General features: G+C 38.8%; 1 protein-coding gene and 1 pseudogene across 1 annotated transcript; one reads left to right on the forward strand and one right to left on the reverse strand.

The window, feature by feature from the left end:
* Positions 1-15,841: 15,841 nt before the first annotated feature.
* On the reverse strand, positions 15,842-22,276 carry LOC134478496 (holocytochrome c-type synthase-like; annotated as a pseudogene).
* Positions 22,277-23,034: 758 nt separating this feature from the next.
* Positions 23,035-60,111, forward strand: Tmem170b (transmembrane protein 170B). Its single transcript, XM_063259880.1, has 3 exons — positions 23,035-23,292; positions 45,155-45,325; positions 52,696-60,111. Exons 1-3 carry the CDS (start codon positions 23,043-23,045, stop codon positions 52,824-52,826), a joined length of 552 nt encoding a protein of 183 aa, XP_063115950.1. The 5' UTR covers positions 23,035-23,042; the 3' UTR covers positions 52,827-60,111.
* Positions 60,112-67,487: the final 7,376 nt, after the last annotated feature.

Consider the following 67,487-nt stretch of genomic DNA (forward strand, 5'->3'; position numbering starts at 1 on the left):
GGAGTCTCTGAGGTATGAGTGGACCTTAGGGGAGAGGACGGCATAGAGATAACAGACTGGTATAAATCAAGCAGTCACTGGCATAGAAGACGAGACTGAAGTCAAGAGAATGGAGACTTTAAGAAAGGAATGTGAGCTGAAGAACTGATAAAAGTGAGTTGAAAAGCACTCATTTTTAGGACATAGGATAAACCAGTGGGTGAGGGAACCAGCAATCCGCAGTGTGAGACTCACTGGGCTTTCAGAGAATTAAGAGAGCAGCGTGGTCAGGGGGGAAGAGATCATTGTGACTGTCAGGATACAGTGAATGAAAAAGATGACGATTCTTAGTGGAAGAGTCTCCACAAAGTTGAGACTGGAAACCAGATAATGTGAATAAAGAAAGCAAAGCATGGGAAGATGATGAACCTGTAAACACGAGCAGGATAAATCCATGTCCATCTTAGGACCACAGAGTATGGCCTGATTTAGAAATTGAGTTTCTGTAAGTAGTCAAGATGTGGGTCCACTGGAGAAGGCTTGGCCCTGCTGACACCTTGGTTACAGTCTTAGTCTCCAAGACTGTGAGAAAATAAAGTTTGGTTGCTTTGAGTCAAGCTGTGATATTTTGTTATGGCAGCCCCAAGAAACTAATATATCCAGCCATTTTTTTCTTAAAATGAGGATAATAATGTTTTCCTTATGGGGAGGATGAGAAATATGGGGTGAGAAAGGCTTAGCATTTCTCTGCCAAACAGAAAGAAAGCAGGTAAATGTTAGTAATATTTTATTTTTTAAAGAATTTGGTTGTAGGAGAGCAGAAAAAATGATCCTAGTGAAGACATGTAGACAATAAAGTGGTGTGTTTTCCTTTTTCTCTTTCTTTCTCTCTCTCTTTCTAACAAGTTGTTGTCCATACTTAAATGCCCATAAAAAGTATAATCTTCAGGAAGAATTTAGCTAAAAAATTCTGGAGACAATATATATTGTCATCAAGGACCAAAATCTGATGCGAAGAAGTCTCTAGCTGTGACTATGAAGTGAAATACTACACATAACCCTCTATTACTTATAATTCCGAATTGATATCAACCTTTAGAAAAGACAGTTTGGAAGATCAGATGCTTAAGCTAAAAGGCTACCTTTATGTCAAACACTTTTGACTTTTCTTTAAGTCCAGATTAAATACTACTCAAGTTTCACCTCTTATAACATGCCTCATGTTTTTTAACCAAAAGAAGCATTTTCTAAGTTGAACACTTAATTGACATGCCATTGTACAACTTCAGAATTTCAGTACACTAAATTCACCCTCAAATTACAAAGATTAGTACCGTGAAAGGCATTTTTAAAAAGTATGTCAAGCATTTCTCAAAGCTAATTTTAAGGAACAGCATGAAACAAACATTTCAAAGGAAAATCAATATTGTTGGCTTGAATTCTCAGTGACCTGAAACCAGGCAAGCTTTTCAGTACAACTATTTAAAAGTTTTATACTGTACACTATTTCCCTGGATACATAAATGCTCTAAGTAGCTACTCTGACTGAACCAGTGACATATTCCTAATTAAGTTCTGCTCAGCAATTTCAAAGTAAATGACTAATTTAAATACATAGGTTTAGTTTTTCCTCCTCATATCTTAGGGTTCTATATAAAACAGAAGGAAATGGCCTTGCTTCTCAAAAGTTTACAAAGAGCAGAAGGAATAAACAATGGTTTGAAAATGCTTAACAATCTGTTTGCATTATGCTCACATTTCCAGAAAAGGAAAACAAGAGACTTAAAAAATTCTGTTCTCTCTTTAAGTAATTTCTCCAAGGGTTTCAAGGTATGTGAAGAATCATTAATGAAACTTTCAGGAAGGGCCAGGGATGTAGCTCAGTGGTAGAGTGTTTGCCTGGCATTCTTGAGGTCCTACGTTCAATCCTCAGCAAAACTAAACAGAAGAAAAAAGTTACAGTGAGGTTTTTCATTGTTTTGATGGCTTTTTTTAAGAGAAAAAAAAAACAGAAAAAAGGGTAGGCATGATGCAGAATTAAAAAAAAAACAGAAAAATCACTAGCTGATAAATTACATATTGTTATCTTAGAAGTAATTGTTCATGTTACAAAATCAAAGCATAAAAAGTGGACAATCAAACAATGACAGTACAAACTATTCTGTTTGATGAACTAACAAAAACTTAGTAGTATGGTCATCTATCTTGCACACTTAAACATACATACGGTTATGTCCTTTAGAGCACAGTCTTTCCCTTTCATTATTATAATGTCTATTATACATTTTGGATCTTATTACTCTTTCAGTTTATTATTATTATTTTTTATAATAGAGAGACAATACGATATGATGGTTTATTTTTGAACACTTATCATGAGCCACATCCTCCTTTAAACAGAAGATCATAAATGTGTAATGAGCTCACTACATGTGGACCAAGAATTTGTCAGTGCCTAATCTTCACCTTCAAATAACAATGCCTTTACTCATCCTTTACTGTGCACATGTTACAATGAACCACTACATTGCACTATGCTCGAGGTTGAAAATCTAGGGCAAACACAAGGAGGCTGCACAGAAGAGGAGACTGACTTGACAGTCAGGCTCTGAGATGCAAGAATTGCTCCCTGGGTGCCGTGAGGAAATTGCATTTTGTTGTGCAATTTGTTGGTTACATGGAACACCTGGAAAACAATTCTGATACAACACCATGGCCTGCATCTCTTGCTCAATAAATATTAGTTAGTGAGATTGAAAAATCTGCCCTCCATTCTTTTGGTCATCAGAACAGGTGGAGGCAGTCAGGGAGGGAGATGAGGGTCTGCACTACTTGGCTTTGGGTCGCATGGCCTTGGCCTTGGTCATGAGGAAGGTCTTCAATCTCATACATTTACAATGGGCCAGATGTTAGTCTTATGCTATTCATCATTCTCTTGGGATTTATGGAAAATGGGTATAAACATCTATCCATAACTGTGCACATATACATATATATGTATTATAAACATACAATTACAGACCTATCATTATGTAATAATGAACCATTAATAGAGTATACATATTATATATTATATAGAACTAAATAATGTATGTATAATTATATGTATGTGGCTATTTTCTGTTCCTAGAACAAACTACCTAAAGTTCAGTGTTTTTTATGTTTATATTTGCAGTTTTGGAATCTTGAAAGTTAAGATTTAGTGGGTAGTTTCACCTGTTCAGTCCCTGCAATGGCTGGAGAAACAGGGAACTGGCCACTAAGTTAGCTTCATTCTGTAACAACCTTATCTCGAGAATCTTAACCCTGAAATGTATCCTAGTTAAATTAGTGGACTTCAAAGAAAATGATGCTTTGGGCACACAAGCAAAGAATATTAAATACTTGCAAAGTCAAAGAAGATGGATCATCTTAACCAATGCTTAATTCTAGAAAGTGGTGGGGAAACACCTGAAATGCTTTAGTAAAGACAATATGATTCATTAATTAAAATATATACATATTAAATGAAGATACTCTAAAATTGAACTTTTGGGATATATAGTGTTGTGAGTTTTAATGAATAGTTAGGTTCACCTGAATGCAATGAAAACAGCATCACCTTCAAAATTCTCATGCTTCTTTTTGGTCGGACCCTCCCTTCACTCTAATTTCTGAAAATACATGATTTGTAGTCACTACAGTGCTCTCTTGGAAGAATGTTATACAAATAGTAAAACAGTATGTAATCTTCTGGCACTGGTTTTCCCATCCAGCACAATACCTTTAAGCTTCTCCCAAGTCGTTGCATGTGTTAGGGTCTATGCTCTTTACTACCGCCGAGACGCTGACTGTCTGAATGGACTACAGCTTGTTCATCCCCTCACCCACTTCAGGCCAGCTGAGCTGCTTTCACATTTTGGTGCTTATGAACAGATCAGCAGTAAGCTTTCTGCTATGGAATCCAGGCAGTGAGTGTTTAATTGGGCTTACTGGTTCTTTTTTCGTTTTTGTTTTTTTAGATATATGCAGTCTACTAGACTTTTTTAGTGCAGGTTTAGTTTTACAAAAAAACAGAGCAGAAAGTAACAAGGAGTCTCCAAATACCTCCTGCCCCCAGATTCCCACAGCTTTGCTTACCATGGACATTTGAGGTCAGCGTGGGATGTCTGTATTTTTGTTTTTAATTTCCCAGTTTTTTTTATATCTGCTATTTCTTCATTGATTAATTGTTCGCAATTGCTTGTTTGAAATTATTTGCTTGAGCACAGTCATAAAATGGCTTTAGAGTCTTCATCAGATAATTCTAACATCTGTGTCATCTCAGAGTTGACATCTTCTGTTCCCAAGAAAACCAAAAATTTCCTGGCTCTTTTTGTGTTCTGTAATATTGGATGATATCTTGACTATTTTGAATAGGAAATGTCTTGTTTAAATTTTATGAAGAATATTCACTATTTTTTCTAAAGCAAGCAATCAGTGTGGTTGGGTTCAGGCCACAGTGGCTTCACACCAGGTTTCCAGGGGCTGAGACTTCAGACTTGGAAGCACTGCAGGGAGCTTTCCCCCAAGGCCATCACCCGGTGGGTATTCCTGTGATCCATCTTCATGAGGTTGAGCTGTCATAATAAATACAATAGACTGGGTAGCTTGAGCAACAAACATTTATTTCTCAGAGTGTTAAAGGCTGGAAAGTACAAGATCAAGGCACGTCAGACTCCATGTCTATTGAGAGCCCTCTTCTTGCTTTACAGATGGCCACCTTCTTGCTGTGTGCTCATGTGGCTGTGAAATTATCCCTCTCATGCCTCTTCTTAAAAATACACTAATCTTATCTAGGAGTCTTTTACCTTCACAATTTAATTACCTCACAAAAGCCCTACCTCATACCATCTCTTTGAGGATGACAGATTCCACATATGAATTTTAGGGGGACACAAACATAGCATCTAGATCGTTGTAGCTCAAAGTTCTACACTATTTAGAGACAGATCCATGCATTCACAACTCAGAAACAAACCGACACATTTATTAACAACATTATAGCATCTTTTTTTATGAACTCTTATTTTTCTACTATCTCTCCAATAGATCTGGATATTAATTCTTCAGAGAAACAGCTGTCAAATTTTTTTCCCAACACTGTGGGTCGTCTCTTCACTGTTTTGGTGGGGTTTTTTTAATTGTGCAAAAGCTTTTTAATGATATGAGGTCCTGATTGTTGATTCTTTGTGATATTCCTTGTGCAATCGTGGTTTTGTTCATAAAGTGTTTGCATATACCAGTGTCTTCAAGAGTTCTACCTATCCTGTTTTAATATCTATTTATTTAGGTCCTGAGGATTGAATCCATAATGTCTCACTTGCTAGGCATGTGTCTGTGCCACTGGGCTAAATTTCTGGCCTGTTTTAATATTTAGATTATTGATTAATTTCGATTTTAATTTAGTGCACCATGAAAGATATGGGTCTAGTTATAACTTTAGCATGTGGAAAGCCAATTTTTCCAACACCATTTATTAGTGAGGCTATCTTTCTTCCAGTATAAGGTTTTGGCTCCTTTGTCAAAGATGAGATGGCTGAGTGTATTTGGAGTTGTTTCTGCATCTTCCAATCTGTTCCACTGAATCTCTGGTCTATTTTTTCTTAATACCATGCTGTTATTATCACAGAAGTTTTGCAGCATAATTTCAAGTCAGAGATTTTGATGCCCTTTGACCTGGCTTTCTTGCCCAGAATTGCTTTTAGTATTCGAGTTCTCATCTGTGTTTTTCATCTCATTAGCATATAGGTCCTCAAAGGAGGTATTGATGATCTTCCGGATTTCTACAGGATCTGTTATGATTTTAATTTTTTGAGTGTCTTCTTTTCTTTCTTTTAAAACAAGGTTGGCTAAGGGTTTGTGAATTTTATTTTAATCTTTCAAATAACCAACTATTTGATTCATTGTATTGCTTTCCTAGTCTCGTTTGCATCAATTTATGCTCTGGTTTTAATAATTTCTCCTTGTATGATCTTTGAGCTTGACTTGATCTTCTTTTTTCTAGAAGCTTGAGGGCCAACATTAGGTACTTATTTGAGCTGGATCTGTTTTCCAATGTGGAAATTTACTACTATCAATTTCCCTCATAGGGCTGCTTTCCTGTGTCCCATAAGTTCTGATATGTTGTACTGGCATTATGGTTTAATTGTAGAAACCGTCTAATTTTTTCTTTAATTTCATCTATTCAAGAGGGCGTTATTTAATTTTCATGTGTTTGTGAAGTTTTTGTGCTCTCTTCTGTCATTTTTTGCAATTTCATTTCACTATGGTCTTATAGCATGCATGAGATAACTTCAATTCCTTTGCATTTACTTAAGCTTGTCCTATGAGCTAGCATATGTTCTGTTTTGGAGAATGTCCTTTGTGCAGCTGAGAAGAATGTGTATTCTGCTGCTGTAGGGACACATACTCTGTAGACATCTATTGAGTCCATTTGTTCAAAAGTTTAGTTTAGTTCAGTTCTGATCTATTTATGACAGTGGGATGTTGAGGTTCCCCCATCACAAGTGTATTAGTGCCTTTTCAATTTTTCATGCCCATTAATATTTGTTTAATCTAGTTGATTGTGCTGGTATTTGATGCATATATATTTATGATTTTTATCACTTCCTCTGTGATCATTCCTTTCACAAGGATTTAGTGATCTTTGTCTCTCTTAATCAGTCTTGGCTTGAAATCAATCCACTTTTACTGCAAATAGTCCATACTTTTTTCCAGGTTCTCATCAACATGGAGAATTGTTGTCCATCCTTTGACTTTCAGTCTATGAATTTCTTTTGACTTAAATGTGTTTCATGTATGCAGTATTTTGTTAGATCTTGCTTCTTGATCCATTCTGCTAGTCTATTGTTTTTTTTTTTTGATTGGTAAATTGAGACCATTTACATTGATGGTTATAACTAACCTGTATTGACTTCTGGTGATATTATTTTCTTATTATTGGTTCCTTTCATTCCCCTTTTGTTTCACTTGTTGTCTCGCTGATAGATTCATTCTGTTGAGGTTTATAGTTATAGTTCTCATTATTTCTTTCTAGAATGTCCTTCAGAATATTTTGGAATGCTGTTTTGCTGATCATGAATTTCTCCAGGTGTTCTCGTGATGAAGTATCTTATTTCTCCATCAACTTTGAAAAATAGTTTTTCAAAGTACACCAATCTGGGATGGAGCATGTTTTTTTTTACTTCACTCCAGTCTCTCCTTGGATTGATGGTTTGTGTTGAGAGGTCTGCTGTGATTCTGATTTTTCATGTATAGGTGATTTGTTTCTTTTTTCTAACAGCTTTTTAATATTCTGTTATGATGTTGAATTTCTGGAATCATGATTATTGTATGTCTTGGTGTAGTTTTTAATCATAGCTAATGAGAGTTCTATATGCCTCATTTATCTGAATGTCAAATTCTTTTTCCATGGGTGGAAAGTTTTCTGCCACTACTTCTGCGAACAAGTTTCTTTTTCTTTTCAATGCTGATTGCATTAATTCCTACTTTTTCAATAACTTCTAGATCCTATCTTATGTTATTCTTCTTTGCATCATCCAGCAGCTGTCTGATTTTTCACGGTCTCTTGCTGTTTTTAAGAAATCTTCCTTTTTCCTGATTGCTAACGGCAATCCTGTCTTCTGTATCTGATACTCTGTTCTCACTGTGGCTCACTCTGCTGCAGGATTTTTAATCTCCTGGATATCTGTTTGACTCTGTTTCATGGATTCCATTTCAATTCTATTTGGGGTATTTATGGTTTTAGTAATTTTTGTAGGCTTTTTAAAAAAAAATCTGTATCTGCTCTACAGTCACTAATCATGCCCTTCATTACGGTCTCCTCCTCTGTAGTTATCTGAGAAATTATTTCTGATTTGATTTTGAGCCCCATTCATGTGCCTTGTTAGTTCTACTGTTACCACTTCAGAGAGTACAGGTGGGTGGCTTTTAAATTATTCCATCTCATTACCCCTCAGTTAAATGTCTTACTTTCTCTCTCTCTCTCTCTCTCTCTCTCTCTCTCTCTCTCTCTCTCTCTCTCTCTTTCTTTCTCTTGCTTGCTTGATTTCTTCCTTTCTTTCTAGTTTAATTCCTGAGTTGGTGCTTGTAAATTGATTGTGGCAGGTAGCTTTATTGCTAATACTGAAAATGCTTAGGAAATGACTGCTTCTCAGAGATGTCTTCCAAATATAGCTGGCTTTGGGTTTTGAGTCTGTCACAAGATCCTACCTCTTTAATTTACTGGGGATGAAAAGCTGCTACTTGCTTGGTCGAGCCCCTGGTTCTTTGGCACTGGCCTATAATAGTGTTTGTTCCCTCAGGCAATCTCAGTCTTGGCATATCAGAAGGAACAATGGATAAAAATAATTATGTTACCTTGCTAAGGTAGTACAATCAGTAATAACCATAACATCAAACACAGCCTAGAAAATGACAAACTGAAGTAGCTATCAATTTGCCACTGTTAACTATATAATGTAGATTTGTGGTTATGCAACAAACTCTTAAACAAATCAGAAAATTGTATACAGTAAATATGCCTCAATATGTTGATTTTACCCTCAGGGGAGAACATTTAAAAGGGTTTGGGACATAGAGAAATAGATGAGGAGAAAGAGATTAGAAGCAAGGCTAGAGGACACAGGTAGGTTATGCAAATTTGGGAAGTTGATGAAGAATGCAGGAGGGAAATAGAGAAGGAAGAAATAAAAATAAGAATAGAACAACAGGGCCGGGACGTAGCTCAGCAGCATAAGCACCTGCTTGGCTAGTGCGAGGTCCTGAGTTTGATCCCCGGTACCCAAAACAACACAAAAAAGAACACAACAACAACAAAAAACTAGAAACAATGTTCACATTCATATCAAAACAAGAAAAATAAAAAAGAAGGAAAAAAATCTCCACTTCAGGGCATGCCTTTGATGTCATTGTAGACAGAGCCCAGATCCATGTTGATTAGTCCAAGAAAGCCAGCTATAGATTTACGGCATGACAGTGGATAATCTCAGCAAGCTGTACTTTTAGTTCTGTTGACATTCAGCTAGTTTCTGGCTGTGAGGTTGGAGCCCAGTTTGCTCAATACTCCATGTGCCTCCTGCCAGCTTGACCTCAGCTCCTTGACCTCCTGCTGACTTGCTGACTTCCACCCCCTCTGGACACTGGGAGCTGCTAGATGGGGCCAACCTGCAGCTGCTCTGAGCTCCAAGATCAGTGGGCTCTTCTTTCAATGGTGACCCACCAATCACTCTTTCCTGGGAGACTTCTGGACCCAAATAACTTACCATCTACTGCAACACATCAACTCTACTGCCTCATTCCACTGGTGTGTTTCTCCATGGAGGACTATGGGATCACCAGGAGTCATCAAGCGTCTGCTCCTTGGGCTGGGGATTTAGCTCAGCAGTGTAAGTGCCTGCCTGGCAAGTGTGAGCTTGTGAGTTCGAAGTGCTGCTTACTACCTCCTTCTTCTTTGTTGAGTTCTCTCTCTTCACTTTCCCCAAGAGCTTCTGTTCTCAGTTTACATCCTTGCTGGGTTGTGGGATCCACTTCCCTCCTTTTCCTCATGTTATATATTCCAGCATCTGGACACTAAGTCTCAGAGAGGCTGTTTCTGTGCTGTTCACCACTTGATCATCTGCTTGCCATTTTCTGAAGAAAATCTGAAAGTCCTTCTTGTGTGACTTTAGATTGCACTTTTGTGGCTGCCTTAATGTCCTGAGTTGATTCAAAACAATTACCTTTTATGGTTACCTTGATTTTGGAGAAGAGCCAGAAGGTGCACAGGGCCAGATCTGGCGAATAAGGTAGGTGAGGACACAATGCAATGTTTTTGTTTTTGTTTTGTTTTGTTTTCTACAAGCTGCCTTTTTGATTGCATGACACTTGACAGCAGCATTTACTGTATTTTTTTTTATCACAGATATTTGTGAAAGAGGATTTCCAGAACTGCTTCAAAACATGGAAGAATAATGGGAGGTGTGTTTGAAGTGAGCAGGAGTATTTTGAAGGGGATTAATGGCGATGTGTCTCTTATTGTAGTATTTTTTAAAATTCACCATATATTTTGATCACTCTGTATGTGTACACATCTAGATTTTGTGTTATCTTCAGTACTAGTCAGGATAAACTGTGGAAAAGTCATGGCTTTTTGGGTAGCATTTTCATTTTCTTTTCCATTCATTTGGTACTCTTTAGTTTTAGTTTTCAAAGTCTTTCTTGCATTCTGTCTAAATTTTGCAACTATATACCATAGGAGACAGAAAATAACTGATGTTTTTTCCATTTATCCTCAAATGGACACTAACCCATTAACTTTGCATGTGCTCACAGATTCATCTATGTCTGAAGTCAAAGTAATAATGATTTGAAACTTTGAGGAATAAGTTTCCATATGCATTCATAAAGTTAGTGATGAAATAAGATGCCTTACTAACAGAAGCTTGGAGAGAAAAAGAGAGGAAGTTTCAACACATACACTGAAGTTTCTTTATCTTTCTTTCTTTCTTTTTTTTTTTTTTTTCCGGTACTGGGGATCGAACTCATGACTGCCTGCTTGCAAGGCAGGTGCTTATGCCGCTGAGCTAAATCCCCCAGCCCCAGTTTCTTTATCTTTCATAACTGGAGTTGAACAGATATCACTTAAATTGGATAAAATGAGAAGAATCCACAGAAAATTCATACTTGTGTTTGGTTGAGAGCAGCGAGTGGCTGGAGAAGAAGGAGAGGAGGCAGACATCTCCCTGGACACTCTCCATGTGATGAGAGTTTTCAGTCATGGGGCCATATTAGATTCCAAAGTAGGAAAACAGAGCAAGATGCTTGCCCATCAAGAAAATCCTTTACAATTCTTCCCTGCTTGCTCTTTGGAAAAAATATTCTTTATAAGGTAGCCATGCCCATAGAGCTCCAAAAATTTATTAATATTTTAATGTGACAGTAACAAATAGTCTCTACTAAGTATTAATAGCTCCAGATTCTACTTTGGATTTTTAATTATTAAATATCCTGATCCCCAGAATAGCTCTAGGAATACTACAATGAAATATATACTGTAATATCTATAATGAATCACAATATGAAATGTATGATAAAATATTATTATTCTAATATTGTTACTTCAATACAGATGATACAACTGAAGCTTATAGAGGTTAGGTAACTCAATGAATGTTAGATGTTCACAGTTGCTAAAGTAGTAAAGTTAGTATTGAAATTCATGTGGTTCAGTTCTAAAAGAATAGACAAACTAGGTAATCTACTATAATTTGATGGGAAAGGGTAGAACAGGTGTGAGGAAGTATGTAATTTTAGGATTGCCTAGAGTGGTCAATAGATACACTCAAAACAGAGAATGAAGGGTCTATCAATTAGTTGATAGAGAACAAACCCCAATATCGAACCCAGAGCCTCCTACGTGCTGGGCAGGTGCTCTATCAACATGGTACACTCCTAGCCCTTTTTTCTGTTTTGTTTTGTTTTTATATTACGCTCCTCCTAGAAGTAGAACTAATTCAATTTCTGCGATGAAATAAGAGTTCTTACCAAATTATTTACTAAAAGTAGGTGCCTAACAAATGCTTCTTAATCACCTCTTAAAAATAAAAGACCAGAAAAAAAAGGATCCAACCCCAAATTATAAGGAACACAATAAAGCAAAGGCAAACTGTACCAATGAAATACTTTTATAAAGAGTAGCAAAATAGTGTAATGTAACTGCAATACAACAGATACCTTATGCCTACTATAGCAACAGAGACAGTTTGGATACTTCTATTGAAATACTAGATCACACAAAGTCAACAAGAAAATCTCAAAAAGCAAAGTGATTCAGAAAGCTGAAAAAGAACATGCTAGGCATATGCAAACAAGGACAAAACAGAAGCCATGACTTTATCATTAGGAAGACTAAATTAAATTTAAAACATTTTAATTAAAGAAGTAAAAATCAATAATCAAAAATTTACCTGTATGAATATATTTGTTTATGAAAAAGACATAGAAAGAAAATCCAGAAAGCTAAAACTACAAGGAATCACAAAGAGCAATTAGTAGAAACATACTTTTGTAGGCAACTTACCTGATTCAGCCCCTGGAAAATCGCCTCTTTTGTTTCCTCCACTCATCAGCTGTTACCATCTTTCTTGGCGGTAGACCATACTTCTTTATCCTATTTTTTTTGGAGCTCACTATGCAATTTGCCTTGGCCAAAGGAATGTGAGTGACACGTGACACGTAAAGGGCTGTGTTTGAGCAAGCTTTAGCATACTCCCGTGGTTTTGCCCTGTACTTCCCAGCAGAGCCCACACTAGGGCAACACAGGTAAGGCAGGGTCATGTAAAATGCAGTGTCAGATTCCATTTTTGTTTAAAATGTTGGTATTTTGTTCATGACAGATTTTTGCATTGCTTTTGACTTTTAAAAATATTAACATAGAGTATTTTTCTTGGTCATGAAGTATTTTGCAGTCCCTTTACATTTTTCAGGCAAGAAAAGTGTCCCACAGTGGCCTTGCATGCAGAGATGGGCTGCTTTTTAGTCTGGGTCCAAAGGGGACCTGTGGAAGGGACTGAACCAGCCAAGCCGACTCCTGCTGAGCAGCAACCCTTCTGCCAGCCTCTGATAGTGCCATCAAGAAATAAGATTTGCTGGTAAAGTCAATGGGATTTTGAATTATTTTGCTACAACATGGTCTAATGAAGGCTACTGAATATACATATATTCATACATATATGTATGGCTACTGAATATACATATATACATACATATAACCTAATATACATCCTATGACAGATCAGGTACACAAAAATAAGTAAGGTTTCATAGCATATTATGTATCATAGATCTTATATAAGCCAAGACTATTGTTTAAAACAGAGAACATATCTATTTTCCACATGCTCACTAACTGAAATGAACCATGTACATGTACTGGGCCACAAGGAAAACTTCAATAAATTCCCAAAGGGAACAGATAACATCCTGTAACTAAACTATGCTTAAACTATCAATTGCTAATAAATGTAGAATCATTTCTCTTCAAAGAGGATTAAAAAAGAAAGGCTCTATAGAATGGAGAGTTATTCTTCCATAAAGAAAGATAAATTTGGGTGATCTGTAGGAAAATGGGTACACCCTGTGACTAATGTTAAGTGAAATAAATCAGACACCCAAGCTTAAATATTACATGGTTTCTCTTATATCAGAATCAAAAAATATAAATAAAAATCAAAATAAAAGATAAATAATAGGAAGTAGGGAAATAGATCTTTCTGTAATGGAAATGGGATCAACAGATGGAGGGAAGGGAAACGGAAGAGAGCGACAGAGAATGGAAAAAGGAATCTAGGTGTGCCAGCTGCACGAAAGGAATGGAGACATTATTCACTACAAACATATACCAATAAAAATTAAAAAGAAACTCTCTAAGTAACTTCAAAGTAAAAATCAACAGTGGCAAAGTTACTAGATGACAATATTACATATCAAAGGAACATTACTTAAACTATAGAATACCACTAAAATAATACTCACTGTAAGTTCAATAGTGCTTGCAGTATTGATGGTACTGTGATAAAGAAGATGCAGAATTAAGTAAAATATTAAAAGAATAGGAAATCATAACCAAGGAAGTGTTAACTTTAGGAAATCAAAGAAAGCTTATTGGGAAATATAATAATAATAATAATAATAATAATAATAATAATAATAAAACTCACTATCTGTATAGAATTAAAGGGGAAAAAAATCAACTGAGTTCTCATTTTTCTGTTTAGGAACAAACATGACTCAGGCAGCAGTATGGCTGTATGTGCTATTAAAAGAATTAATCTAATGGTATTGTGAAGTTTCAACCCAATCTTCTGAACATTAAGTAAGCTAATGTATAGTACGTGGCACAGTGCCAGACATTAGAAGGAACTGGGATGATTATTACTATTATTAAAGGCTAATAAAAATCTAATGGGTTGCTATTATTATTTCTACTTAATACTAGGAAATGTTGGAGCCACTGATCAAATCATATTTTGCAGATATTAATCTAATAAATTTACGCAGGGTAGAACTGCTGAAATGTGTGACAAGATGAAATTAAGTTGCCTATCTTGTGTGAAGTCTGTCATGTAGTACTGTAGCAAAAAAAAAAAAAAAGAAAGAAAACAGATATCCTTCATGGTTAATGTTTTTCTAGGGAATCCATATCATTTTTATATTTCAATTGATGGTAAAAGCTTTCTTCTCAGCTCTCTCCAGGCAATTAATAGAATAGCTAGAATGTATGGGTGTTTTCTTACATATGGGCAAGAAATAAACTAAGAATAGTTTGTTCATTTCACATTCAAAAGCACAGGACTGGAAGGGCTATCCTGGGATTTATATGGGGTGTTTCTTGACTTCTAGCAGGTATATGACTAATTAATTCATTATTAAAAGTCTACAAGAAAAAAAACTCACAACTTTCATTTGTATTGATTTGCTTTGGGGTTGCCTAATCCTGACTATTGGGGAAATGTTCAGTTGCCTTAAAGAACCAGACTTCCACCACAGTGGGTATGACCTGATTTATCATACAGAGTAGGAAACTTATTAGTCCTCAAGTCCTACAGGTAATGGTTTGTAGAAAATATTACAGATAGCAGAGGCCCAAATAATACTTACTAAATTGAACAGAATTGAAAAATAGAGAAGCAACCAGCCTGCCTCCCTGCTAAGTGGCTGTGATGTGGCAGGCTGCAGCCCCTCCAGAAGGAGAACCACAAGCGTCTCCTGAGATCCCCACCATGTTGGAACTTAGGATGCTGGGAAATTAAGCAAGCAGCTTGCCTCCTTGGTAAGCTGCTGTGTTTCGGCAGGCTGAGGCCACCCCAGGGGGAGATCCACCAGTGTCTCCTGAGATCCGCCACCATGTTGGAACTTAGGACACTGGGAAACCAAGCAACCAGCCTGCCTCCCTGCTAAACAATAGTGAGCCTACCGGTGCATGGGCTGAGAGTCAAACATCCCGCTTCCCCTGGTTCCCTTTAGCAAATGGGAACCAAAAATCTGAACATCTCTTGGGAGGTTGACCATATGCAATATAGCAAATAAGGGGGATTTCCTTCTACCATCGTTTTGAAGGCAAATAGTTTTACTACTGTTTTGCTTTATTCTGATTAATAGTACTGTTCTATTCAATATTTTGTTTTGATGAATTCTATAATGTTTGTACTTCATTTTATTTTGCTATACGTGATTGAAAGAACAAACACTGTGAAAATAATGAGATATACTGTGATACCTATTACTGTTATCTCGGTAACCCGCTGTGAAGTTCTGTACCAATTTCACTACACAGTCTCAGTTAGCTTTGTACTGTCTTGTTCTGTTGTATTTTACTACCTTCAAAATAATAAATAAAAAAATAAATAAAAGTAAAGTAGGGGAAGAGTTCTTGAGTTAGCAAAGAGAATTATCAACCTGTTGCTTTATTACTGTATTCCTATCTCATTTTCTTTTTTCATTTTCATTTTCTTTTTTTCTTTTTTCTTTTTTTTTTTTTTTTGGTACCAGGGATTGAACTCATGACCTCATCCTTGTCAGGTAGACACTTAAGCCACTGAGCTAAATCCTGTATCTCAATTTGAGCATCAAAACTTAAAGAGTATAGTAAAAACAAAATCAAGCAGGATAATAAAAATGCTGAGTTTTCTATGAAGTTCTTTTAATTATTCATTCATCAACTTTGATAGAGCACAACATGCTGGGCACTGTCCCAGGTTCTGAATGTTTTAAATGTTTGCTACTGTGATGTATAACAGGAATTTGTCATAAAGGCACATTATTGTGAATTTATGATATACGTGTTTATTCTTTAGGCTATTCCTGCTAATGAATTATTGCTTCCATAAAAAATACTTTTTTTTTTTTTTGTACCGGGGATTGAACTCACATCTACACACTTGCAAGGCAGGCGCTTATGTTGCTGAGCTAAATCCCTGGCCTTATTGATTTTAATTTTATGAGTTTTATTATTTTAAACAATAAATATACAGGGAAAAAGTTCAAAAAATTATTAAATTTTTAATTTTTTTGAGTTTTCATAAAAAATCAACATTTTCAACACTGTTATTTGGGTGTACAAAGTCTAAAAAATAACAAAACTAAATTCCTACATGAACTACAATGAAAATATCAATAGAACTATACCCAGAAAATCTTTATTTCAATTATCATACCTGAGGCAGACTTTACACATGACAACAGCACACTCCACACACACTTATTGCTTACGCTGACAGCGTATGTGTTTTCTGGCCTTTTTATAGAACATACTTGACATATTACTGATCTTGCTGTTTTGTCTCATATTATGCAATGTGTAGTTAATGGGAACATAAAATATCACTAAAGTATTAAACTCTTAATATGTATTGCATGCTTTGATAAACATCAACCTTTGCACACCAGCTGTGTACCTGCTTATAAAACCTAATAAAAGACATCAGAAATAACTTCCTACCATGAAAATACCAATAGGACTCTACAACAAAATAACCTTTGTCTCAATTGTCACACCCAAGGCAGTCTTCACACACTGCCTGCTCCACGCACATGTTTTGCTTGCACTGATAGCACATGGGCTTAGCTTTCTTTTTCTGTGTAGCAGGCCATTCTTGTTACCTCTCGTCTTCCTGTTTTGTGAAGTGCTTTTTACTATATTGTACAATGTGCAGTTAGCAGGAAAATAAGATGTCAGTAAAATATCAAATGTTTAATGAGTGCTTAGAATAGACACCCACATTTTCACAACAGTTGTTTACTTACTTACAAAACCTAAATAATATCAGAAACGAAAACCGTGAACTATAATATAAAAGTACAAACAAAACTCTACCATAGAAAAAATCTGCTTCAACTGTCACACCCAAGGCACATGAAAACTGCATGTCCCATACACAAGTATTGCTTACACTGCTAGCATGTGTGCTTTGTTTTCTTGCCCTTCTCTATAGGGCACAGTTGATATATTTTTGATTTTCTTGTTGTTGTCATGTGTCTTTGTGATGCTGCATCTGTCTCTTTACCTGTCAACTCACCAGTGTGTTACACAAGTGTTTGTGTAGTTTCCTGGGAAGAAATAGTGGTTTTTCTTCTGCTGTAAATGATCTCTTATGAATTCCAGTTCCAATCTTCTAAGAAAAATTCTCTGTGATGTTTTGTACTTGTTATTTTCTTTGTAAACTATCAAACTATTTATGCCACATGTTTAGGGTTGAGTAAAAAACAATCATTAGCCAATTCTTTGTGTTTCAAGGGACATCATAGTTGCTGTGTAACTCATCAAACCTCATCTACTTTACCTTTGGTTTTGTTGTAAAAAGTTACCATCTCAGGCTTCCGTTTTGTAAGGTTTCCCTATCAGTATTCCCACCATGGTTCAGTGTTGACATCAGTTGTACCAGTTTTTTCTTCCTTGCCACATATGAGGCCAAGGTTATATCTTTTTGAAATCTAAAGAATGTACTAGACAATTCTCTGTTTTGAAATTTCAACATATCCTTTGATATTTCACCTTTGTTTCTGTTTATAGTTCTTCTGGTAGTCAACTTGAGCTCTGTTAGCTAATGTAACATCAGTTGGAAACTGGGGAACCAATTGTCAAATATCACATTCCCATCAGTTTGGGGGATGAGAGTAACAAGTTTGTTTAAAACATCATTTGGTTTATTATTATACAAGTAAGGACTCGATGACTGAGTTCCAGGAGAAATTTCTAAATTGAAAGCATAGTAAGTCTTCCTCAAGGGCATAATTTTTTGTTTTATTTTGAAGGTTTTTGAAAATATACTGCCTGAAGCTACAGCAAGTATGAAATGCTGTAAGATGTTCATCGATAGTCACATAAATTGCCTAAACATCAATAACAAACCTCTCAAAGCATGAGCGGATAGCAGTCATATTATCACTTCTTTTCCTTGGAGGTGATTTTGTCATCAAACCCCAGGCAATTTTGGAGGAATACAAATCTTCTCAAACTTCAAGCTCACACCCACTGCTTTTCCATAAGTGTTTTATATTCCTGTGATTACCAGGAGAAAGCTTTGCTAAGTACAGCGGACATTTGAATAATTTCAGTTCAGCTAGTGAGGTGTCATAAAAATATTTTTGCATGTGGATATTGGTACATACAGAATATTTTACCTGCATTTCAGTATTTGCATATTTCACATCTTGTAACGTTTCCTTGTCACAATTTCCAACATTAAGTGCAGTGTTGTCATTCTGTCCAATGTTTTTTTTTGGTTTTTTCTGGTGGTACTAAGGATTGAACTCAGGGCCTTGTACATGCTAGGCAAGCACTCTACCACTGAGCTACATCCTCAGCCCTACTTTTTGACCTAGTTCTAATACTGGATGTTTCCATTTGGTTGCATGATCACTTTTACTAGTCAAATATTTGTACTCACGTTGCTGTTTTCTTCATCATCTGAATCAAGGAAGTCTTCAGTCTTTGTGTCTGTATCGGTCTATTCTTTTTTTTTTTTTTGCAACATGCTGCTATAATTAGAATAACCAGTCCATGGATTACTGAAACAAAGAATTCCAACAGAAAATTTAGAGCTTCCTTAAAACAAAAACAAATTCAAGACTCTGAATTGATGCAAATACTCTACATTTGAGAAAAAATACTCTTCTTGTGCACTTTAACCCACAGCTGAATGTCCTCATGGTTTACAGAGGGATCAGCTCTGGCTCGGTGACTTCAGCTGTGCTCTCAGGGTTTGGATTCAGCCGACTGGAAGGAAAGCTCCCCGGCTGGGAAGGAATGGAGCTCCAAGTTGGGACGACCTGTCAAATGCCAGGGACAATGATACCTGTTTTGGAGAAGCAGACTTACAAATTAGAATTATAGGAATAAAGAGGAAACATTTAAAGTTAAAATACGTGTTCAAAATATGTGGATTACTGCTTCCCGGTGGCTTAAATTTCTATAACAAGGTCCAGTGTGAAAAACTCACTTAATGAAAATTTGGAGAGCTGAGACATGCTTATTCTTGCTGAATACATTTGCAGTATATACCTTTACATTTCAGGGCTACTACTACAGGGCTACTACTACATTGCAGGGGCTTTAGAATTGCTGGTCATTTTTTAAAAAGTGTAACTATGTCTTGTTTCTAAATTTCAGTTATAATACTTGACCAGGAAAAAGTTCATGAACATTGCACTGACTTTCAGGTTTTACATCTCATTCCTGAAAAAAACAAGACAACTCTGAACATTTTTCAAAAGTTCTTTTACAGAAGTTAAGACTTTTTTAAGACAAACTAAACAAGCAATAGCGAAGTTAAAGGGAAAGCCAAAAGACTGCTGCCCACCTGAATGAAGTGGGAGGAAAACTTAAAATGGTCTGCTATGGAGTGCAAGGCAAAGGGACTCAGAGGTTAATGGAGAGGGTGTCTCTCACTAAGTAAACGATGAAATGTGTCTGCCCACTTCAAACTTTTCTTAAATCATGAGTGGGACTCAGTTTAGGTAAATAGTATAATATACCCTTCAGAAAAATATAGTTTATATTTTTCCATCACAAACAAAACATTGGTTATGACGTCCAGCGCCACCAAGCAACCTTCATTCTGTCCCATACAGCAGAAAGCGAATCCAAGGCGGGCGCACATCCAGGATGGTAAACTGGTAGTTCTCGTTCACTTCGCCACCATCGTAGTAATCGATTATCTAACTTCCGTCCCACAGCGGCTGATGATCCAATCATGCATGTCAAAAGGCAACTCATACCCCATCCAGAAACGAATTCTGGCCCTTGGTGAATACTGCTTTGCTTTCCCTCCGAATCGGATCAATGAGGGACCACAAGGACACTCCGCAGCATGAAGGGCTTACCACTTCAAAATCTCCTTCCAGGCCTGCTCGTTATTCTGATTGTGAATCTTTATGATATTATACATATCTTTCTGACTAATATCCTCATCCTTCCACTTCCACCCTTTCCTTAACATGGCATTCCAGAACATCTGTTCTGAAGGGTAGACCCACTTTTTCTCAGAGTCTGCTCTTGGAATGGATGATTCTTCTTTGACCGTAGACAAAGCAAACGGCTGATCTGGGGCTGGTGTTTGATTAGGTAGTGGCATCAGATTTGAAGGATCCAGGTTCTCCTTATCGGCCCTGGCATGGGTAAAGGGGCACTCCACATAGTCGTACGCTCGATCCTGGTGGGCAGGCAGAGAGTAGGTTTTGCTGTCACTAGTTGGACTAGATGGTTCCTCACTTACTGGACAGCCTTGACTCTTCCTTTCATACATTGGGCATCCTGAAGGTGGTGATGCTGTCTGATGATCTGAAGCTTTTGGGGTCTGAACTGCAACAGCAGGAGTAGATGCTGACAAACCCATGGCTGGAATCAAAGTGTTGACTCCAAACAATTTTAAATGTCCAGCACTGCCTTCACCTCACCGGGTCACCGCTGTGTCTATCGGTCTATTCTTGCTCCATTTCACTGTCACAGGAACTTTGGCTCACATATGGCCAAAGTCAAAGACATTATCATCTTCATTATCCATGCATAAATGATCTGATGATTCCCTTCAACCTCTGCCAAAACTTCCAAATCTGGTTTTTTTTTTATCTGCCATTGTATTGAATTGGGCTGCTTTTAACAGAAAAATCAACAGAAAAAAAAAATAAAATAAAAATAAATCCTAAATGCACGGAAATTTAGTACTGAGCATTTCATGGGGAAAACTCACCTGCTGCTGCTTTGACTGTCCTGTATACACTTTGTCATTCATCTGCCCAGTGTGTAAATGCATAGGTGAGTTCTTGCTGTCTCCAGGTATGGCTACAATGAATCACATTCACATTCCATTTATGGTAAAATACATGTTTACAGAACAGAGTGGCCGTAGGTGTATGTTACCTGCTGTGATGCTTACGTAAACATATGTAAAACCTGTTTGAGCATTATGTGGATAAAAATTCCAGTTTGACACTTTTGCACATATGTATAAACCTTGCCATTCATCATACCAACTGAATAAATGTGGTAACTGCTTTTTGTATTCGCTAGTATAGCTACTGAGACACACAGCCAGCTACTGTTATGCTTAAGTACAAATTTACAGTAAAAAAGTATGGGTTGTTGTAACCCAGAGTTATGCTCTGCATTTAAATATTAGTGCATAATCACAAGAACCTCATTAGTTTCCTTATAAACTAACTATGATAGGAGAGTGTAACAAGCTCCTGTTTTGAGAGGCTCCTCTGGGTACTTCACTGAATGTGATCAAGTTCCTTAACATCACTAATTGTGTGCTGCCAAATTCCTTAATGACTTCTAGTAACTTCCTTATCCAGAAACTTAGTGAGTTAGGATAGGTAGTGTGGTTGCTAGAAAGAATAGCAGAGCAGAAATTCAGACATTCTCTGAAGTAGGGTCATCTTTAGTAAGTCACAATTCTGCAGAATCAGTTTCCCTATCTGTAAAATAAAATGAACTAAAAAAATAAAGTTTATTTCATGTCCACTTACTTAGTCTATGCTAAGTAAGTCTAAATTCTAGAAGGAAGCTAAACTATAAGCTTGAACTCAATTCTTAACAATGATCCAAAACTTTATTTTTTGACATCAAAACAACACGCATAAATATGTACCTGTGTGCATGTAATTATTTTTATAGTGGTTCCCAAGAGCATCATTTTGCAAGGACTCTACCTCTTAATGCTTTACCAAAACATTCGATTTGGCCACAGAATTTTTCACTTTCTTTTGTAAAATTTTATCAGATGGCAGAGGAGTTGTAAAGAGATGCCGCTGGAGGGAAGGTTGGCTGGCCACTGCATATTTACGTTATTACCAAAACTGAATTTTTAAAGTTAAAAGGTTTCATATGTCCAAGAAGACATTAGCTTGAGAGGCTTCTCATACTAACCTTGAACTTGAACAAAGATGGTAAAATGGGAAGGAAACAGGGATCTAATTTAAATGCTGGGGTTGGGGTGGAGAATAAAATGGACATACAATTTAGATACAAAGCATACTGCCAGGAAAGAAAAGCTAAGCGGGGACTAGAACACCTGCCGTGCCTTGCCTCAGTAGGTGATTTCAGATCTTGGAATCCTGGGAGGGGGAGGCCTAGATTCTAGTGGCAGGTAGGAAGGCGGGTTGAATGACAAAGCGGATCTTTTTCTGCTTGAGTGGCTTTAACATGTATTTTGCAATTAAATGACTCATTGGGCTCTCTCTCAGGGGGAAAAAAACCCTCCATCAATACATCTAAACGCTGAGATACAACACCTTTAGAAAGAGTTGCATGCAAACTCCTTTTCAAAAAGCGTTTCATTTGAAGGCAAACACGTGAACAGTCACAGCGTCAATCTCTCCGACTCCCACCGAGACCACAGCGGGTCAGAATTACCAAGCACCTAGCGCACTCTGCCTGGGCCCCGCTGTGGCTCCTACTCTCCAGGGCGGGTGCCCGGGGTCCGGGGGCGGAGGGGGGCGTGGAGTCGGTTTTCTTGGAGCACCCAATCAGCGGCGAGTCTCGGCGGTGGCGCCAGTGACGTGGCCGCGCCTCCCTCCGCCCCACTGCGGGCCGACGCTGGGCGCTGTCAGCAGCGCGAGCCGGAGCGCAAGCCGAGAGGGCGGAGGGTCCCGCGGAGCGGGGGAGTGAGCATGCGCAGGCGCTCCTGGGGGGGGGGGCGCAGGGGCCGGGATGAGGAGCGGCGCGCGCGCGCGCACGAGCGGTCCGCCGGCTGCCGCGGGTGGAGGGGGCGGTTCCCGAGTGTCGGCGACCCGAAGAGGGGCAGGCGGGCGGCAGGTGCCGCCTCGGCCGCCGCCCGTAGCCTCCGCCCGCTCCCGCATCCCCTCCGCCTGCGGCGGCGATGAGCCGGACCCGCTCGGGGGCCGCACCTGCTGGCTGCCCATCACCGCGGGCCTCCCGGCGTGACCTCGGCCGCCGCGGCGCGTGTCGGGCCCCCGCGGCGCGGCGCTGGCCCTGAGTGGGAGCGGCGGCCTCCGCGCCCGAGTCCGCGCCCGGCCCCTGCTCTCCCCGGCCGCCGTCCTCAATGTCTCCCCGGCGGGGAGTGGGCTGCCTGGGAGACACGCGGAGCGGCGCCCCCGCCAGGCCCCGCCGCAGCGCCCCGCCCGGCGCCCCCCGAACCTCGCCGCCGCCGCCGCCTGGCGCCCCCCGAGAGGGCGGCGGGCGCCCCCCGGGGAAGATGAAGGCGGAGGGGGGCGACAACTCCATGATCAACCTGTCGGTGCAGCAGGTCCTGAGCCTCTGGGCCCACGGGACGGTGCTGAGGAACCTCACAGGTAACTGATGCGCCAGGCCGGGCCACTCGGGATGCGGAGCCGCCCCACCTCCGTGCGCGCCCGGGTCCGCGGGGAGGGGCTCGGCCCGGCCGGAGCCCCCGAGCCCCAAGACCCCCGCCGCGCCCGCCCGCCCTCGGGCGCTCAGGGCTCGGCCCCGCCTCTGTAGTACGCGCCGGCCGCGTCGGCGGGGACCAGAGCGCTGCTCGCGGGTCTCTTCGCCCTCCTCTTGCACGCGCGCTCACACGCACACACACGCGCCGCTTCCCGCGGGTGTTTAGATCGTTTTCAGGTTTATGTCTTTTTGAAAGGCACATCTCAAATCAAACGCGGAGCAGTTTCCCCACAACGGTCTATAGTATTTACTGAGACTATGTTGTATTTATTCTGAGTCGGAGATGGAGATGACTAAGTAGATTATAATGGGTCAGGGGCTGGGCCAAATACGTGCTTTGGAAGCCTTTAGCGTTGTCTGTCTTCTGTCCTTCCTTTTCCCTTTTGTCTGTCACTCCTTCTGGTCTCAGACATTTGACAGTTTCTGTGACATTTGATAATTTTTTGTTTCCTTTCCATCCTCAGAGCTGGGAATAGGGTCTAATTCAGGATCAAATCAGTTGCTGTTTGTTAGAATGAGCGATCGTACACAGAGTATTTTTTTAAAAAATCTGATCCATAGGTTTGCTTTTCGAGAAGACTTTGGCTTTGTTAATGTGGAAATGTGTACATTCTTGCGTACAGGCTTTTTAAAAAAATAGTCTCTGAAGAGTAGTATGAACAAAAGAGATTCAGTTGTAATTTTTGATGAGCCTTCAGTGACTGCCATTCAGAGAAAAAACTTTAAAAAAATATGTTGTAAATCCTGAAAATGTATAGGGCTGTCCGTTTCAGTGGAACATTAATATTTCAGAGGATAGCGATAGAGTAATTGTGCATACATATTATATATATATATATATATATATATATATATATACATGCATATGTGTGTATATATAAAATCAAAAGGAATACAGAAAAGTCATACTTCCAGAGGAAAAATTTGTGGAATTAAAGACAATTTATTGGCACTAATTTCCTTGAATCTGGAAGCTCCATTTAAGGTAGATTCTGGGTGGCTACATGGTACCCTCACTTTTAAGATGCCCTCATTTAAGTTGGAGCAGGTAGACTTTACTTGGTTGTGGATCAGAAACATGTTTTTATAGTTTTGAAACACTAAACTGTCATAAAGACTTTAATAATTTAGAGATAGATTGCTTCATCTTTTCTTTTTATTTTATTTTTAATTTTTGTTTGCTGTGGGGAATTGAACTCATACTTGCCAAGCAAGCATCTTTTGGCTTTAGCGTGAAATGATAGGTAAGGACTTCCTATGATGTGTTTGTGTGTGCTGCTAATTGGCTAAGGTCATCAGTGGTTATTTAGAGAAAGTTTCTGGAGCTGTAGAGTAAATGTAAAAGTCCCTCTTGGCAAGATTTAAATTTTAAATGTTTATGATTCTTATTGTGGTGGCTTCCAGTTCCACAAGTGAGCCATTAGTTACTAATGGCCAACACCCTGAAGTTAACCTGTGTTATCTCCCACCCATTGTGGTCCTGGTAATTGCCAATTGCGCATCAGGCCTGTCTCTTCCTAGGGGCCATCCTCAAGTAGGGCTGAGGTAGGATGGAGGAAGGGAACCTAGGAAACAACAGGGTCTAAGGAGGCAAGTTGTATGCTTCAGGGTAAAAAAGCAGAAAGTAACAGAAGTAAGCTTTACTAGCAGGTGAGAGGACCCACAGAAGGCAGCACACCACAAAAGCAGCTGTCGTTAAGTGGTAACATTACGAGGTGGTTCCTTGGCATTCAGTATACTGATGACCTTAACAATGCTATATGTAGGTTGATCATTGTTCAAGAGATGCTAGATAGGGTGACATTTAAAACTTACTCTATTAAAGACAAGCAAACACCACTTCTAAAACAAGACAATTACCATTTATTGAGTACCTGCTATGTTTTAACAATTCTACATATATTTTAATATCAAGAATAACTACAAAGTGTATTTACTGGGAAACTCAGATACACTAAACTGCCTTATATCATACAACCAGTAAATGGGTAGCTAGGGTTAGACCCAAGTCTTTGCTTACATAACTCTTCTTTCCCCTTTACTATGCTGCTTTATTTAGCTACTTCCTATTTTAGGCAGAATTCATTTTTTCTTCATCCTCCTACTTCTGCTTCCTGCACATATTTTTATTATGTATCTTTAATTACATTATAATTTTTGTGTCTTCTAGATTGGGAGCTCTCTGAGGGTGGGGCTGTGCTCACACTCATCTTTGAATTGTGAAATCCTAGTGTTACAGTACCTGGCACATAGGAAATATTAAATACATGCTTATCCAGTTGAAATTTTAAAATAATAACTAACATAATTTAAACATCCTGTGTTGCATTGTTTTTCAGCTGTGTCTGTTGAAGTAAATATGCTATTAAAGAAGAATGAATAAGATTAAACAGGCTTTACAGATAATTGTCCTCCCACATGCCTTTAATACACACAAAGGTTTATTGATTATAGGCATATTCTATGCATGGTCCCGTGCTTTCATGTATTAATCTTCAGAGAGATTATTGTTTTTCCTTATTTTATAGGTTCAGACATTGAAGCAAAGAGTAACTTTATTCTCTGTTATAGCTAATTGTGAAAAAGCTGTTACCTTTTTTAAAAATTGTAACACATACTATTAAGTGAAAAGGCATTTTTGTTATCATAGTAATTGCAAGTTAAAGTGGAAAGAAGCATAGTGAAGAATTAGATTGATTGATTTAACAAATGACATGAAGGAGTCACAGAAATCTGGTTAAGTAAGACCAAATACAAGGAAGTAAGCTCTCAATGTTTTTTTTCTTTGTGCAGAGCTGTTGTTCTCTTCCTATTACACAGGAAAAGTGTGAAAATAGATTGACCTTCTTAGAGACTAACCTTTAAAAATGAGTCTTGTGTATTACTTTGACCGAACAAAATTTAAAATTGAATAATGAGAGCTAGAAACAGCCTAACTTTTTCCAGCTACTACTGCTTCACTTTAGAAATAACGCAACATCACTCCATTGGAGAAGTGGGCTGCCTGGGGTCCAGTGCCGAGGCCAGGATGGAGCTGTTTCTCCTGACTCACTTCTCTGCCTTTCCTTTCTGTCCCTGACAGCTTCTCAACCCAGGCTAGTGTGAGAAGTTGGAAAGCTGGGCAGACTGTGGAGCTTTGTGATGGAACACTGGCCTAGCCTGTGTGAAGCCCTGGGTGGATCCCAGCACTTTAAAAGCAGAGATTAGCCTGCCGAGTTCCCCCAGTCACCTTGAGAGTGTGTGAGTGGAACTGCAGAAGTCTCCCCATCCCCGGCTTACTTCTAGGGCACTGACGGCCAACCTTCTAAAGACAAGTTGCCTAACTGCAGCCCAAACCCCACTTAGTTGTCACATAGTGCCAACACTGCAATTAAACCTGAATGCTGAGGTTTTAGTTTAGAAAAAACAACTTATACATTAATATCTTTTGTCTTAAAGTGCTGTAGGTTTACACTGCTGTAAGTCCCTCCGTGGGAGCCTAAAACTTTAGAGCACCAAATCATATTACTGTGTTCTTTTCCTACACATGCATACTTCCGTAGAGGTTAATCTATAAATTAGACCCAGTAAAAGACTAACAATAATAACTAATAATAGAAGCAGTTATAACTATATACTCATAAAATTGCCCACATCACTACTCTTGAGCTTTGGAGCCATTATGAATCGGATCAGGGTTCCGTCCATATCCTCTGTGTGAAACCACAATCCCTGCGGTGACTGAGATGGCTAGTGAGTGACTAACGTATATGGTGCAGACGCTCCAGAGCAGTGATTCACATCCTGGGCAGGGCGGGCGGGATAGTAGAGATGTCATTATGTTTGCAGAGCAGTGAGTGATTTAAAACTTAGAAATGGTTTATTTTTGTGATTTTCCATTAACTATTTTTGGACCACTGCTTTCTTCAGGTAGCTGAAATCACACAAAGGGAAACCTTGAATAGTTCCTCTGTGTATGTGCGTGTGCGTGTGCGTGTGTGTTGGAGGGAGGTGGCTATTGTAATTTGCCTGGCAAGTCAAAGATGGTGAAAAACGTAAGATACTGAAAGGTAATGCTTTCTAAAATTTTAAGTTGCTATTGTCTTTGTAAGTTAATAACCTATTTTAGTATTTATTGTATATTGGTTTAGAAATCCTACGAGCTGAGTCTGTCACTTTGCTCTCCTTTGGATTCTGTGGACAGCATGTTAATCCCTGGAGATTCGGTCTGCGTCACTTAGTACACGTTACCCAGGTTCTCTTAGTAGCTGACCCTTCCTGAAGAGTAGTTCCCAAGATTCTTAAATTGTTCAATTGTGAATAGACCCAATGGATGCTAGTTTACTAGCAGCAAATGGCTCGCTTCCTTTCTCAAGTACTTTTTCTTTCTCTGTGCTCTAGATTTCTACCCCTTAATCTAAAATTAAACTCATATTATGTCTGTTCAATTTTGTGGGTAATTTGAGTTTTAAAAAATCTCCAATCGGATGTATCTTTCTGTATTACTTTTATTTTCATCAACTGATTTGGCTCTCAATTTTGTGCTCTGACCCAAATTTGGTTGCTAAGGATTTAGAGAAGAATTTGTACTTAGAAAAAGGCAAGAGTCCTGAAATCCCTAGATAAACATAGATTCAGGTTGGTGGAGGGAAAGTTACGGGCCCCAGGAGTAAGGCGATAGCTGAACCCGGCTCTTCACTCTCAGCCAAAAATGTAGGGACGAAGAGAGTGCTCCCTTCCTCTGTTAATAATAAATATGAGAAGGCGAGAACTCAAACTGCAGTAAAGAGTGAAAGTAATGCTTATGTTATATATAGACACATGTATGTGTCTGTATACACAGATGCTCCTCAATTTGTTGATGGTTATGTCCTGATAAGCCCAGTGTAAACTGAAAATGCACTTAATATACCTGTCTTACCAAACACCAGTGCTTAGCTCAGCCTGCTTTAAATGTCAGAACACTCACATTGGCCTAGTTGGGTAAATCATCCAGCTCTAAGTCTGTTTTACAGTGAACTGCTGAATATCATCTATTAATTATATCAAACATGAAAAACAGGACAATTGTGTGGGCATAGTTTTGCAGCCCTGTAAAGGTAAAAAAATCATGTTGAACCAAAAATCATGTCAAACCATCAGTAAGTTAGTGACTGTTTATATCTATATGCATATGCTTATTTTTCAATATATCCATACACATACTGATTTTCTTTTAGACTTTACAATTTCTAAGCCATTTTAGTGTTAATACTTAGTGTCGGTGAAAAGGAAGAGCTGGCTGACAGTCGATTTCTGCCACACGTGTCTGCAGTAGCTCACACGAGGTGGTGCTCCTGAGCAGTGAGCTGCTTCCTGTGTTTCCCGGTGGTATTCCTTGGCTTTAGGTTCAGTTCCTCGTCCTAAATGCTTTATTGTGGGTGAGTTTCTATAGATGTACATCAGATGTCCACTCAGAGTTACTTGTGTTTCAGGAATATAGCCTTTGTCACATACACTGCTTTTCATTGTTTGTGCCCTACAGTTTTCTTTTTCTGAACTATTTTGAGAATTTCCCTGGTTTCTGTTGCACAGACCCAGTTAATACCATTGGTAGAAAGTGTACTTTGTAGCATTTAACTTTTCAGGAGGTACTCTGTATATACAGCTATAAGGTGATACATAGCTGTAAGGTTGGTTTTTTTTTGTTTGTTTGTTTTTTTGTTTGTTTGTTTGTTTGCTGTAAGATTTTACAAATGAGAATTTCCACCATCACACTTTTACTTTCTAAATTGCCATCCAATTATTTTTGAATTGTGGATAAATCCATACCTTCTTGCAATATAAAATCCAGGCTCCAGATTTCTTAAACCTCAACAGTTTCTAGATTATTTTTGGGACTGTTTAATCTGTTATTTTGATGTTAATAGTTAACTATTAGAATAAAATTCATTTATCTTTGCTTTGTTTAGTGATTGAAAGGAAGGTCCAGGAAAGTAAGATAATCGTGAAGAGGAATCAGAGTTACTACAGGTATTTTCCCTGTAGAAAGGAAGACTGAACAGAAGAGGGAGGAGGAATTGGAACCAGAGGAGGAATTGGAATTACAAATGGTGAGCTGTAAAAAGAGAGCCCAGACCCAGAAAGTGTAGCCCTTGAACTTAGTATCAGGTGTGTTTAGAATTACTCAACACTGATTGTGTGTCAGGTACTGTATAAAGCATTTCACATATATTTCACTTAGATTAATTGAAGTGGCCATATAATTTATGATATTATTAATGTATATGATTATGTAAGGCATGCTAGGCTAGTGATATAATATTATAGCAATGAAATTAATCGTAGACTCCACAGTGGCAATAGCAACATGTTGTAAAAGAGGTCTCCTTAGGGTGTCAGATTTATTCTGTCTCATGACCTTGAGTTAAGCAGATTAAGCCTTGAGTGAAAGACTTTCCACCAAGCTTTATGCAAGTAGGAAGAATCAAATTGTTACTGGGGTCTAATCGCTTATGCTGCAATGTAAGTCTTGGGATGTGATCTAGGAGCGTGTATGTCAGTAATGGCGAAACTGTGGCACTTGGGCTGCAGTGGGCTGTCTGTGCTATTGAAAGCTCTAAAACTTTTCCCATCACTGTCATATGTACGTATTTTAGTAGGAGTTGAAGAAAAATGAAAATAGTTTCGAAGAGTGTAGATTGCTGGATCATTTTACATTAAGGTTATTTTTCTAGTTGCCCTTGCTTTGGGACACTGCCACATGTATCTAAATGTGCATTGGTTTTCTAATGTCTCTCATGATACACTATAGCTTGTAATACTTAGGTAGAGCAGTTGCACCCCAGATTTTAGTACTAAGGAAATACAGTTACAGTGTTTTATTCCGAGATTTTATTTTCAGTAAACATTTCTCTAACACTTTTTAGTATGCTAGAGATTGTTCTAAGAATATTACAAGTATTTTATTTGGTTCTCAATGATAATCTCATGTAGCAGGCACCATTAATAACTCCTGAAAAATGAGGAAACACTATAGAGAGGATCTTGCCTTACGGAACATGTAAGTCTGGACTTGAAAAATTACCACTGCCAATCCAGTTCATCAAGCATTTGAGTAACTCCATTGGACATGATGTGTCTGGAGACAAAGGAAAGTAACACATGGTGACTTTTTTCTTTTTTTCCTTTTTTTTTTTGACCACTTTTCAAAAGTTTGTATTTTAATGAGTATTAACTTGCACACTTTTGTGCTAGTCTAATGCTGAATAGCAATCACCCCCAAATTTAGCAGCTTAGAATGGGCAGTATTTCTCACAGTTTCTGATGCTGGGGAGTGCAGGTTGTGGTGCAGTCTCATTGCTCCTGCCCAGTTCTGACTGAGGGCTGCCTGCATTCTTTGCAGAGAGGGACAGAGTCAGAGACCAAAAGGTAAGGGAACTGCGCAAAGCCAAAGACTGCTGTGGCGACCACTAGGGGTCTGCTGGAGGCTGGCTGGAGCAGTCCTGGTTAAAAGACGGCTATGGGAGAGAGAAAGGTAGGAGGCTTGTAAGGGAAGATTAGAAAACGGGACAAGGGACTGAAGTATCTGCATGAGAAACAGAAGGTGACTAGAGAACAAAGACGCTGGATGTGTAGAACTATATAAAATAGCAAAACAGTAGTGTCTAGCATTGTTAAGAATCAGTCTTGAAATTACTTTTTCTTACTTATATTTTGACATTACTGAGGTTTGAACCCAGGGCCTTCATACTGAGCTACATCCCAAAACTTTCGTTTTTTATTTTGAGACGGGGTCTTCACTAAGTCACTAAATTGCCCTGGCTGGGCTCAGACTTGTGCTCCTTTGCCTCAGTCATCCGGAGTGTTGGAGTTATAGGTTGCTTCACTCCACCTGACTGACATTTTTATTTTGAGATGGTTTCACTAAGTGGCCCAGTCTGGCCTTGAACGTACAGTCCTCCTGAAATGTCCCGGTAACTGGCATTACAGGTGTAAGTCACTATGCCTTTCTTCCCTTCTCCATGGTACCATCTAATGCCAATAATTGTCATAACTGGTGTTAAGAAAAGCTGATGCAGAGATTTAATGGAGTTAAACATTTGGAGATTTTATTTTATTTGGAGCTTTGGAAACAACCTATGCATTGGCAGTCTGCTTTTAATTAATCTTTGAAGTTAAGTAACCTACTTTTTTAGGGATTTTTTTCAGACCTTTAATAGCCTTATTAATAAAGTAATAAGAGAACTAAGAAAATCTTTGTTCTTTAAACATATTTAATAGCTATTAGAATTTAATTAGGCCTTCTTGATTCTTGGTTTGAAACATCTGGATTCCATATCTAAAAATCCCTTCTCATTCTGGATTCTGTGTCTGAAGATCCCTTCCAGTGCCATATAATTGCTTCCTCAGGATTACTGTCAGAATAATTTTTAAGGTTTTTGTTATCTGACCTTGCTTTATTACTAGATTTTCTAATTGCTCTGTATTTCCCAACCTGCCATTCATTTATTCGGTTCCTTATTTAGATTTAATTTTAGGAAGGTATTCTATTTATAGTTTCATTATAAATTATGCTCACTGATAGCTGTGAGTTTGAGGCCATTGTGGGCTATAGAGTGAATTAAAGGCCAGCCTGAATTGCATAGCAAAATCCTGTATCAAAAAGACAAAAAAAAAGAAAAAAAAATTAGTTAACTAAAATAATACAATTATGATCATTAATAAATGTAGAATGAATGTATGCTTAGCATTCTCTCAATATCCCTTGGGCATGTTTTATGAGATTGAAAACATTTTACCTGTTGTTGAACTATTTAGGTCAGTGTATGATTCCAGAAGTAAGTTGCTACTGACTTGGCTTGTTTTGTATAGCACATACCATTTAAGTAGCTGTAGGACATCAAGTAATAACATTAAAGGTATTGTATAAGTGCTGTGTTACAACTTTATAATAATAGAATCATTCTTTTATATTTAATGTTTACTTTGATAACTGAGTGGTTATGTGGAAGAATAAATTAAGTAGCATCTTTTAGGAACATTGTGATATGGTTTATGTAGAGGAGTGGTTTATTTTAAATAACCTGAGATCTGTAAAACAAGTGATATAGTGATTGTTTTAAATTATAAACTTGTTTTTCTAAGAATTCATTTGTGCTCTTTAATGATGGTATTATAATTTGGTTTGGGGGAGCAGTATTTGTTTGGAATCATATAATTAGCAAGCAAAAGGGTAATTTAAGTGGGTAATAAATAGTATTGCTGTAAGTCTGAAGAGGTGGTATGCTAAAGCAGCCCTTGAAGGTGTCACTTGATTTTGAAAACTAGTGTTTTTGCTTTCTTAAGAAATAGAAACAGACAACTGTTAAGCATCTGCATTAGCTTTAACTTACATGTTAGTGTCCAGTTCTTTATGTAGAGCTAAGATTGTGTCTGGTATCTGAAGAGCTTTTTAGCATGTTTTGTAGCCTAGGTCTGCTTGCAATTGAGTCTCTCAGCTTTCTTTCTGAAGAAAAGGTCTTCATTTTGCCTTTAGTTTTCAGAAACATTTCTGCTGAATTTATATATATGGATGCATAGTTTTTCCTTTCAGTATTTTTTATAAATGCCATTTTCTTGTCTTCTCGTTTGATACTTTCTGATGGGAAGTTTGCTGTACGTGTTCTTTATTCTTTATGCACTGTGTCATTTTTCCTCCAGGTGTGCTCAATATTGTACTTTTACCTTTGGTTTTCAGTCGTTTCACTAGGTATGTGCTAGGCTGGTATTATGTGGATGTGGTTTATTACGTTTTATTTATTTATTTATTTTTGGTTTAGGGAGAGGAATATTTCTCTTCATTTTAATTCCTTGAGAGTAGAATTGTCTTTATGCCTTTTATAATTTTTGTTTTTGAAAAATTTCAGCCTCTTGTCTCCTCAATTGTCTTTTTCTTTCCATTGTCTTTCTTTTTCTGGAATTCACATTATGTGTAAAATTATTTGGATGTGTTCCACAGCTCTTGAACAGGCTTTCGTCCTCTGTTTCCCCGTTTTTCTATTTCAGTGTTAATAATTTTTATTGGTCTGTCTCTAATTCCAGTGGTTTTCTTTCCTCTCTCTCTCTTTCTCTCTCTTTTTGCTGAACTGTGTGAAGTCAAGGGTGAGCTCCCAGCAAAGGCATATTTTCAGGTACAGGTTTTTAAACTACTTTTTTAATTCTAGCATTTGCTTTTGAGTCTCATAGTTTCCATCATTCTGTTGAAATTTCCCATCTGTTCACATGTCCACCCTTTTCATTAGATCCATTAACATATTATTGACAGTTATTTTCAAATCTTTGTGCAGTGGTTCCAGAAATTGGGCCATCTGTGAGTTATGATAGCGTTGATAGCTTTACCTCCTGAGAGCCGGTGGTTTCTCCTGTTTTTAAGTGCACTCATATTTTTGCTTTGATCAGATGCAGGAGGTAGCATGTAGAACAGCAGGGACTGAGGTTCATCTCTGCTCTTCCTGGAAACGGGCTACTTCTGTTAGACCAGCAGGGTGAGGAGCTGAGTTAGTTTACCCAGGAGCTGAACTGAGTTTGGGTTTTGTGCTTCTTGTGGTTGTCTTTAGTGCATCTCAAGTTTCCTGGCTGCTGTCCTGGACTTCGGATGGGGCTGGCTGCTCTAGGTGCTGTAGGGAAGTATGGCATCTTAGGCAGTGTCCAGTGTGTGTGTTGCCCATGAATGGACCTCTCCACACATGTGCCTTCCCTTCCCTTAGTGCTGGGCTGCTGGTGCCTGGTACTTGGTGCTAGGCTTGTTCCAGGGGTCATCCTGGCCCTGATTTCAGTCACAGGCACAGTCTGTGTACTGAGCTGTCCAGGCGAGGTCCCTGCTAGCCTTCCTGCCTTTATGAACCTTAGTGGCCTCCTTCCCCCTTGTGTCTCTGGTTGTTCTGGGACAGGAATTCCCAATCTTTTCCTCAGCAGTAACCTACCTTTTCCTGGAACAGGATCCCAGGTCTTGGATAGTTCTCTGCTTTCTTCTAAGAGTAATTTTTGTCCTTCAGCACTCCCCTAAATTGCAGCTGCAGTGAATTTTTGCTGTTCCTTGAGGGTGACAAGAATTTCTGCCCTTGCCCAATGGCTGAAAGCATATGATGAGTATTAGAGAAGTCATCATAGAAAGAGAGAGATCGGTCATCTGCTGTTGGGCCGCATCACCAGAAGTGCCTTGCTCCAGTCCCTCACTGACTGCCCTGTGTTTGTGGGAGCACTCCAAGAGGTCCCTTACTTTCTTAGGTATGGTAGGCTGAGGTGACCCACAGTTAACCTTTAACAAACTGTGAAGGTGGTAGTTGATTCCTTCCTTTGCACTTGTATGGTGCCCACCTACAGAGTGTAGACAGGCCGTCTAATTGGGGGCACCTGTCTCTCTCTAAAATTTAGGTAACTTTGTTGTCTTACAGCCTCTCCTGATGCTGGGCTAAGGAAGACTTATAACTCTGGAATTTATCTTTCACTCATTGTTAGGGTGGGAGTTATATTTTTTTGCAGCTTCTCTAGGCTTTCTGATTAAAATTTAAATCTGAGAGCTAAACTCTTAGTAATCTTACATTTTAAAATTTGACAAAGGATGCATTTAGGAAAATTTTCAGATACTACAAAGTTGAGGTTTACTCACTTTTGTAACGTGATCAATGGTATAAATGTGTAGGAAGTATCCATGTTTTGTACTTGTGGTTGTCTTTATTCTGTCTGTAGCATTTGGAGAGTTTTGGACATGGACCAAACCTACTTTTCCATGCTGCTAAATCTTACGTCGTTGTCCTCTCTCCAGCTCTCTGCACTGGGTATCTGGGAGGCCAGGTAAAGCATCTCCCTTGCCCGCGTTGTTCTCCCTGTGCAGCAGTCCTTCTGAGGATTTCTCAGTGCCTCAGTCCACACCTTCATTTCTTTTTGAACTCTTGACATAATCTTACAACCTCTCTTCCTGGTTACTCCCAGTTTCCTGCATTTATGAGTAATGGTTTATAAAGGTAAATTTTAACTGTGTATCTTTCTTGTTTAAAATGTTCTAGTTGGATGTGGTAGTGCATGGTTATAATCCCAGAATTCTGGGAGGCTGAGGCAAAAATATTGTGAATTTGAGCTCAGTCTGGGGAATTTAGCAATTTAGAATGACCATATCTCCAAAAAAAGATGATGGAGGTGTTGGGAGAATAGTCCAGTAAGACCCTCAGTTCAGTCCTTACTACATGCATCTATCCATCCATCCATACATCCACCTATCCATTCATCCATTCATCCATCCATTTATGTCTTTTCTTGGCTTTCCATAATTTCCCTTCATAACATCCACATTCTTTAGGGTCTGTGACATTCCCTACTCCCAGTTTTTCTGGCACCAACATATCTGTATAATTGATCAAATTACACATTTTTATATTCATATACAGTTGCATGATTTGAACATCTTGTCTCAGAACAGTGGTTTCTCATTCTTGATTGTATCTGAGAATTGTGTGGTAAACCTTAAAACATTCTAATGCCCAATCTAAGTGATAGACTGTTGTAGTCAGGGGTTGTGAGGATAACAATTAGAATCAGGACACACAATTTATAATATTATTTTATGATGGTCACCAAAGTAAAACACAAGAAATGCAGGAAATCTGCCATAGCACTAAAGATCCAAAATATTCAGCCAAGGGCCTGAATCCCACAGCAATGTCCTGAATGAGTCCAGATGAAGACCGAGACCCATGACAATGCCTCCCACGAGTCCAACTGGATGTCTAGGGCCCATGAGAAGGACTCACGCCAGTCTGTTTTACAGATCCATGCTGGGAAGGCCCAAAGGTCAGCAGTGGAAGCTAGGAAGACTGTGCCAGTGGGATGAAGGAACTGTGCTGATAGGTTGAGGGTTCTACACTGGAGCCAAGAAGTCACGCTCATAATAAAGAGCCAGGACTGTCCTGAAAAGCACCACAGCCATCTTCAGTGACATGGAGGTCCCACATTCCTCCAATGATAAGAACAGTTGAGTACATGCCAGAAAGCCAGCATTATGAGTTTGTCCTAGAGATTGAATGGCACACGTCTTCCTCTCTGGAGTCAGGAAGTGATGCTAGATGTAAGGACCAGAGTGAATCACAGCCACTCTCACCAACAAGGTCCCAAGCTCCTCCAATAACAATGGTTGAACTCACACTGGGGAAACTAGAGCTCCTCTAGGAGAACCAATGGCTCAAACAGCAACTCTTAGAGAAACCAAAACCCACAATGCCTTGCTCTTCTTCTCCTCATCTCTATTTATGCTGGCGACTTTCTTCAGCTGGGCCATCTATGCTCAGCACCATGGTCATTAAAAATTCAGCTGGTATTAAGTTGACCATCAGTTTAATCCATAACATAGATAAATTAATTTAGAGCTTTTCTGGGTGGAATCATCACTGTTTTTTTCAACCATTCCAAGTGACAGACTCCCACATACAGCCAAGACTTAGAGCACCATATTCCCCCTTAAACATGCTTTAGCATGTGGTTAATTCCTGATGTTTAAGATTTAGTGTAACAGTGACCCCTTTTAGGTCTCTCGTGGCATCTGTCCCTCTCACTCTGGACCATGTTTCATATGGCGTGCATGCCATGCTCACAACAACCTGAGGCCATTGAAGTGTCATTAACTAGACACCTAAATGTCAATTTTGATAAAATGTAAAAGTAGCATGACAGTATTTTTTCTTTTTTTGGTGCGGCAGGATCCCATCCACCAGGGACATGTTACTAAAGTCTTCTAGACCAGAAGTCAGTAAACTTTCTATAAATGAAGAAAATACTCTATTTTTAATACTAGAATTTTACTTTTACTAAGTGGTAAAAATAAAAATATTTCTAAACTGGAAGTATAGTTAGAGCACATCTAAAAACAAAAAGAAAGTGTTAGTAAATAGTGAATATACGAACATTTTTGGCTTTGTGTGCCATGTGTCTCACATGACAGTAGTTGTGTCACAGCTACTCAGCTCTGCCATTGTAATGTAAACAGAGTCCTAGGCAAAACCATGACTTTGTTTCAGTAAAATGTTGCGGAGTCTGAAATTTGAATTTTGTACTTATCATTACATCCTTTTTTTTTTTTTTAATGTTAACTTTTCCTAAATGTCAAAATCACTTTGGTTTACAAACTGTTGAGAGGCATGTGGTGACCTGGATGTGGCTCGTGGGCTTTGCTGTGTACCACGTCATCTCTGGGAGAACCTGGGGACCAGACGGGGTGTGTGCCTGGAGTCAGAGGGCTCTCCTGTTAGCAGTGTAATGCATACGAGGAAACAGCCCAGCCGCATAGCTTTGATTAAGTCGAATGAAGTAAAAGCTTCGGTCATCTAATTTGAATGGATTATTTAAAAGTACAATATGGACTATTTATATAAAGGTATAAAATTATAAGTATCTCTAAACTGTAGACTTTTACTGGTATCATAGTTTCATTCTAAGGCACAGAGAATGTTGAATACATATAAGTTTTCAGGATCAACTTGTTAGTAACATTATTAAAAAGGCTCACTGCACTTATTTTTGAAGATTAAAAATACATTCAGTTTGTGTAATGAGATTTAATGAGTTTGTTTTATGAGATTGAGATATTTCAGTAAATACCTCTTATGTAACTTTAGCCTAGAATAGTGATTTCCATCTGTACCACACATTATGACTGTTTGAGAGATTTAATATGTATAGGTGTTTAGATCTCTTCTCCTAAACAGACTGTTTTGGTGACTTTGTAGGTGATTGTCAGCAGCAACCATTGACATAGCAGAACAATAATTCTAAAAAATATTTTATGTGCAATAAAAATTTTAAGAACTATTTCAGACTGTTAAACAGTGAAGAATGTATAAAGTAATATCACCTATATCCTATCTTATCTGTAAAGATAGCCATCATTGTCATCTACTTGTTTATGACAAGTAAGATTAAATAATATCTGTCTTTTTGACTTGTTTTAACTCAGTATTTTCTAGACATCTAGTGAAACTCATTTCTTAAAACTATATTTATTTGGAGATTAAATATAAAACTATAGATAATTTGCGAGTGATTTTATAACCAGGGCTGATGAACATTGTAGATTGGGAACAGAGCTATTTCTAGTATTGTTTGGAGGCTGGAACAAATCATAACTCCCCTATTATCTCACAAAAAGTAAATAAACACACTGTAACAAACCAAACAAAATTATCTTAAAATGGCAATTACAGACGTCCTTACGAGGGGAAACTGCCAGGAAAGCTTCCTGATGTACCCAGGAAGAAGGCGTATTTTTCCTGTGGGTTAAAGTAATTGTATGCAAGAGGTGTTGTGCAGTATCTGTTACCCTGCCTGTGTGTTTCATTTTTAAAATGTTCAGCACTCTCAAAATCATCTGTGGTTTCCTTTATTGTTGCCAAAGTTGGAGAAGCTTGGACTAAGTGGGTTATGGGCAAGAAGAGAAAATCAGGGGCCTTTGATGTTCATTTTAGCTGCACAATCTAGGCAGTTGGGTCAAATTCTTCAAATTCTACCATTGATTCAACAGCCACCGATTTTTGTCTCAAGCTAAGTAAGTATTGTTCTGAACTGGGTCCTATACAGGTTGGTGGTCCAAGTCCTTACTCACAAATCAAAAACTCCCAATTTTAGTCACAATATCAAGTATTATTTTGTCTGTGCTCTGGAAAGGAAAGTAGCATTTTGGGTATTGTAGCTAAGACCTATGAACTAGGTGTTGGTTATTTGGGCATTGTCTAATAAGATAAGTTATGCCCAAACTTTAATACCTATTTTGGAATGCAAAGGTCAGAGTGATTCTAATATTCTCTCTGATTCTTAAGTGATATTTAATAACATTCAGCATCAGTTTGGTTCCCAACATGCTGAGGTTATTGTGATCCCAGCATCCATTTCTTGTCACCTCTTGTCATGCATACTCAAACATAAACTCTTCAGGAAAAAATCTAAGCAAAGTACAAGATCATGAGATGAGATCCTCTGGATATGTGAGGTTCCTATTTGGCTGTATATATATTGCAAAATCAATTAGGAAATAATGCTTTCAGTTTCCTTTTACTGCATATATCAGAAAAACTTTGTATTAACTAATAATGATGTTTTAACTTTTGGGTTTAGTAGATTTTAGTATAATCATCAAGGGACAAATTCAACTGAATCCATCTTAGAGATACAATTTTCAGTGAGACGCCCAAATTAAGAGAGCCAGGGCCCTCCTGCCCTGTTAGTAATCTGTACTGAACACCGTTCTTCCTCTGCGTGGTCCTGCAGTTCTCTTCATCTGAACCAACCATAGGCTTCAGTGTGATTGCTAGGTGTGAGTGGTCCTCAGACCAGCTTCCTTACCCAGAGAGGGTAAAAACCCTGGAACCTCTGCTTATATAAGGTTACCTTGTACTCTGTTCTACATCATGTGCTATGTCTATCCTTGGTTTGGACTTACAGCTTTGTTTTGCCATATTTGACTTTATTCTCTCCCCCCCAAGAGAGTAATGAGAACTGAGGAGTAATAAAATCCAAAATGTATAAATTTTGTTATAAAAAAGAGAGGGAGGGGAAAAAAAAAAAGAGCTCTAACGGATATAACAACAAGTGTGTTTAGGGATGTTAAATAGCTGACTATATTAATGTTTTTGGATCATTGAACACAGCTGTTTGCAGTCTCTCCGTTTGAATGTCTACTTTGTATTCTTTGATACTGTGATTTGAGCAACTATTTCCAAGATGATATTATGTAATCTATTAACAGGTGATTTCTTACTGTTATGTTTTTTTTTTTGTAGTTATGTATTATGTGTAACCTTACACTGCTTTGTTTTGTTTTGTGTTTTTCTCTTTTTCCTCTTAAATAAAAAAAAAAAAAAAAAAAAAAAAGAAAATAATGGTAATAAAATGAAGCCTGCTGTAAATATTCTCGGCAGAGTTCAGTGGTTTCCACAATAAATAGTATAATACACATTTTAAAAAAAGAGCAAGAACTATGAAAATAACCTTGAGTTTGGTTTCATTTGTTCCAGGGTCAGTCTGCTTAAAAGGCAATCTGGACTGGTCATCACTTAAGATTCCATTTTAGTTCATGATTTTTTTCAGTGTTGAATTTTTGTAAAATATTAAGCTTAAAATATGCTTTTCCTTTTTGCTAGATATGTTTATTGTTGAAGTCCATAATCATATATTCAGAAGGCAAACAGTACTATTTTTTATGATGTCAGATTATGCCTGTTTCCTAGTATTAAACAAAGTCAAGAAATTATTTCCTCTTAAGTGTATTACAAGAAAAACAAACAAAATGCCTGGTGCAGGGCTAGATCTTTTAGGCTTTAATAAGCAGGCTTGGGATATGTGGCAAATCCTTACCGTTTCTTATTGCAGGAAGAGTGCCAGGCTGTTAAGTCTTGCCTTGCTTCAGAGGCAGACTTGGAAAGAGCTCCATGATGAAAATCTCTTCCCTCACCCTTCATGTCAGTGCATCCTTGTAGTCTCACTTCATTAGGCTCACTTTGGAAAAATGTATCTTTTAATATACAAATATCTGCTGAACAAGTTAAGGTTTTTAATTTTTAAGGCATTTATTGTAAATTGAACCTGTTTGGAAGTGTCAGCCTGATGGGAAAGCTTTCTCTGAAAGCTGGAAGAGAAAACCCTTTAAAGGCAAGCTTTAGGACTCTGTTTTCCTTAATCACCAGTGTCAGAATCTTGTGCCACCAAGAAGTCTGCATGGTGTCTTAACACACCTGTAAAATAAACAGGTCAGATGCCTCTTTGAAATAACTTCATACTAGTTATATTCAAATATTTCAAGGAAAAAGACAGACACTATGGTAACTACTATTAAGTCGGGTTATTTGGTGGTGAAGCACTAGGTTGCTGAAACAGTCATGCTTTGACCTGTATTGTTATGTTGTTATGTCCTCTTTTATCTCAATCTCTCCCTTGTTCATTAAAAAAATTAATTAGTTATTTTTTATGGTTTTTTTTAATTAAGGGGAAAAATTTAAAAAATTAGCAGGATATATTATAGTAACTTTTTTTGATTTCCTACTAACTTGTTTTGAAGTCCTGTAATACTCCCACTATTTTGTTTTGACTGATTAGACTCTGCTCCATTCTGTATGATACTATCAAGTTTGAGAGTATAGGCAACTACTTTGAAGGAATAAGATTCACTAAGATGCCCATTCTGGTTTGACTATTATCTCCTTTGGAAGTCCTGTAATGTTTACAATGTTTAAGTTTTATTGGTCTTGTTCTCTACTGTTTTGTTCAACTTTATAATACCTAATGAGATAGATAATTCTTTTTAAGGAAGCAAGAGGCATTATGGTAATCATTGTTGATAACCTTGTACTCTGTTTTTACATCATATACTATGTCTATCCTTGGTTTTGACTTACAGCTTTGTTTTGCCATAGTTGACTTTATTCTCTTCCAAAAAAAAAAGTAATAAGAAATAAGGAGTAATAAAACCCAAAATGTGTAAATTTTGTTGTAAAAAAGAGGGAAAAAAAGTACTCTAAAGGATACAACTGCAAGTGTGTTTAGGGGTGTTAAATAGCTGACCATATTAATGTTTTTGGTTGGATCATTGAACACAACTGTTTGTAGTCTCTCTGTTTGAATGTTTACTTTGTATACTTTGATACTGTGACTTGAGCAACTATCTCTAAGATGATAATGTGTAATCTATTAACTGGTGATTTCTTACTGTTTTTTTTTTTTTTTTTTTTTTTTTTTTTTTGTAGTTCTGTATTACTTGTACCCTTACACTGCTTTGTTTTGTTTTGTTTTTTCTCTTTTTCCTTTTAAATAAAATTTAAAAAAAAGAAATAACTTCATACTATTTGAGTTCATTCTTAAATAATCTTACAAAGGTGGCAAGATAAAGCTGACTTTTTTTAAAAAAGTTTTTTATATTTCCTCTTTCCTGTTTTAAAGTTAAATTTTTTATTTTGGAGTAACTGCAGCATTCACATTCAGCAGTTAAGGAATAATATGTGGAAAGCCTGTATATTATTTATCTAGTTCGCCTAATGGAAATTCCTTGAAAAACTGCACTATCACATAACTAGGATAGTGACAACGATTCAGCCTCCCATTCTTACCAGACTTTCCCAGTATCACTTGTGTGCTTGTGCTCATTTGTGTGTGTGTCTAGTTCTGTGCAATTTTGTGTGGTACACACAACCACAGCCTCACTACACAGCAGTCCCTTTGTGATAAAAGAGCTCTTTTATTGCCCTTTTTAATACCTCTCTTCATTTTTTTTTTTTTTTTTTTTGGTCTTTTTCGTTTTTATTGATACCAGGGATCGAACTCACGACTACCTGCTTGCAAGGCAGGCACTTATGCCGCTGAACTAAATCCCCAGCTCCCTCTCTTCATATTTTAAACACAGTTTTTGTTGTTAACTTTGTCATTATGATATTGACTTAAAGAACTATTTTTAAATTTATACTCATGCTTTACGTTCTTTTACTTTATTTAAATAGAGGTGATGGGGTGAGAGTTCCAGCCCTGTGCCCCCTGGAGAAACTCCCACCCCAGTGTGGAACTTCATTAGTATAAGCTCAAGTATAATCAGAAGAGACTCATTACAAATAACAAAAACACCTCTGACTGTCAGGAAATTGTAAGGATTTTAGGAGTTCTGTAAAAAGGGATTAAAAGCTAGATGTATTTGTTTTTATGCCACAACATACAAAAATTAGCATTTTAAGTGTATAGTGTAGTAAATGTTGAGTATATTGGCATTATTTTACAGTAGATCTCCAGATTCTTTGAAGTTTGCAGAACTGAAATTTTTACCCTATTAGATCCAACAGGTCCTCATTCTTACCTTCTGAACCCCTGAAAGATTATTCTATTTTTTTGTTTCCATAAATTTGACTATATGGGTACCTCATATAGGCAGAATCAGTATTAGGTCTTTTGTGACTGTTGTGTTTCAGTGAGCACACTGTCCTCAAGGTTTCTTCCACATTGTAGCACGTGACATTTCCTTCCCTTTTAAAACATTTGCATTTTATATATATATGCAGTGTTTTGTTTATCCACTCATCTGTTTAGGGACACCAGTTACTTTTGTCCCGTAGCTATTGCAAATAATGCTGTTATGAGCATGATTAGACTGTGTCTCCTGGAGACTCATTTTTTGGAGGTATATAACCAGAAGTAAAAGTGCTGGATCATGTGATAATTCTATTTTTGGTGGGGTTTTTTTTTTTTTTAATTGTCATGCTGCTTTTCAGAGCAGCTGCACCATTTTAAAATCCCACAAACATTAAATAATCATACCTTAATGATGTTTGGATAAACCTGTTTTAACTTTTTTGTGCTCTTTTATTTAATGACTGTGTCACTACACTGGACAGGCTGACACTTTAGTGTATGTAACAGATGGGATACTGTGCATTACAAAGTGTTTGTATACCAAGAAGAATCCTCAGGAGCACAGCTATGCCTTTCTGGAATCAGCTCTTTCAGTTACAAGTAACAGAAACCTTATTGGAACTTGTTTAAATAAAAGGGGGATTTTTAATGTAATAGGTCTTAATCACTGGAATAAGGGGTTTGGTTCTCACTAGTCTTTGGTGGATCTATTTTTCCTGCATTGTGGCTTTCATAGTACGATAGAGGTGGCTTCTGCTTCAGCTACACAAACACCAAAGAGACTCAGTTGGTCCCAGTCCACATTTCTCAAAGGAAGAGAATGATTGGCCCAGCGTAGAATAATTGCATCGCAAGTATGTCCAGGAGGAGAGAGTCTACGTAGGGACATAGGGAAATGTGCAGACTGACTGGGAGGCAGCAGCTCCCTGAAGAAACAGACCGAGTACTAGAGAGAGACAGTGAAAGTAGTGCTTGCCATTGTTGATGAACTGAACATCAGTAAACAGTTGATGGAATACACACTAAACAAAAGAATATATTTGGAAAAATTCTAGGGAAGAACTTTAGGATGACCAGAGGCAAAACAAGTCAAAACACCTGCAATGGGGCTGGGGATTTAGCTCAGCGGCATAAGCGTCTGCCTTGCAAGCCTGCAGTCGTGAGTTTGATCCCTGGTACCAATAAAAACAAAAAGACCAAAAAAATAAAAAATAAAAATAAATTAAAAAAAACACCTGCAATATGTTAGGCTAAGGGCCATAAGGGAAATTGAATGAAATTCTTAAAGTCTTAACAGATAAAAATCATTGACCGATCTCTGAAACGAGTTAGGCAGTTTTTAAAAACATCTTAATGCTACTGTTTCATGTAAAGGTTTTTTTTTCCAGACAGGGTATTGCTATGCAGTTCAGGCTGGCCTTAAACTTGGTTTGTAGACCAGGCTGGTATCAGACTTGCAGTGATCCTATTACCTCAACCTGCCAAGTGCTGGAATTACAGGCATGTGCCACCGTGCCTGGCCTCATGTAAAAAAATTTTGAAAGTTTATATCACATGGAAATGAATAAGCTTTTATAATTAATTCCAAGAAATTTGCAGATTGTATGGGTTCGGGAGTTGAGGGATGGAGATAATCAAATAATGACGACTCGTAGAGGGAATTAGAATGTGGCCTTCGCTTTCTGAAAATGTGGAGAGAATTTTTCCCCTTGAGCCCTGCCGACGATGATTGCCGTGACTTAACTCTATCGCCTGTCAGGGACCGTGCTAGGCCTTGCAGGTGCTTTCTCGTCTAACTTCCCCGTCACAAGTGCTCCTATTTTTTAACTGTATTTTCTAAGGTGGGTCTTAGTGGACTGATTAATGCTTTGCTTTCCCTTTCAGAGATGTGGTACTGGATCTTCCTCTGGGCTCTCTTCTCCTCCCTGTTTGTCCATGGTGCTGCAGGAGTGCTGATGTTTGTGATGCTGCAGAGACACAGGCATGGAAGAGTGATCTCCGTCATCGCGGTCAGCATTGGCTTTCTGGCCTCTGTAACCGGAGCGATGATTACTAGTGAGTTGATCTGGTTTTGTTCAAGGATACAGTTTTTTATGCCCTTGCTATATTGGTAACTGTTTTTTACTATCTATAATGTAACATTAGATTGACTTTTCATGTAGAATATTCTTCAGCACTTTACAGCTGTCAGCTCTGTGTAGAAATGGTAGTTTACTCATTGACCAGGTACTTGTCATTATGCAAGTTTTTATGGTAAATAGAAAAATCTGCAAGTTCAATGGGAAAATTTATCCTACAGTGAATGTACTTTCTGCTTTTAATGTCACTCATTATCTAATAAAATAGGCACAAAAGTATGATAATTGTCATTTGAAAAGTGAAAATATTTCTCTTAGATCCTTTGTATTTCATTTGTACACAAATAGTTTTGACACCAGTTTTTCTGGCCTGTAGGAACTCAGTCAGTTTAGAGGGTCCTCTGAGGACCTGCAGGTACCTCTCCTGTGCTGCCTTTCGCACTTTCTCACAGCTCTCTAGGTCTGTTCCTCTGACCTTCTCCCCTTAACCTTGAGGTTGGGCCCCTGCTCCAGCCTTGCCTTCACAGAGTTAGTCCTGGTTTCTGCAGCTGCTACTTGAGCAGAGCTTGGCTGTGTCCTGTTGAGCCTGGAGAGGGCCACAGCTGCGCCCTTAACGCGATTGTGCAGCAGCTGCCCGCTTCTCTGTGGTGCTCCTCCTTCTGTCCTCCCACTGAACAACAGAGGCTTGCACTGCATTTGCTGCTGGCCCGCTTCCATATGTCTGGACAGTCACTGCTGCCCCTGCATCTGTTTGGGGCCCTGCGTAAAGGGCTTCTTCCTTTCTGTGAATGGCTGCCTAAAGTTAAGGGAAAGACTTTTATCTTCAGAGTTCAAGGGCTCTCTCCTTCCCTTGCCCCACGATGACTGACATTACTTGCCTTGAGAGGAGAGTCCTGTTTCCATGTCACTGGGTATGTTCCCTGGCACCAAGGTGATAAACCTTCGCTTATTTGCTATTTGGATTTTCTATGCTACCTTGTATTAAGTTTTGTAGGTGCTTTTGTCCTGTCTGCATTTAGCCTAGCGGCACCTCATTCTGTGATAGGTGGGGTTTTATCTTTTTGAGACAGGGCTCGCTATGTGGGTTCAGGCTGACCTTGGGCTCACTTTGTTTCCCAGGCTGGTCTTGAACTTGCAGTGATCCTCCTGCCTCAGCATCCCAAGTGCTGGGATTATAGGAGTGTGCCACCACGCCCAGCTGACAGATGGGATTTTAAAGATGCAGGTTTAGCAGAAGCACAGGATATTCGTGCTGGGGCCTCAGGCATTCAGTTGGAGAGAGTGAACCTGGATTCTAGCAGGGCTTAGCAGGTCAGCCAGAAGGTTTGGACTTTGATTTTGCAGGTCATGGAAAAAACGTAGGTTACTTTTGAGTGGGGAAGGGCCAGAGACAGAGCAGTTCAATGGGAAAATCTGTTTTACAGTTGAACAGAGAATATAGGTAAAGAACCAAGAGAAAACTCAGAAAGAGCAGGTACTTTGTCTATCACCACTTCACCTCCAACAGTGAAACAGTACTTGGAACATAATAGATGCTCAAAGAGTCTTGTTTGGATGAAAGGATAGAATGAAGTGGAATAAAGGAAAGAATGGAGAGGGGCAAGAAGGAAAAAGTAAGAATTACATGCTTAGTTTAGCTTTTGAGCTTGATACTTGATCTAGAGTATTAGCTGTGGGCTGCATAGGAAGTAATTGATGTAAGGACTGTGACAGAGAACAAAGCATCCGAATTGGTTATAACTCAACTGTGGTAGCTTTCAGAGAAAGCTCCAAGGGACTATTACTGGAGACTGTTGGAACCATGCACAGAGGTGGAAGGGCATAGGAGCAGCCTGCCTGTGTATGCATTAAAAACTTGGAAGAGTGAGAGAAATGTAATTCTTCCATTTATCTCTGATGATACGCATATATGTGTATATGTATATGTATATGTATATGTATGTGTGTGTGTATATATATATATATATATATATATATATATATATGTCTCACTTTAACTTAGTCAAGGATAAAATAAGCCAGTGATTTTAGAAACTGCAATGTTCTATCTTAAAATCCTTGAAAATATGTGTCTGACACAATTTCAAGGAAAAATTTATTCCCACGTTAATAAAATATTTAAATTTTTTCTCACTAATTCTGTGACTTGGAAAGACAAATTTAAACTAATAAACATGAATATTTAATTGTGTTTATTTTCTTAAAGCAAGTTGTGCATACTGGGTCACTCATAGCTATCTGTGGATGCACATTAGCTGTCTATTCATTCAGCAGACGAAATTGTGAGTATCCATATTCAATAGGATGCTAATTGGATATAGTTTGGTGCATGTCTATATTTGCTGCCTCTGAGATTTCATTTCCAAAAAAAAGTGGTCTCTTCTCATTTTGTTTTGTACTGGTAACTCATGGCAGACTGGTATAAACCAAGTTCTTTCCAGATACGTTTAACCTTGGTGCTTTGGCTTCAGCCATACTGCACGTGTAGCGTGGCACCTCAGTATTGGTCCCTTTGCATTCCCACTGCACTGTGAGGGCAGCATCTCCTCCTGTGCTTGTCATACATGGAGCTTTTTTTTTCTGCCCTTCACTTCTTTAAATCTGTGATTTTCTTCAAATGCTTTTGTTTCTTTCTTATTAAATTACAGGTGTTTCTCATGTTCTAGAGATTGTTCTCTTATTGGCCTTGGACTTTGCAAATAACTCCTTTTAGTCTTTAATCAGTTACTTCATCCCTGGTGTCATTTACTGAGTCGAAATGGTTTACTTGAGAATAATCAGCTGAAAGAAGTTTTTTCATCGTGGTTTATAATCTAGTTAGGGTTTGTTTAAGTTCTTTCTCTTAGCAAGATCCAAAGAAATCCTGATGTATTTCCTACTGTTAATTTTAGTTTTACAGTAAGTTCTTCAGTTTATCTAGGTTAGGAGTTAGCAAACACTTTCTTACAGGGCCAGAGTGCGTTTTAGACTTTGTACACCAGTGGCCTCAGTCGCAGCTATTCCCTTCTGCCATTATAGCACAAGAGCAGACAGAGGCATACAGAAAGGGTAACTATGACTTGTTCCAGTAAAAATAGGATCTTGCCAAAACAGAGCACAGCTTACCCCCAGTCCAGAGTCTTCCTTTGACTTCGGGTTAGGCAGGATTCCAGGTAGGATTTTTTTTCCCTTTCCATAGAGTCAATCTTTACCATACCATCCATTAAAAATTCCCTCATTTCCTCATTGATTTTGCATTCTCAAGGTACAGGGATCTGTATGAACTGTTTGAATTTGTTGATCTTTTCTTATGTTACAGCGGGGCCAGTGTTGTCTTGGGCTACAGTTATGCAATAAGTCTTACTATCTATCAGGGATAGGTCCTTACTGTTAGTTTTCTTTTCATACGTAGCAAAGCTAGTTTTGAACCTTATTATTTCATGTAAATTTTAGAATATGTCTACTGGCTTCTCGAAAAGTATGAGTTATTTTTATTCAGAATTAATTGAATATGGAGGTGAATTTGGGACTCACTGGTATATTAAATTTTTTTTTTTTTTTTTAACGTTTTTTTTTTTTTTTTTTTTTTTGGCTTTTTCGTTTTTATCGGTACCAGGGATTGAACTCACGACTGCCTGCTTTCAAGGCCGGCGCTTATGCCGCTGAGCTAAATCCCCAGCCCCTGGTATATTAAATTTTGCCGCCAGTGAGCACCAGTGTATGTATGTCTATTTATTGAGATCATCTTTGTGTTTTATTAAAGTATTTTTCTCATAGGAGATTTGTATATATTTTTTATTAAATTCCTGAACACTTAAAACTGTTGTATATGGCATCTTTTTGAGTATAATGTTTAGTCTTATTGATACAGAGAGTTATTATAACTTTTGCAAGTTGTCCTTATGGCTGATTAACAAAAAGCCCAGCTATTTGGAGAGTTGAGATAAATAGATTGTTGATAAACTAAAAAAGAAGGCAAAAAGAAAAGTAAAGTAGAATAGAAGTAACTATAATAGAAGTAACTATTATTCAGTAATAAAGATAAAACAAAAGAATTATAATGAAACAGTTTTATGAATACCTCTGTATTTCTAAATATAAAATATTAAAGTTGGCCTGTGAAAATATTCTACTAGAACAGTAATTATTTTTTAAAGAAATGTTATAGACACTTTGTCCGAAAACATCCTATCCATTTGGGTTTTACAGATTAGGTCTCTCAAATTTTAAATAATTAGTTCAGGGCTGGAGATATATAGCTCAGTGGGGTAGTGTCTGCCAGGCAAGCATGAGGTTGTGAGTTGGATTCCCAGTACCTAAATAAATAAATAGAAGAAATAATGATACAAGAAAATAGGAGTGCAAGTAGTACACAGCTTATTTTCCTAAAACAAGTGCAAACGTGTTACTGAACAGGAAGTAGAGGCTCATTCACTGTGTGAATGTTACCCTTGGATTGCGAAGGGAGCTCAGTGTCAGACATAAGCACAGCTGTATTCCGATACAGCATTACCTGTGGGTACTGAAGTTTACATTGCATGCATCACAAAAGTCTTTAGTTTCTTTCCCATCATTTAAAGATGTGCAGACTGCTCCCAGCTCACATGCCGTACAAGCATAGGAAGTGAACCATATTTAATCTGCAGTGTTGTGGTTCATATCTGGATGTCCCCCCAGGGCCTCAGACGTTCATAGGCGGGGCATTTGGAAGGAGAGGCGAGTATGGAGGCTTGTACTTGACTTGCTGTTAGGAAGTAGGGCCTGGTCAGAGGAGCTGGTCATTGGGGGCATTGCCTAGAAAGATTTGTCTGCCCTGCCAGCTCCACCCTTCTTTCTGTGCTTCCTGAGAGGCATGAGTTGAGTAGCTTTTCCTCCACCCTACCTCTGTGCCATGCCATCTTGCCTTAGAGCCAGCAGTCGGAACTAAAACTTGAGCTAATGCAGACCTCTCCTCCTTTTAGTTGTGGATATTGGTTATTTTGTCAGTGTCGAGAAAAGTGACTTAAAAAGACAGCCCAGTAGAAAGAATGGACACAAAATTTGATGAGCATTTTATAGATTAGAATATCTGATAGCTAATAACATATGAAGCAAAGTTCAATCACTTTATCAGGGAATTATAAATGATCATAGAAATAACATCTCATATCAACTGCTTCTGAGGATGTTCCTTAACTGGAACCTAAGTTGGTAGAATTAATTTAGAAAAACGATTTAGATTGGCTAGTAAAGTTGAAAGTGCCCATAGCATAGGGCTGAGCATTTCTACTTTTACCCATGGATCATGGAGCTACTTGTGGCTGCTTCTGTGTGCAAGGGGTACAAGAATGTTCATAGAGGCAATGAATCAGGCTGTCAAGGACTGGAAACCAGTCAGCAGCAGGATGTATACGTCAGCTTTCCCCTTGCTGGGACCACACCTGACACTCGCAACTTGAAGGAGGAGAGTTTAATTTGGCTTACGATTCAGAGGTTTCAGTGTGTTGCAAAGCTGGAATATCTTGGTGGGTGTGAGATTGAGGGATGGTAGAGCACACCTGCTCTCTAAATGGCAGCAGGAAGAGACACACCCTCAAAGGCACAGCCATGCCACCTCCTCCTCCAGGGACCCCTCTCCTAGCACGTTCAGATCTTAACATCAGGAGCCTCATCCGCTGTGGACCTGGCCACCACCTCAAGACTCTCCGTATCCAGTCAGGGCAATGACTCAGACAACTGACACACCACAGAATGAATAAGCAGTGGTGTATTTGGAATATATTTATTCCCTGCCCAACATAAGTTTACTGAACTTTGTCATCATATACAGTGATTTTTGTTCCAATAATAGGTTGAAAAGATATCTTGGCTTTTAAAAGGAAAGCTTCTTAGTTGTATAAGGAAGTTTAGGCACATTAGATACAAAATTAAATTAGATTTTAAAATTAACTTATATAAATAATATGCCACTGTATTTTGTATAGAAAACTTTTTTGTGTTGTTTTCGAATAGTACTTTCTTTTCAGAGTATTTTAGGTTTGCAGATAGTATAAAGGGTTCCAGTACACGCACTCGGCTGTTTCCTGTTAATTACCATCCTGCCTTGGTGTTACACATGTGTTGCAAACTTTAAACACCGATGATGTAGTTGCTTTAGCGCTCTGGAGCCAGTGTTCTGCTCAGAAGTAAGCCCTGCTTTGAGTTTAGTGTTTGTCCCCTGGTTTTTGTGCGTGCATTGCATTGACTCATATGTACATACCACATATATGTACACATACATGTATTTTTATTGTCAGGGAATGCGTATTACTTTATGTTTTGTTTTCTTTGTTCCATCAATGATATATTTTAACTTCTTTCTGTGTCAGCTCATAAAAATATGTATTTTCCTTTTGAAGTTGTATGCATTCCATGTTATGGACTTTATATACTTTACCTGTTTCCAGCTAATGGACAGTGGTTTTGATTGTAGCGAATGCTGCCGCAGTTACTGCATGTGTATTTGTTCTAGTGCATGTGTGTGTGTGTCCGTGCTGGTATTCAGTTCATTTCACATATAATACTTTGTTATGTTGCCTTGCAAAGCTTTTGAATTTTTTCTTTTGTGGTTTTAAGGTCATCTCTCATAGGATCCTAAATACATTTGCTTATATTGTAACTATAGCTTTATTTTTAGCAGTTAGCTCTTTAATCCACCTGAAATGTACTGTAGGAAATTGTGTGAAATAGAGACATCAATTTATTTCTTCCAGATGGCTCCTCAGTTGTTCTGGCACCGTTTGTTGAGTGGTAACTGCCGACTGGAGCGGCTGTTAGCATTTACTGCACAGACCTCTGGCCAAAGTGTGGGATGTGTACTAGGACTGGCCGCTGTCTAAGCAGAGCCGGTCTCACCTCTTAGTCTGCACTCTCATCCGCTTTGTATTTGAGCAGATAAGGTGGAAGAGGTTAAGTGATTCAGTGTAACGAGCTGCTGAGTGGTGGAAAATGGATTTTAATCTGCAAGTGGAGCTGTAGCACCAGGCTCTTTATGTAAATACGGGAAGTTGGAACTGACAGCATCGCAGGCACCCGGGGTCCAGGCAGCCTAGCTAGCGTTTCCTTTCTTTATTCGGGTTATCTTGTTAACAGACTTGGAATTACATTATATTCAGTTTGGACTTTTAATTGAACGGAAAAGGCAGTTTTTCAATAAAGTGGTCAGATGTGAAGTAAAGATTACTTTGCACTGGCTGCACGGAAGCCGGGGAAAATGTGCCCAACGAGAGCGCGGCGAGGGACTGGGCGTTGGGGGCCGAGCGAGTGGAGGTGGACGCTCGGTGCCCGCCCCGCGCGTGGCCTGCATGCGTGCGTGCGGTGGACAGCGAGCTGTGCTTTGTCTCCCTGCAGGTGCAGCGGTCGCAGGCATCTACCGAGTGGCCGGCAAGAACATGGCCCCTCTGGAAGCGCTGGTGTGGGGCGTCGGGCAGACTGTATTGACATTAATCATCTCCTTCTCAAGGATCCTCGCTACACTCTGAGGCTTCTGAGGGAATGTTGTATTTCATATAAGAAAACAGATGTACAGATTTCCTGAAAACGGCGTTGTTGGCAGCTGGAAACGAAGTTGGGCGAGAAAGTGGCCAGAGCCAGTCAGAGCCTAAGGAAGACCTCGCGCTGTGTGGAGAGAGAGCCCTCTGGTGTTGAAGCGATTGCACTACCGCCCTGCACCTCACGTGCCTCTGTCCCGGGCAAGGTGCACCGAGACACCATGGAACCCACGAGAGAGAGCACCTTGCTTAGCTGCCAGTCGGGTTGACGTTGGCGTTCAGATCGTCGTTCCTAACAGTGCCGTGTTGAGTTCCAGGGACGTTCGGAGGTATCGATACTTGTGCCAAACTCTTCCCTTTCTGTTCACATTGATCATGTGATGATTTGCAAGTGTAGCTGTAGATGAGTGCTGTGAACATATTTGACATGAATTCAGGTAATGGAGTAAGACTTTGTTTTGTAATGCTAAATCCCGTGTGAGTGCTGAGTACTGAATCATTTCATGTGAGAAAAATTACTTGATTTTTAATGTTGAGCATCTCTGGGATTTAGGGTTTTAGTATGTTTAGGCATTATTGTTACTTAACTTATGTGAAAAATAATCTTCTTAATGGAAGACTAGCTAAAGCATTTTAAGGACTCAAATTAGATCTATAGGGTGCATACTTTTCACTTACACCCTTTTAATAGTTTCCCTCGTACGTAAATACTGTTCATATGAATTCAGAAATGTTATGTTACACACACACTGGTTGTCATTTATGTCATAAAATATAATTTGAAATTTTTCTTACACATTTTGTAAGGAAAAAGTCTGGGATGCATGTTATATTTTTGTCCCTTCTGAAGAAAGCTTTTGCTTTGTATCTCATGGAGAAACCATCTTTATAATTAATATGATAGTGGGATTATTTATACATCTTGATTTTTGACAAAACTATCTTTCATTCTGGAGTGTTAACTGTATTTAAAGAGTGGCCTAAATTAGGCTCTGGAAGTAAAAAGTTTCATTTGTAGATAAGTAATGAGTAAGTTACATAGGAAGAATAATAAATGTCTTACTTTGGATTTGTGGCAGTGTCATGATTCTGCTAATAACTGGGAAGTATAGTAAGTAATTTTAAAATCTGTCAATCTCAGCATATCAATGCAGTACAGAACATATACACAAGTGATTCGTTTCAGTTTTTAATGTATACTGTTCAATTCTAAGCTTATTTAAATTGAGAAGTTATGATTTCAGTTTACTAGAATCTTCTAAAAATGGAAATGTCCTTTGTGTAAAACATTTTAAGAAGTTTTGGTAATATATAGTTGGTTATAAGAATACACGAAGTAGGTAAAACACAAACCCTGGTGGAATCGTTCTATTCAAGACTTTTTTGGGGCACCATTTGCAGTTATAAATGTGCTAACTCAAGGGAAGAACCATTTTAAAGAAGTGAAGGAGAGTTCAAAAAATAATCGTATACCCTAGCCTTTTTGTTTAACCTGATTTTATTTTTTTAAGTAGGTTTCTTATAGATCCCATGAAATTTCAAATACTATTCCAAAATCAATATATCAACTGAGGCATTGAGAAGGGGATCCATACATAGAAGACCATTTTAGGGATTTACTAATATTGTGGCTTGGCAACTTATTTAAAGAATTAGCAGCTGTGTGTTCTTAGAGATCTTTGTGGTAAATCTTAAATTTAATTCTTTTATAATGTAAAAGCCTGTTATTTTTCATGTGTTGTTTATATTCCTGATGTTTCCTTATATTAAATTTAGATGTAACTTTTTCAAGTTAGTTTGATTTCTCCTTTTTTGGTGAACTTTAATTGTGTTCTGTTACTTTGGCTGTTCTATCAATAACTTAAAACATTTGTGTTCTTCCAGGGGAGTTACCAATAACGTGGAAATTATTTCAGATATATAGCTGAATATTTAACATACGATTATTTTTGATTTATGAAAGTTATCATCGTAGATAATATGGAACATATGGTTCATAATCTAAAAAATAACTTGGATGCATTGAATATATGAATTATGGACCAGAGAGATTTGAACTCTGTTCATTTTTACTCTAGGATGAAAATGTGATTGGGTGGTTAATAATTAGCTTATAGAGTGCCCTGCAGCTAAGCCAGTATTAAGTTGATTTAAATTAAGAGTCATTTGTATACTTTAATATTTAGGTGAACAGTTTTGGTTTCTTTGCTGCTCTCAGTTCTTCCCATTGAGACACTGTGCATCTGTCACTCTTCTGATATCTGAAACGTAGTTGTATAGTATTAACTTATCAGTTGTTTTAATAGCTATTTATATGCTGAGGTTTTTTAAAGTTAGTGGTTTTCCTGTTTAATGTTATATATGTACATACATATATATCATTATAAACATATATAGAGAGCTATATATGGATACACTCCAATTGGAAACTTTTGTTTAATGAACACTTTGATGTTAGTGAATTTGATATACTTGTTTGGTTGAATGGTCTGTTAAATAGTTTTGAAGATGTTGGACATTATCTGGGGAAATTTTTCTTGGTGTACTAGAGTGGGAGACCCCTGTTTGGGACATGAGAAGAGCCCATGTGGTCATCATTGGGCTGTGCTTTCTTAAAATTTGTATGTGATTTAGCAGTAAATTTTCTTTGTGATAAGTGCTAATAGGTAGTGAAGGAATCCTCTGCAGTTGACACTTTAAAGTGCTTTAAAAATGTTCAGCAGTATACTGCTGATGGTGAAATCAGTTCCCAAAGAAGGAACTCCTAGCTGCCCTGAGTCATTGGGTAACATCTGGTTAGAAATGTCAGTAGAGCACAGTTAGCCAAGGAGGCCTCAGGAAAGCTACAAACAGTACCTAAAACCTTTAAAAGAAGGAAGTGCAGCTGCCTACCCGGCAGGCCAGTGGATTGCTGTGGAAAGTTCTGAACCATGGTGTATTCATTGCATGCAGCTTGTTACTTTAGATCCTAATGTTTATCGAGCAGTGTTACAGTCTCCAACCCAATGTGTTGGCTTGTGTATTTGCTATTTGTGATAAGGAACAGGGATGATTTCAAATTAAAGAACGTTGTTGGAAAAGAGTCGAAGAATTTCGCAGTAAGATGAGGAACATGAGCCTGCCATTACGGCGGTGCCGGCTACCTCGGCTTTGTGCACACTTCCTCCAGCTGGCCTGTGTGCAGTGCTGTGCAGAGTGCTGGCTGTTGCTGAAACAAGGAGGACTAAAATGAGCCTTCTGCCCTCGAGCCCACTAAGAGCTAGCAGAACAATTAGACCCTGAAAAGACTGGACAGCATTTCGTTTCCCGATTTTGTTCAGCAGTTCAGGTTCTGACCCCACTCCATTCAGATTTTCCCACTACAGCCACTAAATGGAATTTCACTAGCCGACGTGTCAGTCCTGCGACAGGGTGAAGAGTGTTGGGCTGCAGAGGGACGGGCTTGACTCCAGGCAGTCACTCTCAGAGCTTCGGTTCATAATCTGTGAAATTATGACACTTCATATCATCATTATGAGAATATATATGGATGGCAAAGTGATATATAACTACAGCAGACCATTAGTAGTCACCAGAATATTTTAAAAGTTACATTTCACATTAGCAGTTGACTTATATAATTTACTCTTCTTCCATTTCCACATTTTCCCTACATTATTTAAGAAAAAAACTAAAACAGTTCTCTTGTAATCTTATTTTCTTCACCTCCTCCCTACCCCTTTATTTTAAAATCAGCAGGCATTTATCTGAGAACACTTTGGGCATTGGTGCGGATCAGCATGGCAGGGCAGCCAGGGTTAAATGATGGGTTCCAGTTACCCCTGGTCACAGGAAGAACAGAAGCGGGCAGTATTTACTTTACCATTTCCTACCTGTTTCACTCAGAACACTTATTGGCTCTATGTTATGCACAGATTATTATCTTGGTTTTAGAGATGGAGAAGTGAGTAAGATGCAGCCTTCTCTCCCCTACACATCCACCATTTGTCTGCTGTCTTGCACTGCCGATTCTGCTAGGCACTTGGAGCTGGACGTCAGTGTTGCGTCCTGCCCATGGGCCAGGTCCTGGTGGGGGGGGCAGTTTGTTTTTTTTTGGTTTTAAACACCAAAGGCAATGCTCTTATTTTAGATATGTGCCCATTTTATAATTCAGGAAGTAACATGATGCTAAGAGCACTTTCCAAAGTATTCACAGATGACTTCTCTCTAACAGTTTTCTCCTAGAAAGCCTCAAACAGAATCTCTTTCAACATAGTGTACAGAGTCTGAGGGACATGAACAGCTACTGAAAAAAATTAGAATTAGATTTCAGTTGCAGAAACGTTTGGTGTATATGTTGGGTAACGAGGTAAATTACTGTTTGCGTTAATAAGCAGGATGGAGACTGAGTGATGAAAATTGACTAGTAATCAAATGGTCTGGTACTCTCCCTTTATTCCTCACCCTTTTAGAACTCTTCCAGGTGAAAGGAACACCACTGGATTAAAAATCTGAACATTTTTCAAATGTGGTACCATTTTGTAGCTGAGGGAAGTTTAAGGACGAGGAGAAATGTGAGGGCTGCTGAGGGTGCTGGGTGTGACAACAACGGGGCTCCCTCTGCTGTGCCGAGCGGGACGTGGTGCAGATGTGCATCCCGCCTATTCACACAGTGCTGTGTTCCTTCCACATGGGCGCCCTGACCATGGCGTGTTTGAAGTCTTTCATGCGTGCATGTGCGTGTGGGTTTGTGCATGTGTGATTGTAGGTTTGCAATTCTAATTTGAGCATCTCTGTTCTGTTAGAGAAAATGTGCTATTTTTAAGATTGCTGAATTATCTCAAAACATAGCTGTGAATTTGGGGGAAATAATATTTATTATATGAAGTATTTTCACTAAACATGGAAACTTACTGGTGAATTCTTTTATTACTTTAGTGTCGGCACTCAAATTTCTGAGTGAACCGAGCTATATGACCTGTAATCATCTCCCTCTGACTTTAGGGGATTCACTTTCTTTGTATTCATTGCAGATGTGCTGATCTTACTCTTTACCTAATAACTCTTCCTTGATTTTAAGAACTAATTTGACAGTTTATGTAAAGCCCTTCATCCTTCAAACAGATGTCCTACATTATAGTTTAAACATGTACAGTTTTTTGATAAAAGCTGGAGTGCTGATTCAGAAGAGAATTTTCAACACCTGTGATTACGCAGCCATTATCTTTTTGGAAAGTGAACAGCTGTAGGCAAGTCAGGACAGCATGAAGGTCTTTTATTTTAGATTGTCTCCAGCACTCGTGCAAAGTGTGTGTGTCACTGTGCACATACCCATAATCACATGCTCATGTGTGTACCGTGAGTAGCAATGTGCCTGTCTTGTTTTCTGGAAATATCTTCAGGTCTATAACTGAAACTAGAAAGCAGTGTGCCATAAAGGTATAGGAAGAGAGACAGAGATGCATGATCATCTGAAGCCCGTGACCACAACTTTTTCCTCCTGAATATAAATTGGTAATTCCTAAAGACCGTCACTGCTTTTAAAACCCCATTTAAATGAATACTAGCTTGAAAATACTACTGATAATGGAAAGCTTTGTTTTTAAAAAATTTAAAATACATAGATTTCATCATTGAATTTTTTTGGGGATTGGGACATTTTAAAGTTTCTCCATAACAAGTAAGTAGAATCTATACTTGTTTGAGTAGGAAAAAATGGGTTACTTTCAGTACTGGTTGAGTTGGTAATCTTAACTGTTCACATTTTCTTCGTGTTTGTAATATTAGGTGTGTTTAATATGGAGGAATTAAAAATGTTATGACTGTCTCCCCAACAAACCCCCACACACCTTCCCACAGAGGGTCTACATGTTTAGATGAACAGATAGGAAATTCCATAGTATTTTTCATTTAAGTTTATAACTCGTAAGTTCATATATCTTCCTACTGTATTGTCCCTTGACTCTTCTCGTTTTGAAAGCAACTTTATCTTAGTTAACTAGCTGAAAGGTCTTCATTGAAGTACCAACAATATAGTTTACTTGGCAGGTGTTTAAAGATAAAACCAGCTAGTTAAATCACAGTACCATTTTTAAAAGCTGAATGATGCCTTAGTGCCTTGAAAGTTAAGATCCTTTTGCAGCGTGGATCTTGCAGAAGTCAGGATTGGCACTGTTGAGTTGGCTGTGTACACATCAGCCGTGACTGTGGGGATCCAGAGTTTGGAGGGTGTCATGGAAACAGGTCTTAGCTACTAACTTCTTATGGTTCAGTACAAATCAGCTACTTAGCCACTGACTATGACAGATGACAACTACTTTCATTATGTTCTCATGATATGGCATTTTCCTCTATTTTTTTCCTATTCCAAGAAAGTATGAAAATGGAGTCAGCCATTTAAATTTTTAGTTTTAGGGATCCTAGTGTGAACAGTGTTAGTTTTATATTGTAGTATGGGGCAGACACTTTATGTATGTAACCTTTAGAAATACGTTTATCATCAGGGACTTATTTTTACTATAGAAATATATTAAATGTACTGTGAAGCTTAAAGATGGGAGGAAGAAGCATTGGAGGGTAACACAGAAAAGCAGAGCATATTTGATGAAGTACCCTGCATTATGTGAACACCACTTCCCCCGTTAAGACTGTAAGCTGCACTGTATGAGTATGTGTATTGCATGTTTACATAATACAGTTTAATTTTGATTATTTAAAAAACTTTATATAGAATACCTAACAAGCTGTAAATATTGTATACTATTGATTTTTAATTTTATATAAGCAATTTTTTATTTCCCAATTCATGTACAGATCTCATTGTGTATATAGCATAATTTCCCGGAGAACATTTTGCAGTGAATTTTAAGTATTTTAATTGCAGTAAGTATCAGATTAGCCTTAGAAATGTTGGTCTTTACTTAAATTATTTTTCACCACTCTCGTTTTCTTCACAGGGCAGCAATAAACATATGCAAGTTATTTTTGATTATGAAAAGTTGGTCTAACGATAAGATTTAGGTTTCAATTCATTGCTTTAAAGAAAAGATGCACAATTACCATCATCCGCTGTCTGATCACGGACCATTTCTGAGGTCCATATGTGGCTCTCTTTGTAATGTACAGGGTGAACTCTTTGTTGATAACACACAGAACATCTGTTAAAAGTGAATCCAGCACTTAAATGTCATTACACAGAATTTATTGGATTAAAAATTTGTAATATACAGTATTTTAATAAAGTTTCTGTATTCAATTTCATGCACTTATATATAAATAAACCTGTCTTTAAAAAGCTTTTCAGAGTGTGTGACTCTTGGCGATGTAGCGTCTCTACTCATGGTAGATTCAAATGTCTTTTCTGCCTGTTGGTTTTTTTTCTGGGCCAAGTTTCCCTATGGACTTTGGAGGTCTAATGTCTAGTGGGCCATATTTCTAGGTTGACCTAGGACCCATCCTGAGCCGCATGCTGTATTAAGAAATGTGCTATCACTTCAGTAACGATGCCCCACCATTCTTGAGTGCCTAAATCTGGTAGGTATTTCGTACGTACCCTTCGGCACTGACTAACCCTTCAAGTGGTCTCTTTCACCCCCTCTGTAGATAATGCATGTGTGGTGGGAAATCTCCTAATGTCACATAGCTCACTGCTGAGCTGGGTTTTTCTGCTGTTACTGTGTTTCCTCCACTCTGCTGAGTTGGTTACAGAACAGTTTCTCTTACCTAGAATGAGGTATCATATAAGGACAGGGTGACGTAACAGAGTTGTTCAGTTATCAACTCGTAATTTGAGTTGTCAAAGTTACACATACTCGGGATTTTTGCTAGGGATTTCTGAGTGAGGTTCCTGACCGCTGGGAGATGAGCTGACGGCCAGCGCCTGGAAACTGTAGCAACCCTGCTGCAATCAAAACAGCTTCCCATTTTGGCGGGGAGGGGTCCGGGGATTGAATCATAAAACTGCATGCATCAACACTGACATTTAGTTTCTGTAATCAAATTGAAATTATTTTTCTTTCTTTCCAGGTAACTTTTAAATTCCACCAAGAATTATAAAACAACTACATTTTTGGCCACAATTTAAATCTTGAGATCACAAAGATTTCTATCTTATTTTTGGCTCTTGCAGTACATGTTTTTGTGCTAAGTAAACTATCACTGGGTCCTTTGATGCTTGATGAATACTGAGAAATCGCATTAAATTTCACACTCGCTACCTAGTTAGGAAAGACCAAAGTTTCAGCCTCATTGCTCTGACCAAATACTTGAGAAAAAGAGCTAGAGGAAGTGGGCCTTATTTTGGTGGCTGGTTTTGGAGGGTTCAGTCCGTGGTCAGCTGGCTGCCTTATTTCGGGGTCGTGGGGAAACAGTGCACCATGGCAGAGGAGGGCTGTTCAGCTCACAGGACACAGGAAGCAGGGAGGGAGGGAGCCAGAAGCCAGACAAGGGGAGCTGAGGGGCAGAGACGGTTCCCAGGGTCACCCCTGGCGTTCTTTCCTTGCTAAGGTGCATCTCCTTTTTCCATCATGGATTTAGAATCTCATCGTGAATTAATCCACGTGATGAAGGTAGAGCCCTAACTATCCAGTCACATCCAAAAAGTCCATCAGCTGGCAACCAAACCTTTATCTCATGGCTGTTGGGGACATTTTGAATCCAAACCTTAACAGAGGCAAAGGAAATTTGGAAAGATAGCTGGATTTTAAACAGCTTTATGGTAGCAAACATCCTGTCAGACTTACAGGAGGAAAATATCTCAAGTTACTGACTAGGAACTTAATGGTACTGAGTTGAAGTTATGCATACTTGGAATTTTTTGATGCCATAAAATAGCACCTAAGTTTTGGTATTCACAGAGGAACGGAAAGGGCATGGAGCACATCTTTCATGAGTAGACATTGAGTTTGCTTCAGCACCTAACCAAGGCTTACTCTGTCCCACTCCTGCTTGTGTGTTCATCATTTCTCACTGCCGCCAGACACTTTGTATTAGTAGGCATTTGTGATACGTAAAGATTGCGCTCCTTGTGGGGAGTTGGTACATATACACGACACTTGATTCTTTGTGTCCCCTTCTCCCACCACCCCCTTGTTTGCAAGCGGTCTAGCTCCATTTCCTATATCTATCTTATTTTGTTCTTTTATGTACAGTTGAACTCATGTAAGACCAAGCATACATAAGTCACTTAACATTATGGTCTCAAGGTGTATCTGTTTTCCCACAGATGACTCAGATTTATCCTTTATAGCAGAGTGGTGCTCCATTATGTACAAATACATTTCCCTTATCCATTCATCTGTTGGTAGATTGGCCGCTTCCAAAATTTAGCCATCTTGAATTGTGCTGCTATAAACTTGGGTACACATGCGTCAATGTAATAGGATGTCTTTATCTCTTGGAAAGATACCTAGTAGAATAACGAGGTCAAGTGGAATTCTGGTTTTAGTTTTTTGAGGAATCTTCATCCTGCATTCTATAGTGATTGTGCTGGCTTTTACACTTCCATCAAAAATGTAGATGGGTTCCCCTTCCCCCCCAATTTCCCCACTTTTCCCCAGCATTGATTTGATTTCTTGATGATGGCCATTCTTTCCAGCGCAAGGTGGAATCTCAGACTTGTTTTAATGTGCATTTCCCCAATGGCCAGCCACGTTGAACAGTTTTTCATACAGTTACTGATAATTGGTATTTCTGAGAAGTAACCCAGAAAATGGGCACGTGGCCCATTTTTTTATTAGATCTTTTATTTTCGGACATCTAATTTCTTGAGGTTTTAAAAAATAATTTAGGTACTAGTCCTCTGTTGGAGGTGTAGCTGGAAAATTTTCTTTCCGTTCTTTAGGTTTTTTTTCTTCACTCTGTTGATTGTTTCCTTTGCTGTGCAGAGGCTTTTTAATATGATATAATCCTATTTGTTGATTTTAAAAAATATTTTTGGTGCAGTTAGGGTTCTCATCAGAAACTTTGAATATGCGTAATTGTTCAGTTTTATTACTTTATCTTCCAGACGGCTCAGTGTTTCTGTTTTACTGTTGAAATCTTTGGACCTTTTTGATTTTAGTTCAGTAGGTGCCACCAGAATTCTCCTGGCCAATGTAATGAACATTCAGGTTCACGAAGTGCTTTTCTTGCAAAGCAACAGTTTCATCACTAGATGGTGCCATGGTTCCATTTTATTTTCCCCTTGGATTTGGCCTTCAGTGTTAAAAGAACCTAAATTAACTCAGTGCTTTAGGGCTCATTCCCATACAGTACATCTAATCATAATTTTTTTTCCTTAAAGAGGTGAGCAAAGTAAATTAAACAGGAGAAAAATCCAGCTTTCTATATGTTATCACCTGCGAGTTTTACTCTGAAGAATGTTAGGAGAGTGTTCAAGGTTGTTGGCAAATTAGAAAATTACTTGTTTGATTTTGACAAACTATTAACCTGTTCTTATTTATGTATTTTTTTTTTTTTTGTACTGGGGATCGAACTCATGACCTCGCACTTGCCAAATAGACATTTATGCCGCTGAGCTAAATCCCCGGCCCATTCATTTATGTATTCTTAACTCCACCTCAGTGCAAAATGATATTTCACCAAATGGAAGAGTTACACTTAGAGTGACAGGTGCATAGTTGGTCAGTGTCTCAGGACAGGATAGAATAACCTGGACACACTCAGCCTTGTTATATCAAAAGAGTTGGTTGTAAATTGCTGATCTGCCATCTGCGATTCCAATTTGACCAGATAGTTTACTTTCTGCGACCCCGCAGTTTTCACATCAGTAAAATGGGACAACATGAAGTATACACTCATGTTGCTTTGTCCCATCATCCTTTCTCCTGTGTCACTGGTGTGAAAGACAGGGGGAATGATGTGGTTCTAGGATTTTGTTACAAGTTGTGGTAGTAAATGCAGATGCCTCTTTCTCAAACTCTGAGCCAGATTCTGTATTCCGGCATAGGATGGTGCATTTTCTGGGAGGATTTGTTTCCTTTTTAAACTATTCCTTTCAAGCGTATGCTGCTTTTGCCCCAAATCCTGCTGAGGGAATTTGTTTTTTAGAAACATACTTCAGTGGCAAGGAGCCTGGTGAGAAAGCGGAATACATAACCTTGCTCAGCTTGCAAATTCCTCACATTCCTTAAACCAAATATGTCCAAAATGAGGAAGCCGACGCAGCCAACATAAATCAGGTCCTCCCGAAGGACCGTCCTGCCTGGCACACCAGCTGTTCACAGCCTCAGATCCTGTGCAAAGGGGCTTCACTTTGTTTATTGTTCTGCAGAGAAGGCTTAGCTCAAACTTAGAGAAACTTCTGAGGCCCAGAGCTTCTGACTTGAAAAGCACACGTGTCATTGCACAGTAAAGTCTGGAGCAGCTGTGAAGACAAACATGCCCATACATGGCAGGTCTTCAATCAGTGCAGAGCTTAGAGATCGGGAAAGAGGACCGAACACGTTTCGTAAAAGCTCACTGGTCTTGTTCACTCACATTTCATGGGGACTGGTGTCATAGATGTCTCCAGAATATGATAGGGAAGCCACTTGTGTTACCGATGACAGGGAAACAGGAGAAGCCACAGAGATGGGGAGGGGACTGTGTGCAACTTGAGGACCGGAGGCGGGACACTCGGTCCTCTCCCTGGTCTGGCCCCTTGTGCACGTGGGACCTCAGAGGACACAATATCTCTTGGGCAGTTTTTCTCCAGTGCACATCAAGAGAGGTGTACCCCGCTCATCTCATGAGTGCAGCTTGAAACACAAAGCACAGCAGAGCCCTGTTATTCTCAGACTTTTCCAGACTGTTTGGCTTTGTGAGTTTGATGCTTGCCAGGTCCATTGCATTTTAACCTGCAGTCCATCTGCAGAGTTCTTAATTTCAACTTGGTTTTTTTGTTCGTTTGTTTGTTTGTTTTGGCCAGGCAAATAAAAAGGAATGAAAATTTTAAATGTGGAACATAATTATGCATGTGTGTTTTACAAGTGACAGGAGGAAATTCAGAAAGCCTCCTCCACTGATCGGGTGATCACTATACCCATGGTAGTATTCATCGTTTACTGTTGCACATCTCTCATCCCTTTTTATCCTCCTAATTTCTTGTTTGGGTAAAAAGTAAAATAAATCCCTTCTTTCTCTAGTGCTGGGAGTCGAACCCAAGGCCCTCAGCATACCAGGCAATAGCTCTGCCCTGAGCCACATCTCCATCCCACAGGCTTTGTTTGAATAAACAAAGGTCTTTCATGAGATCCAAAAGCTGTTTGGGCAGATGTCACTCTGAGAACAGACTTGCGTTGGTCACCACAGCCTATTACCTGGACTCTGGAATTCCTTGAAGGCTCTAACCAATCCCCTCAGAGACCAGTCATTTCCTGGATAACCTGCGATCTGATTTGATCCCAGAATCAAGATCAAATAAAAACACATCTACCTGTGACATCAGGGATCTGTGGTGTTCAAGGCTGTATTGGAGAAACTGTTAAAAAGTCTGAGCCAAAATTCAGGTCACAATGCTGTGCATAAATAAAGACCAACTCAATATTATGTCAGCTTCACAGTAGAACAGACAAGAGGTAGAAATAATAAATTGACAACCTCAAAAGAATTTTTGCTTGACAATGAAAGTTGTCTTACTTTACAGTATCAATATTTTAAAATATACTAATCTTTGTGTATAAACTTTGACTTCACTATTTCCAGAAAGGGGCAGAGGTGGTCAAAATTTTCTTCACAAGCTCCATAGAGAGAGAATCATGATAAAAGATGGATAAAAGAACTGACCCAAATGAATGGAATATGGCCTTGCCAGAGGTTCTGTTATGAATGCAAGCTTGACATTCTCATGAACTAAAGTGTGAACAATCGAGCTGAAAATAAGAATTGGTTTATTCTTAAATATCTGGTTAGTGTTTTTAATTCAGGAAAATATCAGTTGTCAGCTTGAGAAAAGTATCAAATCATTTGGTAGGATTCCAGTTTTGTGATGTATACCTCAAAGAATTCTTTGGTTATCTTGGCTGTCAGAACAGATCTAGTCTGGTCTCTCTCTCTTTCTCTCTTTTTATTTATTTATTTAATTTTTGTTCAACACTACCAACAACTCTTAGTTCTTAACAGTGAAATTTGATAAAATAAGGCTCCATCTCTCTATTGTCTTGGCATTTCTGACTTTTTAAACTACAGTGGAACATGGGTCAGATGAAATATAAATGGCATTTATTAAGCATGTTCCAAAGATCAGTATTGGAGAGAGGCTCTTGAAAATAAGAATTCTCTGCCCAAAAAGTTTAATAAAAGCAGTCATATAGTTGTGTCTTAGAAATTCATAAATCATATATACATGTTAAAGACTTTGAGAAGCTCTAAAATAAGAACCTACTTGACTTTGTTTTATTCCCACAAATTCTCTGAAAATGTCAGCAGCAACAAGAGGTATCTTCCTTGCTCACTCTGTGGTTTCTTGGAAAGCATTTGCAAGCATATTTTTAAAGTTCACCCTTGTGTCCCCATCCTGAAAGATCTTTGGCAGCTACTCTAAGCCTAGGTTCTGACTTCTAGGTTGTATCCTATGTTTCCAATCTCCACTGCCCAGTGTGGCTGCTTTCTGGCCCTCCAGGATCTTAGCCCTTGCCTGGCTTCTGGACGTGTCTTCCCAGCCATATAATGTCATGTTTGACAAATCTATGCCTGGAATTTCCCAACTTGCATATTTTTTTGCGGCTTCCTGGATCCAAGCCCTGCGGTTAGCATTTATTACCCATGCTCACACTCAATGGTCTGTGAATGTGGGACCCTCATAAAATTCAAGGTTGCTCTGGCAAATGTCTGAGGAGAGGTGCAGAAGGGAGGAACTCCTGAGGGCCAGAAGGTCAGGGATAGCTTTCCAGATGTCTCAGAAGGAGGACAGGCCTTGGGGCATGAGTTACTGCAGGCCGAAGTGGTGGCCTCTTATGAGGAAGAGAAACACAGAGCTGGACACTTCATGTGGGAGAGCAACAGAGACCCAAGTGTGAGCACAGTGACAGCTAGCTACAGACAAGAGAGGCTGATGTGAGAAACAGTGGAAGCTAAGACTGAAAGGTACCCATGCACCATGTGTATTAGCTTCGAGTACCAGGAGAATGAATTGGTACAAATAGACAGACAGACATACAGGCAAACCACTGACACTGTTGACACCTGCCTCTGAAATCCTACGGAAAGCGAGAAAAAGGGTAGTGCCTTAGTCCATGTCCTCTTCCCGTGATGAAATTCCTGGGACCAGGTCACTTAGAAAGGATAAAAAGCTCCTGTGGCTCATGATACCAAAGGCTGGCACTGGCAGCCAGCTGGTGAGATCCTTGGTGCCTCGAAACAGCACGGCAGTGGGCATCGCAGGGCAAGGCGGAGCCTGCTGGCTGCGGGCTCCCTTCCTTTCTCATGTAGCCAGCATGAGGTCTTATTCTTACGACCTCGTGGAGCCCCGGCCATGTCCCCAAATCACCATCTCCAAGTGCCATTAAGATGTGAATCTGGAGATAAAGTCCCCAGCACATGGGAAGTACCTTCATACCATGGCGGTTACTGTGGTCTGCCTTACCATCCTTTTCATTCTGCTTTCTGCTCTGTGTGACGGTGAACGCGGACTCCCCGGTGAGAACTGACGATCTGATTCCACCTTTGCCCCTCACTGGCTATTGAGAGCCCTTC

The sequence above is a fragment of the Cavia porcellus genome, unplaced genomic scaffold (assembly GCF_034190915.1).
Source record: "Cavia porcellus strain 051 isolate PalLab524CR breed Dunkin Hartley unplaced genomic scaffold, mCavPor4.1 scaffold_13, whole genome shotgun sequence".
Lineage (NCBI taxonomy): Eukaryota > Metazoa > Chordata > Mammalia > Rodentia > Caviidae > Cavia > Cavia porcellus.

Bases quoted from the DNA above. Each gene is read 5' to 3' on its own strand.
- Tmem170b (XM_063259880.1), top strand. From the start codon at position 23,043: ATGTCTCCCCGGCGGGGAGTGGGCTGCCTGGGAGACACGCGGAGCGGC. The intron at 23,293-45,154 runs GTAACTGATGCG...TTTCCCTTTCAG, and splicing joins GGTGCTGAGGAACCTCACAG to AGATGTGGTACTGGATCTTC. The intron at 45,326-52,695 runs GTGAGTTGATCT...GTCTCCCTGCAG, and splicing joins AACCGGAGCGATGATTACTA to GTGCAGCGGTCGCAGGCATC.